This window comes from Heptranchias perlo, chromosome 17 (genome assembly GCF_035084215.1).
Source record: "Heptranchias perlo isolate sHepPer1 chromosome 17, sHepPer1.hap1, whole genome shotgun sequence".
Classification (NCBI taxonomy): Eukaryota; Metazoa; Chordata; class Chondrichthyes; order Hexanchiformes; family Hexanchidae; genus Heptranchias; species Heptranchias perlo.
The window spans coordinates 43,408,699-43,480,787 of NC_090341.1; the positions used below are offsets into that span (position 1 = coordinate 43,408,699).

Below are 72,089 nucleotides of genomic sequence, written 5' to 3' on the forward strand. Positions count from 1 at the left end.
CTAACAGGATCATATCTTTCAGCCAACGTCCCAGACTCTTCCATCACCATCCCTGGGTATGTCCTGTCCCACCGGCAGGACAGACCCACCAGAGGTGGCGGTACAGTGATATACAGTCAGGAGGGAGTGGCCCTGGGAGTCCTCAACATTGACTCTGGACCCCATGAAATCTCATGGCATCAGGTCAAACATGGGCAAGGAAACCTCCTGCTGATTACCACCTACCGTCCTCCCTCAGCTGATGAATCAGTCCTCCTCCATGTTGAGCACCACTTGGAGGAAGCACTGAGGGTAGCAAGGGCACAGAATGTACTCTGGGTGGGGGACTTCAATGTCCATCACCAAGAGTGGCTCGGTAGCACCACTACTGACCGAGCTGGCCGAGTCCTGAAGGACATAGCTGCTAGACTGGGCCTGCGGCAGGTGGTGAGCGAACCAACACGAGGGAAAAACTTACTTGACCTCGTCCTCACCAATCTACCTGTCACAAATGCATCTGTCCATGACAGTATTGGTAGGAGCGACCACCGCACAGTCCTCGTGGAGATGAAGTCCCGTCTTCGCACTGAGGACACCATCCAACGTGTTGTGTGGCACTGCCATCGTGCTAAATGGGATAGATTCAGAACAGGTCTAGCAGCTGAAAACTGGGCATCCATGAGGTGCTGTGGGCCAGCAGCAGCAGCAGAATTGTATTCCAGCACAATCTGTAACCTCATGGCCCGGCATATTCCTCACTCTACCATTATCAACAAGCCAGGGGATCAACCCTGGTTCAATGAGGAGTGTAGAAGAGCATGCCAGGAGCAGCACCAGGCGTACCTAAAAATGAGGTACCAACCTGGTGAAGCTACAACTCAGGACTACATGCATGCTAAACAGCGGAAGCAACATGCTATAGACAGAGCTAAGCGATTCCACAACCAACGGATCAGATCAAAGCTCTGCAGTCCTGCCACATCCAGTCGTGAATGGTGGTGGACAATTAAACAACTAACAGGAGGAGGAGGCTCTGCAAACATCCCCATTCTCAATGATGGCGGAGTCCAGCACGTGAGTGCAAAAGACAAGGCTGAAGCGTTTGCAACCATCTTCAGCCAGAAGTGCCAAGTGGATGATCCATCTCAGCCACCTCCCGATATCCCCACCATCACGGAAGCCAGACTTCGGCCAATTCGATTCACTCCACGTGATCAAGATACGGCTGAGTGCACTGGATACAGCAAAGGCTATGGGCCCCGACAACATCCCAGCTGTAGTGCTGAAGACTTGAGCTCCAGAACTAGCTGCCCCTCTAGCCAAGCTGCTCCAGTACAGCGACAACACTGGCATCTACCCGACAATGTGGAAAATTGCCCAGGTATGTCCTGTCCACAAAAAGCAGGACAAATCCAATCCGGCCAATTACCTCCCCATCAGTCTACTCTCAATCAGCAAAGTGATGGAAGGTGTCGTCGACAGTGTTATCAAGCGGCACTTACTCACCAATAACCTGCTCACTGATGCTCAGTTTGGGTTCCGCCAGGACCATTACAGCCTTGGTCCAAACATGGACAAAAGAGCTGAATTCCAGAGGTGAGGTGAGAGTGACTGCCCTTGATATCAAGGCAGCATTTGACCGAGTGTGGCACCAAGGAGCCCTAGTAAAATTGAAGTCCATGAGAATCAGGGGGAAAACTCTCCAGTGGCTGCAGTCATACCTAGCACAAAGGAAGATGGTAGTGGTTGTTGGAGGCCAATCATCTCAGCCCCAGGACATTGCTGCAGGAGTTCCTCAGGGCAGTGTCCTAGGCCCAACCATCTTCAGCTGCTTCATCAATGACCTTCCCTCCATCATAAGGTCAGAAATGGGGATGTTCGCTGATGACTGCAGTGTTCAGTTCCATTCGCAACCCCTCAGATAATGAAACAGTCCGAGCCCGCATGCAGCAAGACCTGGACAACATTCAGGCTTGGGCTCATAAGTGGCAAGTAACATTCGTGCCAGACAAGTGCCAGGCAATGACCATCTCCAACAAGAGAGAGTCTAACCACCTCCCCTTGACATTCAACGGCATTACCATCGCCGAATCCCCCACCATCAACATCCTGGGGGTCACCATTGACCAGAAACTTAACTGGACCAGCCATATAAATACTGTGGCTACGAGAGCAGGTCAGAGGCTGGGTATTCTGCGGCGAGTGACTCACCTCCTGACTCCCCAAAGCCTTTCCACCATCTACAAGGCACAAGTCAGGAGTGTGATGGAATACTCTCCACTTGCCTGGATGAGTGCAGCTCCAACAACACTCAAGAAGCTCGACACCATCCAAGATAAAGCAGCCCGCTTGATTGGCACCCCATCCACCACCCTAAACATTCACTCCCTTCACCACCGGCACACTGTGGCTGCAGTGTGCACCATCCACAGGATGCACTGCAGCAACTCGCCAAGGCTTCTTCGACAGCACCTCCCAAACCCGTGACCTCTACCACCTAGAAGGACAAGAGCAGCAAGCGCATGGGAACACCACCACCTGCACGTTCCCCTCCAAGTCACACACCATCCCGACTTGGAAATATATCGCCGTTCCTTCATTGTCGCTGGGTCAAAATCCTGGAACTCCCTTCCTAACAGCACTGTGTGAGAACAGTCACCACACAGACTGCAGTGGTTCAAGGAGGCGGCTCACCACCACCTTCTCAAGGGCAATTAGGGATGGGCAATAAATGCTGGCCTCGCCAGCGATGCCCACATCCCATGAATGAATTAAAAAAAAATTGCCTGTTAATCATTTCAGATAAAATTAAAGTTCATTCTTTGGTGTTTTGATGTTTATGAGTGAAATCATGGAGCTAATTTTCCTCCCTCTTTCAATCACAATTCAAGTCAGACTCTTCCACACATGCCTAACTTGAACTTCTCAATCTGGTAATATTTCCAGGTTGAGCTCACTTTAATGTCATGGCCGAGCACTGGGCAAGACTACCGGCTTTCCTCACTCAAAATAGTGGGCAGGGATTCAGCTGTAAAGGGGGGAGAAATCAGTTTTCAATAGTGACTGCTCTTTGAGAACCAAAATCCCATTGAAGCCACACAGTGCACCACTGCTAGCCCAAAACATGTCAAATCCAGGGCCACAATAACTGGTCTCAAATCACTGAGGACAGAAGGTTAAGTCAGCTAGTGTTCCTGTTCCTAATTGCTATCCAACTCCTTTAGTGAAAATTCACACATATGGAAAGGAGTTGGCTCAGCTGTGATGGATTTCTTTCCCCCCCCCCACCAAATCTCACCGAAAGAGAAACAAATCATTTATATAGCGCCTTTCACAACCTCAGGGATGTCCTAAAAGTGCTTTACAGCCAATAAAGCACTTTTGAAGTATAGTCACTATTGTAATGTAGAAAGTGTGCCTACCAATTTGCACTCAGCAAGGTCCCACAAAACAATATGATAATTACCAGATACTTTTTTTTTTAAAGTGTTAGAGGGAAAAATATTGTCCAGGGCACTGGGGAGATCTCTGCTGCTGTTCTTTGAATAGGGACTGCTGTAGCATAAGTCAGCATCTTAAGAGGATGAGATATAATTGGAAACTGCATAATCGCAGGTTATAACCACACTAAAACACATGTAGACACAAAGATTACCTTATATCTGCTTTTTAATCACCAATCCAAACTCTTTTCAATTAAACATTTCTAATTATACAAAACATTGAGAGAAAAGAAACAACACGGTATAAGAATATAAACTATTTCAAAATCGTGCATACAATTTATCTTCAATTATAGAATGCGATCTTGAAGGAGGCATGAATTATACATAAAGGTGAAGGACCATGTAAGCTAACATCATAGGGAAAACTGAAGTTGAAGCTTAGTACTGAAATCCAAGCAAAGATTTTCTTTGAAAAGGTTTATATTCAATGCATAGTGAGATAGATAGGCCATAATTGGAAGAATCAATGAGTAATCCTGAAGAGTTGTTCAGATAGTGGAAAAACAAGTTTGTAGTTTGTCAAGTACAATAGAACCTCAACACTATGAATCCAAGACAACATGAGAGATCTGATGAGAGCTATTAAGGATCTAAGAACAAAAATCAGGTTGAATATCCTTACTCCAAGGGAAGCAGGCACAAAACTGCCACATATAACTGCACAAGTGGTATTACAGAAAAATAGCAGGAATCGATACTTAATTCTTGAACCGTATGCTTCGAAAAAAGAGCCAGTTCTTGCAAGAGATGCGTGTTCATGCAAGTAATCGTTAGTCATGTGCTGACAACCTCTCTATCTAACCCCCCACCCAGTCTGTACAGGCAACATACAAATAATCAATTTTTCTTCTCATGGCTGATTACAGTACATAAGAGCATTACCACTTTGAGAAACTCAAGATTTTCAATTGGTGGGATAGTGACATTCATTGTTGTACTTTGGCAGTTGTCTTAACAAAATTATATGCATAATCCCATAAGTTCAAAATACGACTATTCTTCACAGATCAGACACTCAAAATGCTGCATCTCATTTTTGATACTCAGCTGTATCCATACACTCCATTACAATGCACTGTATGGGAAAGGGGCATACTACAGAACAGTATAGTTACCTAAATCATTCATATCTATACATAGCCAGTTCAGACAATTTTTTTTTTACAAAAAGTCAAAAAATGTAACCCACAAGAGATAAATTGCAAATGAACTCTCACTCACTGCGCACAGCCATTATGAAGTTAGCATCCATTTTGTGCAGCCACAGGCATCCAGTGAATTAATGGAGTCAGAAATTTCAGTGGAAATTATGCTAACTTTAGTAAGGGGATTAGTTTTTTTCATTTTCAGGGAAGGAAGCACTCCACCCTGACTCAAACCTAAAATTAGTCTTTCTAATTGGTATGGCCTGTCATTCCCATCAATCATTCACAGAAGCCAATGACTCAAATCACCACTCAATAAGAAATCTGCAGCTCAATTACTGCACTGTATTGGTTTTGTAATTTAATTAAAAAGGGATCCTCCTCCCATTTCAATATTTCAAGGGTTTAAAATAGAGATAGAGAGTGACTGATCTAGCTTAAACCAAATTTGGATAATGGTGCAATGTAAACACGGCTCTAGGTTACCATGGCTTCTCGTACAGCATGCATTGTCTCAACTTCACACTTGCACATCAGTGAAACACTTTCAACCTTTTATTTTCTTCTTTTAAGGTCACAAATTCCTCCAGCAATTCTTCGCTGACTGCTAAGTGCTTAAGTACAACTTCACCAATTGCTATCTGAAAGAAAAAGCAAACAATATTCCAAATTTTGACCAGCTGCTCAATGCTCCAGAGACCCCTCATTCACAAGAATGTGGTTTATCCATCATGACTGGTTGAATAAATTGTCCCTAGCTCATTCTGAACAAAAGGCATCCACAGGAATGACCAATTTTTAGCAGAGATAAATGGAAACTGGGGATTTTACATAAAATGTCAGTCCTCAGAGGTTATTACCAACTTTCACTGCAAACACACTTAACTCTCAGATTAGTTCTGAAAGTACTTTGTGCGGTTTTAGTTTCCTTTATAGGGTGATCCAGAAAGCAACTCTGCAACTCTTGCAACAGGATGCTGGTTGGACACATTTCTGGGAGGAAATGATCTGGACTCAGCGTTTACAGTACGTGGAAAATCAGGCATGTGTGTGGAATTCACAAGTAAAATTTTGTAATCCTGGGAGGTCCTCTAATGGAAATCACATCTGCAATGACCAAAGACATCTGAGGCTACTTACCATGACTGGGTACATGTATAAAAAGCAATGTGCCATGTTAAGACTAGTGAAATTGTTGTCCTGTTATGAGTCCAACAGGCATTTAAAAAAACTGTACAATGAGGATGGTCCCACTTGCTAAATCTTACTTAAACCATATTCAGGAGTTAGTTTTGAGATGAAACTTCAGGACCTACATGGCTAAAGGGACACCCACAACAAGTTTCTAGAAGTTAGGAATGTCACTAAGAGCTGCACTCAATAGCATACATGGGAACATATTGTTCCTGTTCAGCCATTCAATTAGACTATGGATGATCTGTACATTGCCTTTGTTCAATAGCCCTTGATATCTATCTCAGTCTTGAAAATTTTAATTGACCTGCATCCATAGCCTTTTGTGACAGCAAGTTATAGACTTCCACTATTGTTTGAGAGAAAGTGTGACTGATTTAACTCGAATGGCCTAGCTCTAATTTTATTATGTCACCCTTGTCTGCATTCTCCCACTAGAGAAAAGAGTTTCCCTGTATCGACTATCAAATCCCTTCATCATTTCAAGCACCTCAATTAGATCACCCCTCAACCATCTACTCAAGGGAATACAAGCCAAGTTTATGCAACTTGTCTTCATAATTTAATCCTTTAAGCCCTGGTATAATTCTGGTGAATCTACACCGTACCCCTTCCAATGGGAATATATCTTTCCTGAGGTGCAGTGCCTAAAACTGAACACAGTACTCCAGAAGGGATCTGACCAAGGATATGTGCAACTGAACTGAGCTGTTGCAGTCAAGCATGTCATTCTCATTATTAGGAGCAAATTTCAAAGTCAACCTCGTGGTTTACTAACCTGGTAAAACATTTTGCAAGACACTTTATAATGGAGTGAGCCCCTTTAAAAGACATATAACCCTTAATATCCAGTCATTAAGCAGCTGACAGGAACCACAGCACATCTTGTTCTATGGGAAAGATAATTTCACTTCTCTAGCAGAGTGGCAACCACTGCCAGTGACCGCTTGGGGCAATAAACAGACCAGCTTTGAACAGATGGCAAGATGCCTGCAACATTTCATAATTTGAAAGGTCATGTTGAAATTCATGGAATAATTCAGTCACAAAACCCAGGTCATTTGGTGATTATTTGACAAGAATTATTTCACTTATACAATGCATCATTTTCTCACACCTCTATGCAAAGTAACTCTGAGGTATCCCTTTTCTTGTGATGTGTTTAATCCATACAACCACCCTGAAAGGGGACAATTCCCTCAGCAGAGCCCCCCTCAGACTTGAACTTTCTCACCCATACTGTTGGTTAGAGCCAGTATCTATATGGAACTCTCCATTATACAATCCGAATTGGGATAATGGATTATAGACAACATTCCCAGTTTATGACTTCACATAAAGGGTGCAGAGTTTCCGATTTGGGCGCAATTGGGAAATTGTGCTGGTTAAGTTCAGTTCAAGTTTCTGCTAAAATGTATTTGCATAATCACAAAAACTCTTTCATGAACTAGTGCAATTGGGCAGCCTAAGAGAATGTAATTGTTTTTTTTTATTGCTTTGCAATAAAAAACTCATTGATGTATTTAAAAGTGGTAACCTGGTGCAGTTTTATTAATACAGTTGAAAATGGGTTTATCACAAAAAATAAGCATTTTTCATGAGTCTAATCCTCCACCGGTCACTGAAAATGACAAACTATACTGAACCATTAATAGTAAAATTGAAGTCAAGGGAATCAGGGGGAAAACTCTCCAGTGGCTAGAGTCATACCTAGCACAAAAGGAAGATGGTAGTGGTTGCTGGAGGCCAATCATCTCAGCCCCAGGACATCCCTCCAGGAGTTCCTCTGGGCAGTGTCCTAGGCCCAACCATCTCCAGCTGCTTCAACAATGACTTTCCCTCCATCATAAAGGTCAGAAATATGGATGATCGCTGATGATTGCACAGTGTGCAGTTCCATTCGCAACCCCTCAGATAATGAAGCAGTAGGTGCCCACATGCAGCAAGACCTGGGCAACATCTAGGCTTGGGCTGATAAGTGGTAAGTAACATTCACACCACACAAGTGCTGGATAATGACCACCTCCCCATGACATTCAACTGCATTACCATTGCGAAACCCCCCCATCAATATCCTAGGGGTCATCACAGACCAGCCACAGATACTGTGGCTATAAGAGCAGGTCAGAGGCTGGGTATTCTGTGGTGAGTGACTCACCTCCTGACTCCCCAAAGCCTTTCCACCATCTACAAGGCACAAATCAGGAGTGTGATGGAATACTCTCCACTTGCCTGGATGAGTGCAGCTCCAACACTCAAGAAGCTCAACACCATCCAAGACAAAGCAGCCTGCTTGATTCGCACCCCATCCACCACCCTAAACATTCACTCCCTTCACCACCAGCAGACTGTGGCTGCAGTGTGTACCATCTACAAGATGCACTGCAACAACACGCCAAGGCTTCTTCGACAGCACCTGCAAACCTGCAACCTCTACCACCTAGAAGGACAAGGGCAGCAAGCACATGGGAACACCACCACCTGCACGTTCTCCTCCAAGTCACATACCATCCCAACTAGGAAATATATCGCCGTTTCTTCATAGTCACTGGGTCAAAATCCTGGAACTCCCTAACAGCACTGTGGGAGAACCTTCACCACACAGACTGCAGCAGTTCAAGAAAACGGCTCACCAGCATCTTCTCAAGGGAGATTAGGGATGGGCAATAAATACTGGCCCTGCCAGCGACTCCCACATCCCAAGAATTAAAAAAGTTTCACTGGTATACACTAGTCAGTTTCTTCGTAAATTAAATATTTTTTTGATATGCAAATACTTTTAAAACATGCCTACTAGTGCCTGTGTGCCCAAGAAAGGGAGTGCAATTTGAAGACCCTTCGCTAACTAGCACAAATCGGCAAAACTCACTGCCTACCTGGGTGCGGGGCCAGTTGTGGCTGGGGCCTGATCCGGGCGGATTGAATCTTAAAACCAGCACAAAAGATCATGGAAAACACGAACTTAAGTAATTTTGGGTGTAACTCATTACATTTAAAATTCCCCAAACTTTTGCGCTAGCTCAGCCAATTCCACCTGGATTGTAGTTTACCCCAAGTTATACATAAGTGCTCCAGACTGGTTCTAGCTTGAACCCGGAAAAATATGATCCTTTGCATGTTGTTTAGTTGAGATATTCTCAATGTACAGTACAGTTTGCATGTGTAACCATGTTCAACCTTTGCTGCACAAAAGGTTCACTGAATTGGATCCCCTTACCCTATCAGGCAAACTCAATGTTCACAGAGCACAGAGTGTGTTTGGGTATCTGACTCCTAAATATTTCAGTAGTTTTGTTGTTGTATTAACCAAATGAAAGCAGAATTCAAACACAGTAACAACATCCAAAATGAGTAAGAATTAGGGACGTACCTGCTGAATTTGAAATTCACGGATCATGGCCAGCTGCAGTCCAACAACTTCTTTGTGGTGTGCATCACTGATGCAGAATAAATTACAAGTAAGAAATAACCACAGCAACACAAACTAGATGCAAAGGTGCAGGTCAAAATTTGACAGAAATAAGGCAAAGTGCAAACCATAAAACACGGATGAAAATTCTTAAATGTTGATTTAGTTTTTTTTTTAAATATATAGGAGAAGCAAATTCCCGACCAAGGTACTGACAGAGGACACGTATCAAACACTAGGGCCTCACCTAAACACGAGAGCCAAATGGAGCAAACCACTGACGAGCACTGCAGATGCGAGGTATAAATGGCCAAAAAGTTAATTTTCCAAAACATTTTTTAATTCTGTGTGGCGATTTCTAAATCTGTATTCATTCATGTTATGCGATTTTCAGCAAGATATACTGATTCATTGAATTAGAGGCTGCGTCAAGGCTCAACAGGACATGCTGTGCGTTCAGTTACTGGCTGATGAATGAAAAATGAGGTTGCATACAAAGCTTCATGGAACAACTTATAAACTCATTCTATCCCCATGTAATATCTATTCATTTTTCATTCTCAGGGGTTAGACTGGCATGATCATCAGCTGATAATTACTGCAAATTCAGTTACCTCACATTATAATGCTTGCATTTATATGGAGCAATACTCAGCAGGTCATGCCACACCAAACAAATTCCCATAGCCTCTTATCCCACACTAGCAATGGATACTGGCACCAGCCTGTCCGAACTGTAAGGGACTCTTTCATAAAGAGCAAGATTCTAGATCACAAGGAATTCTCGTGAAAATGGTCTCTAGTTGTTATAGAACATTGAAGTCAATCATCTCTTTCTAGATGCTGATTTATTTATGCATTTCTTGTATATAATTTGTTTTCCAGCTTTTTCTTTCAATCTCCAGTTACTTCAGTAATGCCTCAAAACACAAACAAACCTCATTATTATTTCCCACTTCAGATGGAATAAAAAAGTCACAACATCATCTGATTGCATTCAATGCTACAGAAAGTTAGAACATTTTTATTTAAGAGTTTAGTTGAGATTAGAAGCATTTTGGTCTTCCCCACTGTGCATTATAGTCATAGTTCAGCCCCACCCCATCTGATGTCAGAGGCCAGTCATGGCACATGGAAGTGCTGCCCACCCCAGGCAAATTTGCAGCCAGCAGTCTTCTGGTTGGAAAACTGGAGTTTCCAGGTCCCAGCCAAATTTCCATGCTGTTCGGGCCTCTGCAACCATCTCATCGAAGATTTTCAGGCCTGTTGTCTGAGTTTTTGTAGCTAAATGGAAAACACACCATTTTGGATCTCCTGCTCTCAGTTGTTCCAGCGATTCACATTAGAGTCCTCACCCATCTATCATTTTGGAAGAACCTGGGGCTGATCTGGAGCCACCATGATCCTTAGGTGGGTGGGTGCGTTGGGGTGGGGGCGGCGGAGGAGGGAGAAAAAAAAAAGGGAAGTTTTCTCAGGAGAGAATTTTCCAGGGTCACATTTGTTACATGGATATTGTTCCTGAACTACTACTATCATTGCTGTTTGTACTTTGTTTGATGAATTCTTCTGCAATATATTTTCGTGTGTAGAACAGTTAAACTGTGTGCTCAGTGCTTCCATCAGACAAACCCAGTTAAAAACCACAGTAAAACTCCCTCTGGTCTCCAGTTTAAATGCAGTGAGGACTGGGTGCTACAGTGGATCAACACACAGGATTTTCACCTTCTGGGATCTAGGTTTCAGACTGCTAAAGCTTGTACAGCCAGTAGAGAAGAGACCTGTACTGCAGCAGTCCAAGCTGGAGTTCAAACCAGAAGCAAAAGTCCTTTATTGTTAAGTCACTGCATAATCTAGTCCCCACTAGTTTCTTGTACCAACTTTTGAGCAACCTCAATTTTATTAAAAATCCTAAAATTAACACACCTGAACTCCTCCAAGGCATCTTTCAATATGTTTTGCAGTAACTGGGTCTTAACCAAGGAAGCCGCTTTATCTTCTGCTCCGTCTTCATCTGACTGGACAGAAGGAAAACTCACGGTATCTGCCAATGTCTTGGGATGATGTTTTTGTTCTGTAGCAAAAGCACAATTACACAAATAGGATACATGATTAAGGCTGATTTGTCCTGGGTTACTGGTGGCTATTTGGGAACACCAATCACATTGTCTGCTGTCTTAACGTGCATTCATAGCATCAAGCCTTTCAAAAAGGGGCCACACGTCCATAGTACAAGAAATTGTGATTGGCTCAAAATAACCAACTGACTAAATATGACCCAATCAAAAACTGTTCCATTCTACTAGGCTACCAAGCATTAAAATAGCTCAATTATTTTTTTCAATTCCCAAAGCTACCATTCATAAACCAGAACACGCAACGAGCACTAACCACGTTGCTCAAAAACTTTGCTCTGACTGAGCCAGATCTAAAAAAAGTTCAAAGAAATCACTAAAGTTAATGGTAAAACTCAATTTTGTCTTAAGGGATGCCTGTAGTTTTAAAAAAACTTTGGGGCAGACCTGCGTGCAGCAAATTCTTGGGCCCAAGGCTCAAATTTTACTAGGTTCCCAGGTCTTGCACTGGGCTCTCCCACCATTTCCTGGGCTTTCTGGTAGACCTATTGACAACCCATGACAGTTACAAGACTGCCATTTTAAAATCTGGCAATATCTAGCGTCTCGCGCGCCACTGCTCCCAATAAATAAGTTGAGTTTGTGCCACTGGATTTTATGGCAGTGGCTAGCTCACTAATATAGGTTCTACTTAGGCGGTGTGTTTGGGGGGGCTTTTGGGACATTGTATTAACAGTGATGGAGATTCTTTGGAACTGTGTCTATGACTATTCTACATAAAGTATAGGGAAGCTAACTACTTATAGCAAAATCACAAACCAGTATAACAGACAGTGGAAATCTGCCCTCTTTTGTTTTGACCCTCAACCACAAAGGTGAACTTAACTAAGACTCCTGATTTTCTTTATTTGAACTCTTGCTGCCTCCTGACCTCACTGCTCCCAGCTCCACACATCTCCTGGATACCCCACCCCAGATTTGAAAAACAGTATAATTCAAGCCCCTACAAGTTTGGTAGAAATTTAACATTTCCCATCAGATATAGATTACATATTGCACCAAAAACGGAGAAATTTAACATGAATAAAAGGCCCATTTCATCACAAGGCAGTAAAAAAAATTCTATATTAAAAGTCATGCACTAAAGCAATATAGATGAAACTGTGATGTTAGTAATCATCTTTCTAGCAAGAAAACGTGAGTACCATGATTTTAAGTCAAAATATTCCAAAACTGAAAAACAGCCACACTACAGCAGATGCCTGGTGATGTTTCTCACAGGTTGTCTAAGGATCAGTACAGGGTGTCGCTCTCAAGTGATTACAAGAGCACCTGCATCCGAGTGGCTTGCCAAATATATCATCTTCATTTGCTCTGCATTCCTGCTTGGCTTTCCCTCAATCAAACACTACTCCTCTAGTACCAATCTGTTCAACTATTGCTTAGTTTTCATAAACACTTCCCTCAATACTATTAACATCCCAAATGTTTAAAAATGATCTGATCAGTACACCTCTGCAGCCAACACCTGTTTTGTACTGGCAGTTTCTCTTTAGTATTCTAATCGCCACACATGTTCCTTCACAGCTTGAGCTTAGGAATGAGTACTTGAAAAATTGGTGTTTCAACACAATGATGAATGATCCAATTCATTAACATTGGTGGATCACAAAAGCCAGGAAAGTATTGTGACCATGCATGTACATGCCACAGAGGAACAAAAAAGCAAGTGAAGCATACTGAGCTCTTAAGGTATACACACAAAAGAACTTGCATTTATATAGCACCATTCACGACCTCAGGACATCCCAAAGTGCTTTACAGCCAGTGAAGTACTTTTGAAGTGTAGTAACTGTTGTAATGTAGGAAACATAGCTGCCAATTTGTGCCCAGCAAGCTCCAGTGAGCAGCAATGTGGTAATGACCAGATAATCTGTTTTAGTCATGTTGATTGAGCAATAAATATTAGCCAGGATAACTCCCCTGTTCACCTTCAAAATAGTGCCATGGGATCATATGCCTCCACCTGAGGGCAGACATAGCCTCGGTTTAAAGCATCATCTGAAAGACAGCACCTCTGACAATGCAGTGCTCCCTCAGTATAGCACTGGAGTGTCAGCCTAGATGTTTGTGCTCAAGTCTCATGTCTACAAAAAAAAAAGGCATAGCTCCATAAAATGAGCGAAAAAAGCACGCCTGGAAGAGGAGAAACTAGTACAGGGCAAGGTTGTTGGAAGTTTTAAAAAGGGATAAGTTATGTTTTCTTTTCCACAATTGTTTAAAGTTAAATTGTGCATTTTATTTAAGGGTAGCAGTGGACCAAAGATTTCTGCTTACAGCATGTGGAATTTTTCTTTCCTGCCTCCCCCCAGACTTTGATCTGTTCCATTTTTTGAGAATGGGAACCTTTTTTAAAAAAAAAATTGAAATATACCACATGATGTTAGGTATTTTGACTGGTTGCTTTTTAGTAACTGTGAAATTTGTGCTATGGGCATGCATTGGACTTTACAGATTTGTATATCTGCTGAACACAACAACATTTAGTTATGTAGATACATGATCAGCATGTTATACTTGCTATTATTTTCTCCTCTGTTTGCCAATTTTACCCAAAAAAAATCCATGCAGCAGATACAAGGAGCAATCCTATCTCAGATCATAAGAATAAATATATTTTCATAGGAATGTATTTGCAGCTATGCTGGGTACTTTAACAACTTAAAAATAACTTGTGACTGCTTGCTCAAAAAGATTCATATTGTCTTTGCAAAGGACAGACGACACAGATTGTCTACATCTGACATTGATGAGCAAGTGGAGGATGGAGCTCAGACTGCCTTTAGTTTTAATCTTAGTCATTAAATAGTTGGCCGGACACCTCAAGCTTGGGATGTATGCTAATATATGCAAGGTTGTCACTGCACATGGTATCCCAAGTGGCTGAAAACTAAGCTAGTTTTTCAAAAGCTAACTGGAGGTACAGGGTGTTGAAATTAGCTTCACCATTTAAAGCCGAGACAGGGTGTTTCTGCCAATCAATGTGGTACATGAGCCATTTCCTGCCAGTGTGCCTTTGTTATAATTTGGATTGACAGTTCAATAGACAGAAGGTGCCTGAATGTGGGCACAAAGACGAGCAGCTCATTAGTTCATAGCACGTGCAGATTGCTGCAATGTACAAGATACAGCAAGAGAACAGTTATGTAAAAAAGCACCTCAAAAGATCATTGTTATTTGGGTTCAATAATTTAATAGTTTTAGTTTTAAAAGTAATGGTGAGAATTTAAACTTTTTTTTGAACCTCACCACCTCTCTCGATCCCTCCACTGCCTTTGATTTATCATACTGCTTGTCAGACATCCAGTAGTGGACGAGCAGAAATTTCCTTCAATTAAATAATCAGGAAGACTGAAGTCACCGTCTTCAGTCCCCACCAAAAACTCCATTCCCTAGCCACTGACTCCATCCTTCTCCTTGGCCACTGTGAGGCTGAACCAGACCGGTCACAACCATGACATCCTATTTGACCCTGAGATATCCGCTCCATCTCCAAGACCACCTACTTCCACCTCTAACATCATCTGTCTCTGCCTCAGCTCATCTGCTGCTGAAACCCTCATCCATGCCTTTGTTACCTCTAAACTTGACTATTCCAATGATCTCATCGCCGGCCTCCCATCTTCCACCCTCCATAAACTTGAGCTCATCCAAAACTCTGCTGCCCGTATACTAACTCGTACCAAGTCCCGTTCACCCATCACCTATGCTCGCTCACCTACTTTGGCTCCTAGTCCAGCAATGCCTCTTAAAATTCTCATCCTTGTTTTCAAATCCGCTACACGGCTTCGCCCCTCCCTATCTCTAACCTCTTCCAGCCCTACAACCCTCCAAGATCTCTGCGCTCCTCCAATTCTGACCTCTTGTGCATCCCCAATTTTCATCACTCCACCATTGGTGACTGTGCCTTCAGCTACCTAGGCCTTAAGCTCTGGAATTCCCTCCCTAAACCTATCCACCTCTCCAACTTTCTCCCCTCCTTCGAGACACTCCTTAAAACCTACCATTTTTGGTCACCTGTCCTAATATCTCCTTATGTGGCTTGGTGACAAATTTTGTTTGATAACGCTCCTTGGGACATTTTACTATGTTAAAGGTGCTATATAAATGCAAGTTGCGTCTACTGATTTATCATTGCTTCTGTACAATTTTGTTTGGCCTGATGTATTCGCCTGTCCACATGGCATTTTATTGCAGTTCAGAGAGATCTGGAGCACACAGCAGGTAGGTCACACCCCTTTTGATGCATACCCCAAGTAGAAAGATTCATTGATCACGTTTTGTCATACTATCCCATTTCACATACAAGGGAAAATTCCAGTTCATAGCTTCTATAGGCATACCTGCTCTTCCTATCTTTTGCATTCAGCATAAGTATTTGGAAGAATCCTGAATATTAACAAGTGTAAAACAGTGAATGATACCACATTCACATCTACTTTTTCACTAGATCAAGCAAACTGAAGAAAACATACAACAGTTTTCTTGAAATGTAAATGGTGTTGCCTTCCATTCACTAAGTAGATAGCCCAGTGACTGATGTAATTTTTCACCCCAATTACATTGTTAGAACATAATTACAAGAATCTATCTTTAAACACTATGTACATTGATTATTATGCTCCAGCATCAGTGTGGTCAGTGTTAAATGAGTTGGAAATACAAGTATAACTTACCAATTGTTTCCTGTTTTGAATTACAGTTGTGTAGTTTCTGCAATTGGTCACATTTCTCTGCTGTTAAACAGGTATCCTCATTGAGCTGAGAGAGAGATTTTATAAATTAGTTACAAAGGACTGAAAAATGCCTCTTCATTCCCCCAAGACATAATCAAGCAAGGCTCCAGTGAGATTTCCATTAGTTGGTGAATCATTAACAAGGAGGTATACATTTAGGAATAGTACTAAAAGCATAAATGGAGGTTAGAAGGTTTTTATTTTCATGCCAAGGTTTATTAGAACTTTGAATGCATTGCTGCAAGTAGCCGTTGTAGCAAAGTCAGTTATAACATAAGAAATAAGAGCAGGAGTAGGCCATATGGGCCCTTGAGCCTGCTCAGCCATTCAATAAGATCATGGCTGATCTTCTACCTCAACCCCACTTTCCTGGCATTCCCCATATCCCTTGATTCCCTTAGTCCAATAATCTCTCTCAGCCTGGAATATACTCAATGACTGAGCATCCACAGCCCTCTGGGGTAGAGAATTGCAAATATTCGCAAACCTGAGTGAAGAAATGCCTCCTCATCTCAGTCCTAAATGGCCAACCCCTTCTCAGAGACTGACACTATGCCCCTTAATTCTAGATTCTCCAGCCAGGGGAACAGTCTCAGCATCTACTCTGTCAAACCCTCTCAGCATCTTATGTTTCAATGCGATCACCTCTCATTCTTCTAAACTCGAGAATATAGGCCCATTCTACTCAATCTCCTTGTTGGAGAACACTCTCATCCCAGGAATCAATCAAGTGAACCTTTGTTGCACCGCCTCCAAGGCGAGTATATCCTTCCTTAGGTAAGGAGACCAAAATCGTACACAGTACTCCAGGTGAGGTCTTACCAAAGACCTGTACAATGTAGTAAGACTTCCTTACTCTTGTATTGCAACCCCATTGCAATAAAGGTCAACATACCATTTGCCTGCCTAATTGCTTGCTGTACCCTGCATGTTAACTTTTTGTTTCGTGTAGAAGGACACTCAAATCCCTCAACACCAAGATTTCTAGGTTCACTTGATTGATTCCTGCGATGATAGGGCTGTCCTATGAGGAAAGATTGAGCAGAATGGATCTATACTCTGGAGTTTAGGAGAGGTGATCTCTTTGAAAGATAAGATTCTGAGGGGGCTTGACAGGGTAGATGCTGAGAGGTTGTTTCCCATGGCTGGAGAGTCTAGAACGAAGGGGCATAGTTGCAGGATAAGGGGTCAGCCATTTAAGACTGAGATGAGGAGAGATTTCTTCACTCAGGGTTGTGAATCTTTGGAATTCTCTACCCTAGAGGGCTGTGGATGCTGAGTCGTTGAGTATATTCAAGGCAGAGATAGGTTTTTGGACTCTAGGGGAATCTGAGTATATGGGGATTAGGCAGGAGAGTGGGGTTGAGGTCGAAGATCAGCCACCAACAGAGCAGGCTGGGGGGGGGGGGGCATATGGCCTACCCCTGCTCTTAAGATTTAATAGTTTACCACCATAAAAAATATTCTGTTTTTCTATCCATCCAACCAAAGTGGATAGCCTCACATTTCCCAACATTATACACCATCTGCCAACTTCTTGCCCACTCATTAAACCTGTCTATATCCCTTTGCAGACTGTCCTCCTCACAGCTTACTTTCCCACCTAGCTTTGTAATGTATCCAAGTTTGCTGATACACTCAGTCCCTTCATCTAAGTTATTAATATAGATTGTAAAAAGCTGAGGCCCAAGCTCTGATCTTTGCAGCACCCAACTAGTTCGTCTGCCAACCTGAAAATGACCTGTTTATTCCTTCTGTTTTCTGTCAATTAACCAAGCCTCTGTCCATCCTAATATTACACCCAACCCAGGAGCCCTCATCGTGTGTAACAACCTTTCATGTGGCACCTTATCGAATGCCTTTTGAAAATCCAAATCTACCCTGCTAGTTACGTTCTCAAAACTCCAGTAGATGTCAAACTCTATTTCCCTTTCATAAACAGTGTTGACTCTACCTAAATCATATGATTTTCTAATTGCCCTGTTACCACGTCCTTAATAATGGATTCTAGCATTTTCCTGACTATTGATGTCAGGCTAACTGGCCTGTAGTTCCTTTCTTGAATAGCAGGATTATATTTGCTACCTTCCAATCCACTGGGACAGTTCTAGGATCTTGGGAATTTTGGAAGATCACAACCAATGCATCCAATATTTCTGCAGCCACCTCTTTTAGAATCCTAGGATGTAGGCCATCAGGTCCAGCGGATTTGTTGACATTTAGTCCCATTAATTTCTCCTGTACTTCTCCACTGATATTAATTACTTTAAGTTCCTCACTCATCAAACCCTTTGTTCCCCACTATTTCTAGTATTTTTTTGTATCCTCCACTTCGAAGACAGATACAAAATATTTGATTAATATCCCTTCCATTTCCTTATTGCCTATTATAATTTCTCCGGTCACAGCCTAAGGAACCAACATTTACTTTTGTTACTCTTACTTTTTAAATACTTGTAGACGCTCTTACAATTTTTTTATTGCTAGTTTACTCATTCTACTTTCTCCATCAATTTTTTTGGTCATCCGTTGCTGGTTTGTAATACTCTCCCAATCCTCAGACTTACTAGTCTTCGCAAGATTATAAACCTCAAATATTATCCTTAACTTCTTTAGTTAGCCACGGATAAATCACTTTTCCCGTAGAGTTTTTATTTCTCGATGGAATGTATATTTGTTGTGAATTACGAAATATTTCTTTAAATGTTTGCCATTACTTATCTACCATCATATCTTTTAATCTAATTTCCCAATCTACCTTAATCAACTCTGCCCTCATACTTATGTAATTGGTTTTAAGTTTAAGACTCTAGTTTCAGAATTTACTACATTACACTCAAACTCAATGTGAAATTCTATCACATTATGATCACTCTTCCCCAGAGGATCCCTTACTATGAGATTACTAATTAACCCTGTCTCATTAAACCGATCTAAAGTAACCTGTTCCATAATTGGTTCCATGATATGTATTTTTTTTTATATTCGTTCATGGGATGTGGGTGTCGCTGGCGAGGCCGGCATTTATTGCCCATCCCTAATTGCCCTCGAGAAGGTGGTGGTGAGCCACCTTCTTGAACCACTGCAGTGTGGTGAAGGTTCTCCCAGTGCTGTTAGGAAGGGAGTTCCAGGATTTTGAACCAGCGACGATGAAGGAACGGCGATATATTTCCAAGTCGGGGTGGTGTGTGACTTGGAGGGGAACGTGCAGGTGGTGTTCTCAAGTGCCTGCTGCTCTTGTCCTTCTAGGTGGTAGAGGTCACGGGTTTGGGAGGTGCTGTCGAAGAAACCTTGGCGAGTTGTTGCAGTGCATCCTGTGGATGGTACACACTGCAGCCAGTATGCCGGTGGTGAAGGGAGTGAATGTTTAGGGTGGTAGAAGGGCTGCCAATCAAGCGGGCTGCTTTGTCCTGGATGGTGTCGAGCTTCTTGAGTGTTGTTGGAGCTGCATTCATCCACACAAGTGGAGAGTATTCCATCACACTCCTGACTTGTGCCTTGTAGATGGTGGAAAGGCTTTGGGGAGTCAGGAGGTGAGTCACTTGCTGCAGAATACCCAGACTCTGACCTGTTCTTGTAGCCACAGTATTTATATGGCTGGTCCAGTTAAGTTTCTGGTCAATGGTGACCCCCAGGATGTCGATGGTGGGGGATTCAGCGATGGTAATGCCGTTGAATGTCAAGGGGAGGTGGTTAGATTCTCTTGTTGGAGATGGTCATTGCCTGGCGCGAATGTTACTTGCCACTTATCAACCCAAGCCTGGATGTTGTCCAGGTCTTGCTGCAGGCAGGCTTGGACTGCTTCATTATTTGAGGGGCTGCAAATGGAACTGAACACTGCAATCATCAGCGAACATCCCCATTTCTGACCTTACGATGGAGGGAAGGTCATTGATGAAGCAACTGAAGATAGTTGGGCCGAGGACACTGCCCAGAGGAACACCTGCAGCAATGTCCTGGAGCTGAGATGATTGGCCTTCAACAACCACTGCCATCTTCCTTTGTGCTAGCTATGACTCCAGCCACTGGAGAGTTTTCCCTGATTCCCATTGACTTCAATTTTACTAGGGCTCCTTGGTGCCACACTCAGTCAAATGCTGCCTTGATGTCAAGGGCAGTCACTCTCACCTCTGGAATTCAGCTCTTTTGTCCATGTTTCGACCAAGGCTGTAATGTGATCTGGAGCAGAGTGGTCCTGGCGGAACCCAAACTGAGCATCGGTGAGCAGGTTATTGGTGAGTAAGTGCCGCTTGTTAGCACTGTCAACGACACCTTCCATCAATTTGTTGATGATTGAGAGTAGACTGATGGGGCGGTAATTGGCCAGATTGGATTTGTCCTACTTTTTGTGGACAGGACATACCTGGGCAATTTTCCACATTGTCAGGTAGATGCCAGTGTTGTCGCTGTACTGGAACAGCTTGGCTAGATGCGGTTAGTTCTGGAGCACAAGTCTTCAGCACTACAGCCAGGATTTTGTTGGGGCCCATAGCCTTTGCTGTATCCAGTGCACTCAGCCATTTCTTGATATCACGTGGAGTGAATTGAATTGGCTGAAAACTGGCTTCTGTGATGGTGGGGATATTAGGAGGAGGCAGAGATGGATCATCCACTCAGCACTTCTGGCTGAAGATGGTTGCAAACGCTTCAGCCTTGTCTTTTGCACTCACGTACTGGACTCAGCCATCATGGAGGATGGGGATGTTTGCAGAGCCTCCTCCTCCCGTTAGTTGTTTAATTGTCCACCACCATTCACGACTGGAAGTGGCAGGACTGCAGAGCTTTGATCTGATCCATTGGTTGTGGAATCGCTTAGCTCTGTCTATTGCACGTTGCTTCCGCTGTTTAGCGTGCATGTAGTCCTGAGATTGTAGCTTCACCAGGTTGGCACCTCATTTTTAGGTATGCCTGATGCTGCTCCTGGCATGCTTTTCTACACTCCTCACTGAGCCAGGGTTGATCCCCTGGCTTGTTGGTAATGGTAGAGTGAGGAATATGCCAGGCTATGAGGTTACAGATTGTGCTGGAATACAATTCTGCTGCTGCTGATGGCCCACATCGCCTCATGGACGCCCAGTTTTGAGCTGCTCGATCTGTTCTGAATCTATCCCATTTAGCACGGTGGTAGTGCCAACAACACATTGGATGGTGTCCTCAGTGTTGAAGACGGGACTTTGTCTCCATGAGGGCTGTGCTGTGGTCACTCCTACCAATACTGTCATGGACAGATGCATTTGCGACAGGTAGATTGGCAAGGACAAGGTCAAGTAAGTTTTTCCCCTCGTGTTGGTTCGCTCACCACCTGCCGCAGACCCAGTCTGGCAGCTATGTCCTTCAGGACTCGGCCAGCTCAGTCAGTAGTGGTGCTACCGAGCCACTCTTGGTGATGGACATTGAAGTCCCCCACCCAGAGTACATTCTGTGCCCTTGCTACCCTCAGTGCTTCCTCCAAGTGGTGCTCAACATGGAGGAGGACTGATTCATCAGCTGAGGGAGAGCGGTAGGTAGTAATCAGCAGGAGGTTTCCTTGCCCATGTTTGACCTGATGCCATGAGATTTCATGGGGTCCAGAGTTAATGTTGAGGACTCCCAGGGCCACTCCCTCCTAACTATATACCACTGTACCGCCACCTCTGGTGGGTCTGTCCTGCTAGTGGGACAGGACATACCCAGGGATGGTGATTGAAGAGTCTGGGATGTTGGCCGAAAGGTATGATTCTGTGAGTATGGCAAGGTCAGGCTGTTACTCGACTAGTCTATGGGACAGCTCTCCCAATTTTGGCACAAGTCCCCAGATGTTAGTGAGGAGAACTTTGCAGGGTCGACTGGGCTTGATTTGCCTTTATCGTGTCCGGTGCCTAGTGGTCCGTCCGGTTTTATTCTTCTTCTGACTTTTTTTAAGCGAGATTTTACAACTGAGTTGCTTGCTAGGCCATTTCAGAGGGCAATTAAGAGTCAACCACATTGCTGTGGGTCTGGAGTCACATATAGGCCAGACCGGGTAAGGATGGCAGGTTTCCTTCCCAAAAGGGCATTAGTGAACCAGATGGGTTTTTATGACAATCCGGTAGTTTTATGGCCACCATTACTGATACTAGTATTTTAATTCCAGATTTTTATTTAATTAATTGAATTTTAATTAATTGAATTTAAATTCACCAGCTGCCGTGGCAGGATCATTGTTCTGGGAACCAGTCTCTAATACATTACATGACCTCGTCCTCCAGACTACTTTTGCCAATTTGATTTGTCCAGTCTATGAAAATTAAAGTCCCCCTTGGTTATTGCATTACTTTTGTTACAAGCTACTCTTATTTCTTGATTAATACTCTGTCCAACAGTATAATTACTATTAGGGGGGCCTATAAACTGATCTCCCATCAGTGTTTTCTGCCCCATGTTATTTATCTCCATCCATTCTGATTCTACTAATTATAGCATTTAAGAGGAAATTAAAGACTAAAAAGGAAAAATATTAAATGATACAGGAACATAGCAGGGATACATTTGATTAGAGTTGATAGAGATGACCAACATTCAAGCAGCTCAACACCATCCAGAACAAAGCAGCCCACTTGATTGGCACCCCATCCACCACCCTAAACATTCACTCCCCTTCACTGGCACACTGTGGCTGCAGTGTGTACCATCTACAGGGTGCACTGCAGCAACTAGTCAAGGCTTCTTCGACAGCACCTCCCAAACCAGTGACCTCTACCACCTAGCAGGACAAGGGCAGCAGGTACATGGGAACACTTGTACATTCCCCTCCAAGTCACACACCATACCAACTTGGAAATATATCGCCATTCCTTCATCGTCGCTGGGTCAAAATCCTGGAACTCCCTTCCTAACAGCACTGTGGGAGAACAGTCACCACACGGACTGCAGCGGTTCAAGGCGGCGGTTCATCACCACTTTCTCAAGGGAAATTCGGGATGGGCAATAAATGCTGGCCTTGCCAGCAACATCCACATCCCATGAACGAATAAAAAAAGAGCTAGCACTGGCAATTGTGGGCTGAATGGCCTCCTATGCTGAAATTTCTAATGGATTCATTAAGTCACCAACTCACAACTTGACGAGTGGCCGTTCTACACTTTTCAAAAAAAGTTTTGGGATGCGGGGACACTGGTAAGACTGCATTTATTGCCATCCATAATTACTTTGCAAAGGATGGTGGTGTGCCTTCCCCTTGAACTACTGCAGTTTTTGTGGTGATGATACTCCCACAATGGTGTCAGAGGGAATTCCAGGATATTGGCTCAATAGCAGTGAACAAAGTGATATATGTCCAAGTCAGGCTGGTGTGCGACTTGGAGGGGAAATGATAGTATTCCCATGACATTGCTGCTTTTGTCCTTCTTGGTGATAGAGGTCATAGGGAAGGAGATGCTGTTAGTTCATGACTTCCTCAGTTTATACTCACCATCTGTGTAAAGCTAAAAAAAACACTTCTCCAAATCCAACTTATCAATTCCTTTCATCAGGTGAAGAACCTGATTCATTTCTCCATTAATTTGTTTTCAATGAGAACAAATTCATCACCATTGACTTCTGTTCATAATTAAATGATCTGAAACGCAAAGCCTTCGGTGCCTTCTCTGAATCTTTTCCACTGCCTCTAAAAAGTATGGCAACCACAGCTGGACATATTACACCATGTGGAGTTCAGTCATGCTTAATAAAGTCCTCACATTCTGCTAATTTTACAATTCCCCTTAAAGCAGAAATACAAAATACCTGTTTAATGTTAGGAATTTTTTCACCTTATGACAAGTATAGAGATGGCTTAACATATCAGAACACCTTGTTTTCTTTTTAAAATTTTGATTTCCAACAAACTGAAAATCAAATTTGGAAGCACCTTCCAACTAGATGATTAAACAAAAAAAGTGGCCTAATTGTCAAAGACAGCAAGAATTAAATCAGTGGCATAAGGCCACATACCTAAAACAAATAGGCCAGTGGCAATGAACATTCCAGTGCACGTCATCATGGAATTGGGGGAGGGGTAGAGGCAGGGACACACACCACACCGTTATGTAGCTAGCATTTCCACTGACTTAATTTATGCAAAATGTTACCCTCCCTTAACTGAGATTCCTGCAGGTTGGCATGCTTATTCCCACCCATAGCCATGAATATCCATCGTACCATCTCTGGTGTTTTGGTTACAGGTCCCACAGCTAGCAATGCAAAATTAACTAGCTTCTTAACATTTTTGGTCTGAGGAGAGCAATTTGATGCAGAGTAGACAGGAGTCAAAGTAAATTCATCGGTGGCTGAAATATTAGTCTGGCTCGTATCTGAATAGAAAAATTAAGAAAAGGTGAAACAAAAGTATAATACCTTTACAGCAACCCAGCAGAAAAAAAATTCTAAAATTATTGCAAAGACCCAAAACAGTTTGATAATGTGTCTTTCATACTCCAGTCACCCATGGGAGCACCCAATCCTGTTACCTAAAATGTCCTGCACTATACTATATATGGGGTGGTTACACCATTTATCTGTGCACACTTTTTTAAAAATTAGATTTTCCCTAGACATCCTGTTCTGCAACCACATGGCAGGCCAGTACATTCATAAGAATTGCAAAAGGCTGGCAACCTGCAGCTTATGGTCAATAAAATCTTGTACTATTTTACCCAATTGTCCTGCTCACTGAAATAAAAAGACTGCTCAAGTGATATTTTCACATTATTGATGCCTTTACAGAGGTGATGGAGTTACCCAACTGAAAGGCAACTAAGTGGAACATAGCTGCAGAGTCTGCAGGTAGAACAGCAATCTCACTGAGTTCCTAAAAATTATGGACCAACTAAGATGGTGGACCGGCTAAGTGTGGGCTGATTGCAAGTGTGACCATAATTTCAGAGTTATCAGATTTTTTTCCCCCCATTAAATCTGCCTTGAGAGTCTCCTTCAGGTTTTCCAAGATCAGGGGGTATAAAAATAGGCTGGATAGTTCTTTGTTCACTTGGTAATTCATAGTAATGCTGCTCAATCTCAAGATTTCTGAATCCTTGCTGTCACCAGTGGCCATTCAATCTCGTGTGACTAGCAAAAGACTGAATTAAGCCTTCAGAGCGTATTGGATTCTTCTGAGCATTTGATTCAATTCTGGGTCTTACTCGTACGTGCCCACAGACCAATGCTTGCTAATTAGTGCAAGTAACTGTCAATTTTTTCCTCTCAAGGCTCTGGCCTGTTGCCTTCCCCCCCCCCCCCCCCAACCTTAAATTTGAGAAACAGACTCCGTAGCCTAGCAATTACTGTTGGTGACATTAGCAGATGAACACTTAACCTGTTCATGCAACAGTCCTCTGCCTGCTGTTTTAACACAATCGTTAACCTGTTCATTTTAATTGGGCTAACATTGAAGCTAAAAATAGCAATGTCATACAAACGTGAGGCATTTTTCCCCACTTAAAGCGGCAACAATAAACTCTCGGCTCACGAGGAAACTATTTAAAACACTGAAGCAACATTAGGCCAAAATATGATGATGCCTCTGATTCAGAGTGATGCATCCAGCTAAAGGCAAATATCACTAGATGTTGGGACTATTATAGTCAGGTAGGTCTTAACACACTTCAATGACCAATTCAGCTGGCACTGGCAAAAAGAAAAAAACTAGCAATGCAGGTCAACTCAATACTAGTAATTCACGACAACCATTGCTTACCTGATCTGATGGGTGAAAAGATTTCCCCAAAACTGTTTGTTGCAAGAAATACTACCTTTCTAAATTGTGCAAAAGGTTTGCTCGGAGTGACACTGCTAACCTGCAAAGAAGCTGAAAGAGAAATGCCAAAAAGGCTTTCATAACTTCTTCCGTCAATACATTACAATATGAAGATAAATGCAAAATGAAGGGGTCATGAAGGCAACCTGAAAACTATCCAGCTGGTCCCAGAAAAGGACTGGATTAAAACGCATTCTATTTATAGTTTGGATGCTTTGATGCTATGGAGGTGGAGGGGGAAATCTTTTCCCACTATTGACCAAAATAGGATGAAGTGGTCAAACATCAATATACATTAAGAATGTTTCACCTAGCCTACTTATGGTCTTCCTCATTCTTTGAATGTTCATTCTCAAACAAAAAAAACACCATCCCACATGGAATGATCTGGAAATAAGCTAGTTAAAAGTCACATCTTCTGATGTCCAGTGATCTTTTCAACACTCTGCTGTACAAAAAGGGGCCACGTGGGGCTGTGCCATTAGTTCCTTGTCTGGAGGCACCAACATTGAGAATCCGAGCAACACAGAGACCAAACGGCTTCAAGGTATACCAATTTATTTAAATAAAATGGTCAAGCTTTGTATGGAGGCTCAACAAAGAATAAGGAAGACTGCAACTACAGTAAGTAGCATACTGCCTCATTTGGTTTTTTTTGTAGAACAACCAGCAATTGAACTTATGATCTTCATTTCCAGGCCAGTTTGTGGAGTATAAAAGCATCAAACGGCTTAAGACAATGATTCTTAATTAAAATATGCACATTAGTTCAGGTCACTGCCTTGCAGTTGGATTCAAGGTAGCTTAAGGTCTTGCTCCTGCATGAATTGAATGCCCTATCCTCCTGGAGAACAAAAGACAATATACCATTTTACAGCAATCTTTAATGCACCAAAGAAGCCATTAGGAGGGCTTATCAAATATAATTGATAGAGAAATTTTGCTTTTTCCTTGTCCTCCCCCCTCACCCATCCCAGGATGAGCCAATCTTTGCTGCTGTTACACAGCTTATGGTTAGTATCTTCACAGAAACACTAGACCCAAACTTTAGTACACTTACATGGGTCACTGGGGCAGGTACAGACATCCTTGGCACTGGTATCAGTTGCCACAAATAAATTGGAGTCTCCTCCCCTCACATTACTCCAAGCAGTGGGCCAAGCAGCCTGTGGAGAGAAAAAGGTTTTAAGAAAACTTGTTGTGAATTAAATGTTTTCTGCAAAGCTTAGTACTTTGCTTTATCCAGTACATGGCTCATACAGCTTAAAACATTGCCGAAGAAAAACCCTTTAATACTGTAGACACAGTTGTGGAATGCTGTGCACTTTCGAAGCTCATTATAACAATCAGCAATAGCTAACATCTCAGCTGCCTGCCACTCAGGAAGGAAGGAGCAAACCTTTTGGATTTGGATTGACCAGTTAGTAAAAGTTAAATATCAATGTCAAACAAGATGTCTGAATTTGATCTTTAAAATAAAGATTTGTTCTTCAGACCAAAAAGCAGATTATTATCCATAAATTCTAAAAAAGTATTTGAAAGTATAGAACAGTCAGCAATTTTGACAAGTAAGTTGCCCAATCATGTTCTATCAAACTTGAAAAATTGATTTGCCACAGTCAAAAGACTAGACAAAATTTGCCAGACATACGAGTAGGAATTCAGAAAGTTACACTCTTTTGCAGGAGATGTTCTATAGAAAAAGATGTTCCCATCAATTGGATGATTACCTTAAACAAGTCACAATGGAACAAATACTGGGAGATCCGTAATGGACTAGATACCTTAAAAAGCTGAACACAAGATACGGTTATAACACTCCTTAATCATGAAATGTTTCCAGATTATAGTCTAAAGAATTTGCATTCATACAGCAGTCATAACCTCAGGACAACCCAACACGCTTTACAACCAGTGAAGTACTTTTCAAGTGTAGTCAATGTTGTAATGCAGGGAAATGTAGCAGCCAAATTTCACATAGTAAGGTCAAACAAACAGCAATTAAATGACCAGATCATCTGTTTTAGGTGCTGGTTGAGTGGTCTTATCTTAAAGGAGATGATCCTCAAATCAGGAGGTGCAATTGTGGACAGCTCAGTGGTGAAATCCAACCAGCGTTTCCCACGAAGGAGTAGGGGTTCTGGAGTGTGTAGCATTCCACAAGTGGATTTTGACTGGGTATAACTGCAGACGCAACCCAAACTTTCCTCACTTTGCCTTCTTTCCACCCCCCCACCCACCCTGCTCACTTCTTGGATCTTGAGCAAATTCTCTCTCCTTGCAGTATTAGTAACTGAAGATAGCAATCTGCATCTGTCATAAGTATAATATTGTGCATCTGGGTATTTGAGCCAAAAACAAAGCGCATTAGGTAAGCAGCATCCCATGGGCAAAGATGTCAGACTACTAGGAACAAATCCCCCCATTCCACTTCAGGAGAACAATTCTTTTCTGGGTGATGTCTGGCCTGAGCATTACATCAAAAGAAGCATAAGGAGACAATGACCCATCCATCCACATAGTTCAAGATACCTCTTACAGCAATACAGATATTACCTAATGCTGCGACAGTGTCCATTAACCACACCTCACAGAAGTGAGCATCCAATGGCTCTTAATGGGTAGCTGAATTGGTGGTTTCATATTTTGTGCAGAAACCATTTACTATCTAAAACACAAGGCAGAAAAAAATACATCAAACCATTTCCCCACCTGGCAGAAATCAGGAGCAAAACTTAGTCCCCATTATATTTCCTATACAATGATGGATTAAAGATCTGCAAAGCATTTCGAGAGACAGCAGGGACTTGTACCATTCCAAATGGCAACTTAAGGCATTAAGCTCAAGGGATTTGTGTTGCATTATCTTCCAATATAGTGCAGTACCTTTTGGCACATGTAGAGGAAGAATGTCAAGGCCAATTCTAAAGGTCAAGTAATCAACCTCCACATAACTGGTCAGTATTCACACTGAAAGATAATCACATTTGCCCTTGTATCTTTATTTATGGTTTTCGCTAAAAGATAGTGACAACTGGAAAAAAGCTCCCAGGAGTTAAAAATAGATCAATAAGAGTCAAATGTGATCCTCTTCTCCGAAGAGATCATCAGCTTCACCATTTTAACCATGAAAAAGGAGTGATAGACAGCAAGTTCCACAGGAGAATAAATGCTAAAAACAAATGTATAAAAAACCTGCCTTGAGCACATCAAGGGTTAAGTGATTATTAATCAGACATACTTATCCATGCAGTTACTTTCCCCTCAAAGGATTTTCTCAACACTTTAAAAAACTAGATGCACCAAAGCTGAAACACTTCAGGAATGTTTTCAAGCTCATTATTTCCCATGAAGCAAACATTTCAAGCAATGATTTTTTTTTAAGGTGATGGATGTTCGAGAATGGAATGTTCTTGTCCACACCAAGTTTGGATAGCACTGTAAATATCAGAAGCTACAGACTAATGCAAGCAGGCTCAGCTGCACTTTTCTGAACTCCATTACTCTGTCTGACAATTCTAAACAGTGACTTTTGCTCAAGATTTGTTTGCAGCAATTAGCTTCTTCAGGGACCCTCTTGATTAGAGTACAGAACAACACATTGTAGAAGTTAGTTCTCTCCCATGGCTGGTACACAATACATTTCAAAGGCCAAGAGACAGCTGGCATCAAGGTATCCATATAGCACTGCACTTCTTGTGACAAACATGCAAAGGAAATCTGATGTTTCGGACGTGTAACCCAGGCTAACTTTGATAGAAAAAGAAAATTTGGGTAAATGGAGTCGAGGAATGAGGAGGTTTGATTACTGTGTTAACAGATTTCAGCTGGGTCAGCAGCAGTTGCATAAAAATGAGCTTCAGTTACTTCTGCCGAGGAAGGGGGAGTGTGGGGGCAAAAAAGGGAAAAGTTAGCCAGGATTCCTGTTCCAAATGGCACCCGGTGACCTCTGCTGAAAAATGTGCAAGGGATTATCATTCATTGCTGAGATTCTTTCCCACCATAATCAAGCAGCCTACTAACACTCCCCAAAGCTCACACCTTATAAAATGGCCACTCAGGTGAGGTACAGGAGGACACAACAGCTGTCATGAATTACCAGTTCAAGAGGCGGAGGTAGAAAACCAGGAGAGAAATGACTTGCATGTGTGATAATTGTAGGTAACCTGCAAGGCTCACTGGAAAAGCCACACCTCTAACCCAAGTGTGCTTGAACCAAGTATGAGGGGACATGAAGGAACTATACTGCTGACCTGAACTGACATGTGCCTTAATGCACTGTTGTGTCAGATCATTCCAACTTTGCTCGAGATCTAATGGACCAGCATTTGAGAACCACGTTGATTTTTTTTTGTTTGACAGATTCCTAATCAAATTCCCTTAATGTGCCTGGGACAATTTACAGTTCAGCCATCACCAAGACAGACATCCATCGTTCAACCAAACAAGATTATTCTTCCTGTGCTCGGCAATGGCAATTGTGTGGATATTTGCAAAGTACCTGACAGATTTGAACAGTCACAAACCTCCTGCCAAAGCCATTTACATTCCACTTCAATGCACTTGTGGATCTGAAGAGTGTAAATGAAGTATCACAATTTAACTAGACTCAGCACTGTTCAAACTTACGCAATACGAACTGCATATACAGAAGATATACTCACAACTGAAGTGAGCCTTTTAACCCCACCACCCCCACAAAATAAAACCATTTTTTACATATTTGCACTTTGGAACATAACAGTTCTTGCAAGAACAGAGCCAGGAGTGTGAAAAATGAGAAAAGAAATATAGAACTACACCAGCCAATTACTACCCTTCCCATGCTGCAACAGACCATCTTCTTGGAACACAAAGATCTTTCTAGGATATGTTATATTGCTGAAAAATTTAATATACACCATTTTATATTTAAAGGTAAACAATTTTACAACACCAAGTTCTAGTCCAGCAATTTTATTTTAAATTCACAAGCTTTCGGAGGCTTCCGAGAACAACAACGTTCACCCGAAGAAGGAGGAAGCCTCCGAAAGCTTGTGAATTTAAAATAAAATTGCTGGACTAGAACTTGGTGTTGTAAAATTGTTTACAATTGTCAACCCCAGTCCATCACCGGCATCTCCACATCATATTTAAAGGTAGGTTGAAACCCATGTGTAGAATTTCACAGAACCTGGGGGGTGTGGAGCAAGGAAGGAAAAAGAAATGAGTGCATCTTATGTAATGATTACAGTATCAGTACTATATTTTTAATTCTGTACTTAATGAAAATACACGAATAAATTATGGGCTCTTGTTAAGCTATGGGAAATTTGGATTCAGAAACTGATTATAATTCCCAAGCTGCCTCCTCAGAATTTACAAAGTAAGTTGGACAACATACACAAGAGTGGGGAAAATAACTGCAGATTAAATGTAATATGAAGTGTAAAGGACTGCACATAGGAAGAAAAAGGCATCCCACACACTCCATGAATGGTGTCAAAGTAGTTAAAAGTGAAATTGAAAACAATCTTATGGTCCGAGTGGCCTCAATGGCCCTGAGATTCCTGGGGCTATGGAGGGCAAAAAGCCTGATTTCCTTGCAAGGGGCCAGGAACGTGAGACGGGACCTGGTTACACCAAGATTCTGCTCCATTTATACGAGCCCTTTAAATTCCAGTGCGGAGGCCATAGATGGATCTTCTGCCCAGCTTTCCCACTGCACCCCCCTCCCCCCAACACTTTTCCAGTTCTTCCAAAACACTGTTGATCACGTCTTGTCCATCTCCCCCCTTCTTGAAGGCCTACAGTGGCTCCCCAAATAGGGCATATTTTAAATCCTAATCCTCATCTGCAAGTGTCAGCTTGGCTCAGGTGGTAATACTCACCAAGTTAGAGGTTTTGCTTTGAGCATGTAATCCAAGCTGACACTTCAATGCAGTACTGAGTGCTGCATTGTCAGAGGAACCATCTTTCAAATAAAATGTTAAACTGATGCCCTGTCTGCTTGTTAAGGTGAATGTGAAAGATGCTATGTTGTTATTTGAAAGGAGTTTGAGGTCCTGACCAACATTCCTCTCAACTATCTAGCAAAAAAAAACTGGCCTGTCATGTCATTTGATGCTCGCAGGACCTTGCTGTGTGCAAATTGGCTGCTACATTTACCCACATAACAGTAGTGACTGAACTTCAAAAGTAATGACGTACCTTAGGATGTCCTCAGGAAGTAATAATTCTTCCACACCCTCACACTATTCTTTTTCGCAACCTCTTCCAGCCCTTTGACTCTGGCCTCCTGCCTATCTGTGCCTTCCCTCAACCTTCAGTGGTAGAGCCTTCACTGCCTCACCCCTCCTCCTTGGAACTCCTTCCACAAAGTTCTCCATCTCTACCTCATTCCAAAAGCCTTTGACACCAACTGTTGCATTTCTCTTCAGCCTTCCACAAGGTCTCAGCACCTTCTCTGTTCTAAAAAAGTAGTTTGGGATTTTTTTCCATGTTAAAAATAAACACAAGTCATCTTTGCTTCAGCCTCAAAAAAGATGATAATCTAAAAGTGATGAAGATAGTAAATATGTAAAAAGGTAGATAAAAAAGTGGTTTCAAACTAAATTGCAAAAATAGGCCAAGTTCAGACTAATAAAGAGTAAATTTGAGTGATACCAGGAAGCTTTTCCTCACACAAAGAATGATTAATACACAGGATGGACCTCTGGGTGGGGTGGTGAAATTGAAAACCCTAGAATTATTTAAAGGAACAATTAGATGCTGCAATGGGGGTACTGTAGAGTCTTTCTGGCTGGATGACTTTCCTTATTAATACTTTCACAAGATAAACATATAAAATTCTATTTAAGGTGACCAGTGAAATTGCAGTCCATCCATTATACACAAGCTAAAATTTGACATTTGGCAAAATTGTCACTTTTCAGCAACTTTAGAGTTACACATTGCAAAGGCTGTGCAAAACAACAAACTACAAAATTCACTGATGAATTTCACAGATGCCCAACTTCGTAAGCTATGCACAGCCCTGGATAGAGATATTCTCAACCGTTGCCCTACACATGTCTCTGGCTCCATTTCTTCTCATTAAGAATGGGAGGTAGCATTGCTATTTTGAGGCTACAAGGAAGATTCTAATGCATGCAAGGGAAAAAACAAAATGTCCATCAGGCAAGTTCCCAGGCCTTTGGGGCACATATTCATCCAAAAATGTCACAACTTTATGGGATTCTCTACTTGATCAGAACTCAATTTTGCCTGTTTGTTTGATTTAAAGTAGCATCATTTTTTTTTCCCATCAAAAGGCACTAAGATTAATGAGTTTAAAATGCTCAAGCAGGTCTTCTGGTCACTAAATCTGATTTAAAAATGGCATCAAGACTCTTGATTGGCAGGCAGACAATAATGAAACAAGCTTCATATATTAACAGATACTCCAATCAGGTTTAATGCTTTGCTTGAAGAATACATAAAATGCAGTAAACCATCAATACACCAGCTGGTCCATTGCCGAGTCAGCTTAGGCAAGACAGTTGAGCCAATGATTTGATAAATAACTGGTCATTCAAATAATGGATTAAGAATTGCATAGGAGCCACAAGGCAGCCATCACTACAACTTCCTCACTGCAGGATCAATATATGAACTCAAGGGGGGAAAAAAGGCATAAATGTCTAGCATCCTAAATCCTCATTAGAATGTTCCCTTTGAGAGCCATCAGACCATGTAAAAATGAAGAGCTCATTATGATGAAGTACTAGAGGTGCAGATTATAAATTTAGTATGCACGGTAATATTAATCCTATTATACTTTCTGAAAATAAAGTATTATCTTTTGCCTATTGTCATTATTGCATCTATAGTAATTATGCAGCATGTGTTTAAATTCCATAATCCTACTCTCAGCATACACTGCAGAATATGACCACCCACGTTAGCTGAAATGTAATTAAGATGGTGGATTTTAAACATTGAATTGGTAACTAAGGGGACTGGGACATAGGAAGTAGATTGGACTAAATCTGATCTGAACTGCTGACAGGATTAAAATGGCCCCTTATTAGAAGGGAGAATTCAATGGAACAAAAAACCATCCCTGCTCGGATATCAAGCTGGTCGCAGCTACATGGTTTGCTTTCTTCCCCCCCTTCATCCTGTGGTACAATTCTACAGGTACATGCACACAGGCAGCCCCCTGATACGTTACCCAAACAACTGTTCATGTGTGAGCCTAGGTGGCAAAGGTCACCAAGTTCTTTAACTATACCAGACGGGGTGCAACAAAAATCACAGCTCAACTGGATTCAAATAAGGGTTATTAAGAGAGTATAGAGATATTGGTGAAGGAGAAGGGATGGAGAAGAATAAAAGAAGAGTCCATGTATGTATTCATAAACTGACTGTAGTAGGCAAGTGCAGAATTAATAGGCCAAGCAAGCATGTCCTAAAAGGAGGAGGTAGTAGAGAAATTGGGTAGGATAAATATAGATGAATAAAAGGAGGTACTTAAAAGGATGGCAGCACTCAAGATAAAAAAAAGTTACCCAGTTCAGGTGGGATGCATCCTAGGTTGCTGAGGGAAGGGTGGAAATAGTGGAGGCTCTGGCACAATCTTCCAATCCTCCTTAGATATGGGAGTGGTGCTAGAGGACAGGAGAGTTGCAAATATTGCACTCCTGTTCAAAAAAGGGAGGAATAAACCAGGTAATTATAGGCCAGTCAGTCCAGGGTCAGTGATGGGGAACTTTGAGAGACAATAATCCAGGACAAAATTAATTGGTACTTGGAAAACCATGGGTTGATCTAATGATGACCAGCACATAAAGGCCAAATCATGTTTGACTAACTTGATTTGAGTTCTTTGATTAAGTAACAGAGGGTTGATGAGGGTAATGCGGTTGATGTGTATATGGACTTTCAAAAGGCATTTGATAAAGTACCACATAATAGACTGGTTAGCAAAATTGAAGCCTATGGGATTAAAAAGGAAGTAGTAGCATGGATATGAAATTGGCTAAAGGACAGAAAGAAGAGTAGTGGTGAACAGTTTTACAGACTGGAGGGAAGTATACAATGGTGTCACCCAGGGATCAGTATTAGGACCTCTGCTCTTTTTGATATATATTAATGACCTGGATTTGGGTATACAGGGCATAATTTTAAAGTGTGCAGATGAAATGAAACTCTGAAAAGTAAAACAGCGAGGAGGATAGTAGCAGAATTCAGAAGGATATACAGGCTGGTGAAATGGACAGACATATGGCAATGAAATTTAATGCAGAGAAGTGTGAAGTGATGCACTTTGGAAGGAAGAATGAGGGGTACAATTTTAAAAGGGGGTGCAGGAACAGATAGACCTGGGGGTTAATGTACAGAAATCTTTGAAGGTGGCAGGACAAGTTGATAAGACTGTTAAAAAAACATGAGATCCTTGGCTTTATTACAGAGGCATAGAGTACAAAAGCAAGGTAGTTATGCTAAACTTTTATAAAAACACTGGTTAGGCTTCAGCTGGAGTATCATGTCCAATTCTAGGCACCACACTTTAGGCAGGTGGTCAAGGCCTGGGAGAGGGTACAGAGGAGATTTACTAGAACAGTACCAGGGATGAAGGACTTCAGATATGTGGAGAGACTGTTCTCCTCAGAGCAAAGAAAGTTAAGGGGCTATTTAATAGGTGTTCAAAATCATGAAGGTTTTGATAGAGTAAATAACTTGTTTCCACTGGTGGAAAGATTGGTAATCAGAGGACACAGATTTAAGGTAATAGGCAAAAGAGCAAGAAGTGAAATGAGGAGAAAATTTTATTTCTTTTTTTTAAAAAAAACAATAAATTATGATCTGGAATGCACTGCTTGAAAGGGTGGTGGAAGCAGATTCAATAGTAACTTTCAAAAGGGAATTGGATAAATACTCGAAGGAGAGAAAATTGCAGAGCTATGGGGAAAGAGCAGGGGAAATGGGACTAATTGGATAGCTCTTTCAAAGATCAGCCATGGTCTTACTGAATGGCAGAGCAGGCTCGAGGGGCCATATGGCCTACTCCTATTTCTTATGTTCTTTCGAAGCGTCAGATGTCGTCCTCCTGTTCTGCAAGATTCTATAATGATTTTCACCAGACATCTACACTGTCCTGTGGGGTTTGCTCAATAGTGATCAGGTAGCAGCAAAAATGTAGGCAAATATTATAATCTCAGGAAAAAGGTAGTGCACTCATGAGCTTGTGCTTTAATAGAGGTTACAGTGAAATGGTATCATATGCTCATGGTCATGTGACAGTACACAATTAGGTAATTTTATTTTCATGTTCAGACTCCCTCATTCTTGCCAGTTACAAATGGCCCTCCCTACTTTTTCTCCATCTCAGAGGATTGTTTCCAATGGCATCAGTTGTGCTCCAGTTCGTTGACCAAGCATCCATCTCATCTATGTGCTTGGACAAGAGTTCACCAGTCTAAGCCTGATGTCCACATGTGCATTTCCAGTAAATGTCCTTTGATAGCAATCAGAGAAGCAGGAATGCTGCTGAATTTCCCATCTCTCTACCCCGGGGTGGGGGGAGGTTGACGTCAAATGCAATGCCTTACAACAGCTGCGGCTGAGATCAACGGATTGACCACAGACCTGGGATCTATGTGGTTCAGCTATATGCTGCTGCCTTGGGGTAAATGACATTCCATTGTGCACCTTGGCTCACCATCAGTAATTCAAACCAGGTTGTATGCTTCTGGATCTGTTACATAATTAAGTCTAATTCTCTATTGTGGTAATTGTTACAATTGAGTTTCATTGCTAGAGTGAAATGAAATTTGATGAGAAAGAAATTAGAATAGCTCATAGCAAAGTCAGCTTTGAGCAGCCAATTTACACCCCCCCCCCCCCCCCCCAACAACAGATGGCAGTTTTGGCTTGACATTGAGACCCAATCACTGCCTCCCAACCAGAGCAACATCTGGATGGAGACTTCAGAATCCCAGCAAAAAAACTTGACGGACAGGATGATAGTACAGTGCACTGGCGCTTCAGTCTGCAACACTAATGGGGTAAGGGCAATTTTAAATACTTTCTAGCAAGCCTTGCTGGAGGTTCAAAAGTATTCCCTGAGCCAGGCTCATCCACAGTTCCCATGGTGGAATATCCCAGCAACAGTCACCGTCCAGAATGACACAAGTAGTTCGCGCACTTCAGAAAAGTAGAAGGTTGCTAGCGTCTATAGACATGGAGGCCAATAGGCCTTCCACAACTGTCGTGGCTGAAAATCAGCAATCAGATCACAGACCAGGGATTGCGATTGTGACCATAAACAAACTACTACTATTACCACCACCACTACCACAAAGTGAATTTGCCTGCTTAGTTAGTAGGGAGCTCCTGTTGTATTTTGTACAGATGGGATGTTCTTGTCTTTTTGACGTTGACTCTATCCAGTGCCACTGTTCCATCTCAGATGGCGAAGCCTGGCATAAAAGTCACCAACATTAGGAGAGGAGGGATAAGGGCTAGGATATCAGAAAAAGAATTCAATAGCTCTGGCCTAAGTCAGGAATGAGAGCTAAAGATTATTTACCTGTTAAGAGTCTTTTTGGTCACGCCACCCAAGCATAGCTTAGCTTCATTGTAAACCATATGCTGAGTAATACATGAAAATGTTGCAATGACGCTGCAGACAGGAACTAAAAACAAACAAACACTTTGCCCCAAACTGTACCCCTCAAGGTTTGTGAAAACTAAACTGACACAATGACACAGGTCCTAATGTTTTACAGAATGGACAGGCACGATATTCAGTATTGCCAATCCACAATATCATGACGACAACTTCTATCTGTGCTGCCATGGAAGTGAAACTACTCCTATGGCATATGAAAGATGCAACTGAAGAAAAATTATACTGACCTGAAGCTTCCCTCTCATTGTCTGAAGTTTAATACAGCGTACAGCAGTGCTATGAGCCTTTGAAGATTTTACTGGAAATTTCATGTTTCTGAAGTCATACAGGCTGACCTTTCCCTGAGAGGATCCGATCACCAGAGTGGTCCCATCTGGCAGGAGCTCAACAGCAGTCAGCGGAGAGTCTGTCCGAATGCTGTGCAATATGCTAGGAAAATAATGAATTGAATAAGGGAAAAAAAATGTTAGTAATACTGACAGTAATTGCAGTAAGAAACAGACAAAATTAAAGACTGAAATAGTACATGGATGGTTGATGAAATATCAAAAACAAGATATGTATAAGGACAACTGATGCCAGTTTTTTGGTGTTTGAACTTTCTGAATCTCATGACAACTAAAATTCTCCAAGATAGTCACTCTGGAACATCACTGTGGCTGGTATCAATAGAGTGAATGTCCTATCTACAGATTATAGACATTAACAAGCTAGAAGATAGGTGGAAGATGCAGTTTAATGTAAAATAACATTAGAAAAATAGGGACGAGAAATGCACCTTAAATAGAGTACAACAAACAGATCTTGGGTGCAGATACAAAGGTGATAGTACAAGTAGATAAGGCCATAAAAAGACTGAATCTAGAGGCTTAGAATTAAAAAGCAAGGGCGTAATATTACATTTATACAAAACTTCAATTAGACTATAGTTGGATTATCGTGAGCAATGGAAAAGGTGCAGTTTAGATTCACTAAAGGTATTATCAGGAATGAAAGGTTACATTCTTATTGAAGACTTCTAGTTCATGCTTATTTCACTAGAGCTGAGGGGGTGATTTGATAGAGGACTTCAAAATTATTTAAGGTTTACAATAAGGTTAGCAAAACCGTAACAAGCACACAAATGCAAGGCAAGCACAAAAGGAATTGAAGGAGAGGTCAAAAAGAAATTGGAATGCAGAATTCTCTGCCACAAACCATCCTTGAAGTGGATTCCAAAAGTTCATTTTAAAAGGGAATATAGTTGCTTGAAAAAGGAATATTAAAAAGGAGTATGAGGAGCAAATAAGAGAATGGAATTAAACTAGGTGTAGAAAAACACTTGCTTGGACTTGATGGGTCCGTTTCTGGACAGATTCAAACAAAGCAGCAAACAAACAACTCAGTTTCAGTGCACCCAATAGGGGGAGACATAAAGTGCCACTAGCAGTGAATGGGCTCATGTCTGAATACATGTGGGAGTACTCAATCTTGATGGGCTGCTTTTTGTTATGGGGGGGTAGGGGGAAAGGAGGAGGGAAGGAGAAGGGGGTTGGAGGAAAAACAACAGGAATGATGCAAAAATGTAGAGACCTGTTTTTCCACGAGAAGGTGGTGTCACATAACCTGGCTCACCTTTACATCAGAAAAGGCCTGGAGGCTTTCTTCCTGTCTTACCGGTCAGGGAGGAGGAAATGGAGAATGATACAATGCATACTGCTCGAGTGACCAAGCTTTTTGTTCCAGTGGACTACATACAAGCAATGGATAGAGAAAGACCCTCCGGTCCAACCAGCTTGCCCCACATAATGAGTGATAACTTGTGCATCACAATACATACACTCCCTATCCCACCCAAAACCATGCGATGATCTAGAAGGGGCAAAAAAACAAAACCCAGGCCAATTTGGAGTGAAGGATCTGGGAAATTCCTCTGACCTCCTTGGGGGTCAAAACTAATCCAGGTGGTCACTCTGGCCCAGATAATTCTATGCAGTACCTACCTTTCTACCTATATACCATAGAACATGGGGGCAAAATATAGTTTAAATGCATGCTCCCAATAATTTGCATATACTGTACTTCAAGCTGCAGATATTAACAGGTCTTGATTTAACTGTTTAATCCATTTGAGGTAACAGTGCAAAAACAGCCTTTTAAACCTCTAGGCTCACAAAATTCAAACAGTAAGGAATACAATCACAAATTTCCTGTTCTTGTAAGGTCAAACTGCCAAGGGTCAGGGCCACAGTTGGGACACCCTTAGACCACAGGAGGAGGAGAATGACTAGATCTAAGCAAACTGGGGAAAGATAAGGAAGTTATAAATTAACAAGAAAAATTTGAAGTGCATGGGGCTAATCCAAGAATGTTTAGGTGACTAAATCGGTCTACTTGCTTCAGTATTATCAGAATAAAACAAGATATTTTAGTGCTTTAAAAACACCTGCATGTGCATAATTAGCTATGAAATGAACATCTTAACAATTCCTTGCTACATTTACTCTCCTCCACTGAAATTAACATGATTTGAGCTATTATGCCAAGTGATCAGAATTTTGAGAGAAGCCTAAATGTTTAACCTTAAAATTACATACTGTTGAAAAATGAATCTAAAAGCGTCATCCCTGAAATACAAAGGAGTGTGAAAGAAAAAAAGGAAAAAATGCTCAGCCTGGGGTGTCTGCCAAAAACACACTTGTTAATAAAACTGGCTACCTTTCCCCACAGGTTTTTCTCTTCTGATCACAGTTGGCCCATGTTCAAGATTCATTTATCCAGTTATGTCTGGTAAGGGAGCTTGCCCTAATGAGGGAACACAGTCATCTGAAACTCAGAGCTGGTCAGAACTAGGAGGCCAAAAGTTAAGTTAGTCCACTAACATGGAACACTAAGTACAGTTTACTATTCATCAGGTGGGGTTTGAAGTTAAGTGGAGTGAGTTTGGATTATAACAGGCACTCTGTAGGTTTACTTGCTATAGAATAGAGCTGCTCAACAATTTATGTTTGCCCTCACTTCACTGAAGTGTTAATCAGTCCACTTACTGAAAGATTGGTGAAGCACACATGAGGGCACATGCAGAAGACAAAATCACAAGGGGGTCCTATTATTACACTCCTGGATTATGCCAACATATTAGATATTGGGCAGTATGGGCACACTCCTGAACATGAAACAAATGGAGCACTTACAGGGGTCACCAGTACCTTTGAACCCAAGAGACTATCTAAGGCAGCCAAAATTTGTAACTATCGATCATCAACAGGCATTTTCTGCAGATGTGTCATACTGGGCATCATAAATGGAGGGTTCAAGTGTGGTACACAAAAAGATCATTTCCAAGGCCACCAGTTTACAGGTGGAATTGAATAAATTCAATTCCATTTTTATAACATGGGATTCCAGGATTTTAAATTAGTCTTTTGGGACCATGTTCCATTATTCCATCAGTTTATAAATAGGGCCACTAGCTCATGGTGACAAACAAGCCAAATTCTAACTGTTACATGGGATTTTTACTGATGTTTTGGGACCATATTTTATGATTCTATACATTTTCTTCTGAAAATTCAAACCAGAGGTCTTTATTTTGGATTCATTGTCATTATTTCAGTGTTTCCTCCAGAATGTTTCATAGTTAACTTCATTTCAACATTTTAGGTATGTATTTTCTCAGTATTGTATTTATTTTTTTCTGAAATTTCAAGGAAGAGTGATGACAGCAGAGAGACTGGATATGCAACATCTGCCTTCCACACATGGCATATTAAAAAATGTCTGTGGATCACATTTAAAGGGTGATGGAAGCATAAAATTAATGATAATAGATTAAGTGAATGGGCAAAACTGTGGCAAATAGATTTCAATGTAGGCAAGTGAGGTCATGCACTTTGCAGCAAAAGATAGATCAGAGTACTTTCTAAATGGTGAAAAGCTCGAAACAGTGGAGGTCCAAAGAGACTTAGGGGTCCATGTACATAGATCATTAAAATGTCATAGACAGGTACAGAAAATAATCAGATAGGCTAATGGAATGCTAGCCTTTAAATCTAGAGGACGAGAATACAAGTTATGCTATAGTGATACAAAGCCCTGGTTAGACCACACTGAGTACTGTGTTCACTTCTGGGCACCACACCTTAGGAAGGATATACTCGCCTTGGAGGGAGTGCAGATTTACTAGAATGTTGCCTGGACTCCAAGGGTTAAATTACAAGGAGAGATTATATAAACTAGGATTGTAGTCCCTGGAATTAAGATTAAGATATTAAAGGGGAAGGGAGAGGGAGAGGGAGAGGGAGGAAAAGAGCACCTCCTATTGCACAAGTGTTCCTCTCCTGTCATTTAAAAAAAAAATCACATTGCACCACCTCTACAGGCTCAGCTTGCAAACTTAGGTGTCAACTATACTGGAGGCTATTTGTCCTTTATACATTTAGTGTAAGATGGAGACTGATGAGGTTTAGGAAAAACCGGCAACCCATCTCACCTTTTGGGCAGCCTCCTCTGTGCAATAAGTATGAATGGTCCAATGTGAAATGAGCTTGGCAAAGTTAATTTTAGGAGGATGAAGACAAAGATTGACCTTTGCAGACAGCATTTGGTGAAACCAGGTTCTGCATTTTGAGAATCTCAGGCCTAATGCGTGTATGTATTATATCACCAGTGAAACAATGAATGATAAGCATCTGTAAAAATAGAGCCCTTGGCGTGTGCTGCTGTTAAAGTGTCCATCACTTAGGAATAAACGGGCCTTTTTCCAGGTGGCAGGCAGTGACTAGTGGGATACCGCAGGGATCAGTGCTTGGGCCCCAGCTAGTCACAATATATATCAATTATTTGGATGAGGGAACTAAATGTAACATTTCCAAGTTTGCAGACGACACAAAGCTGGGGTGGAATGTGAGCCGTGAGGAGGATGCAAAGAGGCTCCGATGTGATTTAGAGAAGTTGGGTGAGTGGGCAAGAATATGGCAGATGCAGTATAACATGGATAAATGTGAGGTTATCCATTTTGGTTGTAAAAACAGAAAGGCAGATTATCTGAATGGCAATAGATTGGGAAAAGGGGAGGTGCAACGAGGCCTGGGTGTCCTTATACACCAGTCGCTGAAAGCGAGCATTCAGGTGCAGCAAGCAGTTAGGAAAGCGAATGGTATGTTGGCCTTCATTGCAAGAGGATTTGAGTACAGGAGCAGGGATGTCTTACTGCAGTTATACAGGGCCTTGGTGAGACCATATCTGGAGTATTGTGTGCAGTTTTGGTCTCCTTATCTGAGGAATGGTGTCCTTGCCATGGAGGGAGTGCAACAAAGGTTTACCAGATTGATTCCTGGGATGGCAGGAATGACGTATGAGGAGAGATTGGGTCGACTAGGCCTAAATTCACTAGAATTTAGAAGAACGAGAAGTGATCTCATTGAAACATAAAATTCTAACAGGACTAGACATACTAGATGCAGGGAGGATGTTCGATGGCTGGGGAGTCCCGAACTAGGGGTCACAGTCTCAGGATACGGGGTATGCAATTTAGAACAGAGATGAGAAATTTCTTCACTCAGAGGGTGGTGAACCTGTGGAATTCTCTACCACAGAAGGCAGTGGAGGCCAAGACATTAGATGTATTCAAGAAGGAGATAGATATATTTCTTAATGCTAAAGAGATAAAGGGAAAATGCAGGAATAGGGTACTGAATTAGACGATCAGCCATGATCATCTTGAATGGCAGAGCAGGCCTGAAGGGCCGAATGGACTACTCTTGCTCCTATTTTCTATGTTTCTATCACAACTAATGCTTGCTAACACAGAAATAAACAGATGTTACCAGTCTGTAGTATGGTCATGTGTTCGCACTAACACTGCACTACTAGGAGCTGAAATCTTATGCAGACTTTGTCCAGTTCCCGATTTATTTAGCATCCAGAACACAATACTACTTCAATATAATAGATAGCATAGGAAACCACATTAGTGCAGTAGGATCAAGAGGGCTATTTTAGTTTATGCAGTTGCATATTAGGAAATTACATCCCAGATTCTGGTCCATGAAACCAACAATGCACATTAAGGTTACCAAGGGGCAGATCACTTTTCAAACCTCACTACTGAGTATTTAAAAAAAGACAAATAAGAGTTTAAGCAATGAGTGTGAATACTGTAGGAATGGGTTAGGTGCGCTACTGAGCTCTGACAGTATGAGCCAAAAGTGAAAGGGAATGAGGTCATCTATTAGCAGTCATTAATCCATGGATTATGTTTCAGTTCTAACTCAACTGCATCTCAATTGAGTTCTCTTGCATTGTTGGATTCAGCAACTCTTGCTCAGATCCTGGTGCTCAGTAAACAAAATAGCTTTTAAAAGAATGTCAAGTTAATAGCATGATTTTGTAATGAGGCATCTCTGGAAATTTAATACTTACGATTTACTCCGAACATCAAAAGTTGAAATTCGCTTATCAAGACCAACCGTGACGATTAATGATTCAATCATTGGCGAAAAACAAAGTGCTGATGCAGGGGCTTTGTGGACACAGTCAAAGCTATGTTGCAGCTGCAGGGAGTTCAGGTCCCATAATGCAACAGTTCCATCATCTCCAACACTTCCCAACAGAGACCGCTGGAAGCGAGAGATCTGCACGTCACTGAGGGGCTGAAATAAGATCAGAGCAGTTCATAAATGAATTATAACTTCATCAGTTCGGTATACAAGAGCACATGTTCTGAACAACCACAACTTATCCAGTCAGCCTCACCCATGGAAACAACTAACAGACATGATAACTGGGACATATTCTCAAGGCTGTTTTATTCCTCCAATCATAATTACCAAAAATCACATTGATTTTAGTTTTTGACCAATTTTATCACCTAAAAAAGGCCCAATTTCACAACATGCATTATTTCCAGAAACCTCATTAGAGTCTCGAGAAGTCTGATTCCATACCATCTGTTCAGCTATGCAGAGTGCGTGGTATGGTCTATAGCATTCCATCTCATCAGCATACGAGAGAGAAACATTACACAAAAAGGAAAAATATTTTGTTTTTAAAAACTGTTACCTGCAATGTCCATGGTGGTTCTTCAGATCTGCTGCAACTGCAGTAAGAGATCAGTGAAAACCCCAGAGAAATGGCTTTTACTGACATTTCTTGGGGTTGCCAAGAAATCAGATCAGAAGAATCCATGTGGAATTTTCAAGTGTATGTAAACAAGTGTGCAACTGCATTTGCATTTTATTTTGTAACTTCAAAATTTGCTCCCAACTTTTACTGAGGTTAGAATAAGTTTCTCCAAATGCCTTTTTCCATGCTTTCTCATGACAGAATAATAAGTAGACTGATGAGAAAATATGGGATCCAATTGAAATCAAACTAGAGATAATGGTTTATCACCTGAACTTTGTGGGGTGATTTTCATTGTAATCACTTTCTATTACTACATTTCAGCAATCTAGCTTTCTTGACTTTGTTTCATTTATTGCCTTCAGGAAAACACTCATGCTGGCTACAACAATTCACCAGCAGCTCTCCACCAATTCAGTTCAAGTGGTTACTTTTCATCAGAGCTTGGACAGCAAGTGTCAGCAGGCTATTCCACCGGTAGACTGAAGAGGCAGGCAATAGAGTTGGCTATTGAAGCCTAGCACTCACAATCCTATGCAATTTCCAGCAAGGATCACTGGCAAATTATTGGGATCCCTGGCGAATTTGTTCCCAACCTAGCCTGGGATGAGAAGCTAGTATCCATTTGTGAAAGGAAGTTGATTATTGGTATTGAATAATATATCAGAGATGCAACTTCACAAGAGTAGGCATATTACATACACAGAGAAATAATCTGCAAATCCTAACAGCAGCAGGTTGAACATGCTATAGGGGAAAAACAGCCTCAAATGGAAACAGACCAAAGTACTGTCTATTATCATTGGCCAATTTTTTTTTTAAAACTAAAACTTCAAATCTGTTCATTAGAAATTATAATTCAGTTCTACTTGTGTTCGTATTTTTCTTTTTGCAGAGTAATGTGAGTTTGCACATCCCCAAGGAGTCTCGGAACTGATTTCTACCCATGTTTACTGAAGGATGTGTATAAACTATTTTTAATTGTTGTTAATAACCCCACAGAACACGTTCACCATATGCATCCTTGTGACCTTTGTAATTCTATAATTGGCTTTGCCTAAAGATTGAAAACTTCTGACTGCTGTATTGAGAACAAACATTTTAAGAGCACACTTAGTACATGTTCATAGGTCAGCAAACATCATGAATGAAAGGAATATTTTTTTAAAGTCTCAGCTTTCCGCCCTCTCCCCCAAGCCATCATCTTGTTTGAAAGAGCTGGCATTTACATAACACCTTTCATGACTTCAGGACACCCCAAAATGCTTTACAACCAATGAGGTACTTTTGAAGTTTAGTCACTGTTGTATTGTAGGAAATGGGGCAGCTAATTTGCACACAGCAATTTGATAATGACCTGATAATTTATTTTTAGTGATGTTGGTTGAGGGATAAATATTAGCCAGCACACCAGGGAGAACTCCCCTGCTCTTCTTTGAAATAGTGCCATGCAATCTTTTACATCCACCAGAGAGGGGAGGTGGGGCTTCGGTTTAACATCTCATCAAAAAGACAGCACCTCCGACATTGCAGCACTCCCTCAGTACTGAAAATGAAAAAAAACTGCTCAGTGAAAAGGTCACCAGATGTGTAGAAGAATTAATTTCAAGTCATCACTCAGCTCAACACTGGAGATGGAGCAGAGTAATAAGAACAGCAGACCATGGTCTGGGACCAGGTACCCATCAGACTTGGTGAGATTAACACATGCAGACTGTAAAAGGATTACAACTTTTTTCTTCAGAAAAAAAAATCTAGCTTTATAACATTCATGTTACTTTACAGAACCAGTTGTCTGCAGCAGGGTAGAAACTATTTTGGAAATTAGAACAATTAACAAGTGCCACCAAAATAAAAAAAGTCTTTTTAAAACCACAAACATTCCAAATGTCAGAGCTCCTTCTTGTGGTCACTGCAGGCACTGTACCTGTTGACTGCAACAGCAGAATGTGGCAATGACCTGATCTGTAAACATGCTGTGCAGAATAATCTCACCACTCCGGGACCCTGAGAGAATGCACTGGTCATCCCAATCATTGGTTAGACAAGTCACTATGTCCTTGTGACCCTGAACAGAAAAAAAAAAGTGCAAATGAACCATCCTGCCACTCTTTGTTGCTGGTGCACCAATACCCAACATAAAACTAATCACATTAGCCTCAACACACAGAAACCTAGACTTATTACCACTTTCCCATTCCTTCTAATTTCAACCCACACTCTTCACCTAAAGCAGTTAACTCATTCTGGGATGCAATTCCATAAATATGAACAATGTGAAAAATGATTTTTTTTTGCCAACAATTAGATCTTTTCCAAACTGGGAGCAGCTAGTGGCAGTATGGGGGGTTGGAGAGGAAAGAGAAGACTGAACAAATGCACACAATTGAATTGTCAATAGTTAAAACACTAAAAATTAATCAGATATTAACTGCACTCACTCAGATTCAGGTTCAGCCACTCTACCCAACCAGTCAAAAAACTTTTGGGTCATTTTAAGATGGAAACAGAAAGGTGAGGGGGAGTAGAGTATTCAGCCAGCGTAGGTCATTTAGACTCCTATGCTGATCCAGTGAAGTTATAGCATTCTTCCCTAACATGCCAGACAAGACAACCACTTCCCATATTTATTCAAGATTTTAAAATGTGTTCAATTTCTATCCCAGCCCTTCTGAATGCTCTGCTCTAGCAGCTCATGTTATCTTACCCCACATTGTTTAAGGGCTAAGAATGCGTCCTGGATATCACAGTCATTTAAGGCACAGAATAACCCATTTTATATGGTTTAATTTTATTTTAATACCCCCCTCATTCTGGACAAGTAATTAGGAATGGCCTGCATGCAACCACAAAACCATGTTAGGCCAAGATGACAAATGGACAGAGGTGTGTGTTGTACAGCTCAGGTGATGGCAGAAGGGTGCAGGTTGGGATGCCAAAGCAAAGACAGCAGCCAATTTTTGCACAGCAAGTTTCCACAAATGGCAAATGAATGAGAACCAGAAAGTCTGTTTTTGGTGGTGATAGTTGAGGAAGGAATGTTGGCCAACGCACCAGATGAACTCCTTATGCTTCCTGAGATATTACCATGGGATCTTTTATGTCAACCTGAGCAGACAGATAGGACCTCAGTTTGAAATCTCATTCAACAGATGACAGTGTAGCGTTCCCTCAGTACTGCAGTGATCAGTCAGCTCAGATTACATGCACAACTTCATTGCAGGGCTTGAAATCTTAACCTTCCAAATCAGAGGGGAGTGTGCAGGCTATTAAACCACAACTGTTGAGTTTGGGCAGGGATAGAAATTCAAAGTAACATATTACCAAAATATTTGTTGCCACCTCCTGCAAAAAAAAGTTTTGTAGGTGCGCAGGGCTGAGTTAGGCATCAACTTTTCCCCCTCCCCCTTAGCTGGTCATCAACTAACTAGCTTCAATGGCTATTTACAAGGACAGTGAATGGATTTCTACATTTAGATAACTAACTCACTTGCTCAATTCATTCTTCCTCCATACTTTAACAAGTTCTAATGTAGCGACACTCCAACAGCATTTTCAGCAGCCTTTTCCTTAATTTGTATGAAGCAAATTCATGCTATTTATTAAAACAAGAAGGCTTTTTCTTGCAAGTAAATACACCATGTTAATTCCAATACATACTGCTCTTCCGGGGCTGCGGAAGTACTAGCACACACTACAGGAATAACACCAACCGTAGAATGGAGACTTAATCTGCTGCATTCCTCTACTTCAATGGATTACAAATTCCCCAGCAAGTTTCCCAGACCACATACCTTGTAAGATTTATGCAGTTCATTGTTTTTCAAGTCCCATATGTTGACAGCACAATCTGTTCCTCCACTCAGAATCAAATTCGATGTTGAATTCAGAGAAACACAAGTCTGTCCTTTCTTTACAGAAATGAAATGTGTACATTAAAAAAGTTAGATAATGGTTAATATTTTATAATACCAATATTAGCATTCCTTATGTTTCAATAAAAGGCAATTTAAAAGATTTTATAAAAAGGGGTGGGAAGAGCAGGATAAAATTGGTAGAAAAAATGCTACCTGGTATTCTCAACACATTGAAGGGGGTCGAGAAAAAGCGAACATAGAAGATTAAATGCAAGTGATTTAGAACAGAGCAGGAATAGCACTTCTTAAAAAAAGGTTACGATGCTGAGGAATGCACTACCAGAGTTAGTGATTAAAGCAGAGACCATGACAATATTTAATAGTTTAGATAGGTTGTTGAAGGAAAAAAGAATAAAGGGAAATGGGCACAGGGACCCATGGAATTAGGATGACTGCTCGAGTGGAGGATACAGGGGCGCATGAAATTACGATGACTGCTCATCTTAATTAGGATAAACACCAACAGACTGGTTGGCCAAATGGCTTGTCTCCTGGTTGTAATTTCTACATAAATTATATTAAAGCGAGCAAAGGTTGGTGGACTACATTCCATACCTAAATATTACACCAGGTCATGATTACAGACCATGCTAAAGATATTTGCAGTAGAACACAACAAAGTAGTACCAACTTCTTCAAATACATTATCCAGTTAAGTATTGGAATCTGAATCAACTTCTAGGCACAATATCCACAGGTTATTACCTTCCCAAAAGTGAAGCAATTTTAGGAATATTTGATAAATAAGGAGTTAACAGACAGGGCGAGAGCACCCAGGGTCATGTCACCCATCCCAGATGCAGGTATTTTTGGGGGCTTAAGGAAGTTGGTCTCATCTTGGCAGGCATTTTTAGGGATTCGTTGGAATTGGGAAAAGTGCCAAAAAATTGAAGTCAATTTATTAAAAAAAATGAAGTAAAACATTAGAGGTCATTCTGAAGAGAATAATGAAGCGCATGGAAAAGTATGAATTAAGAGAATTTCAGCATGGTTTATGGGCAGGAAGTCATGTTGAACAGCTATGAGACTTCTTTGAGAAGATAACTGACAGTGAAAAATGGGAATCCAACATACATTTAGATTTTAGCAGGTTTTTCACAGCCCACTGGTCCAGAAGATCAGAAGGCTTGAAAAGGAAAAAGGAGGTAGATTTTAAAGTTGATCAAAAATTGGCTCAATGAAAAGCAAGTGATCAGTACAAAGGAACTATACAAGAATGGAAAATGATAGTTAGTGGGTACCTCAGAGGCTGGTGCTAGGATCATTATTGCTTGCATTAAACGTGATTTGAAGTGGAAACAAAAAGTCTTAGTTTGTATGCATATAGCACCTCAGGACATCCACTGGATGTCCTGAAACACTTCACAATCAAATAGTTACTTTTGAAGTGCAATCACCATTATGTAGGAAAAAACAACTTTCATTTATATAGCACTTCACAGGAGCTATTGTCAAGAAAAATTTGACACTGAGCCACATAGGAGATATTAGGTCAAGTGACCAAAAGCTTGGTCAAAGAGGTAGGTTTTAAGGAGCATCGTAAAGAGGTAGAGAGGTTTGTGGAGGGAATTCTAGAGCTTAGGGCCGAGACAGCTGAAGGCACAGCTGCCAATGGTGGAGCGATTAAAATCAGGGATGCGGAAGAGGCAAGAATTGGAGGAGCAGAGAGATCCGGAGGATTGTAGAGCTGGAGGAGATTACAGAAAGAGAGGGATTTGAAAACAAGGAAGAGAATTTTTTAAAAATCAAGGCATTCCTGAAGTGGGAGCCAATGTAGGTCAGTAAGTACGGGGTGATGGGTGAACAGGACTTGGTGCAAGTTAGGATTCAGGCAGCAGAGTTTTGGATGGGTTCGAGTTTATGGAGGGTGGTAGGTGGGAAACCAGCCAAAAGAGCATTGAAACAGTCAAGCCTAGAGGTAACAAAGGCATGGATGAGGATTTCAGCAGCAGATGAGCTGAGGCAAGGGTGGAGACGGGCAATGTTACGGAGGTGGAAGTAGATGGTCTTGGTGATGGAACGGATGTGTGGTTGGGAGCTCATCTCATCAGCCAATTTGCATACAGCAAGGTCCCACAACAGCAAACAAACAAATGTCCAGTTAATCTATTTGTGGTGATGGTTGAGGGAGGAATGTTGGCCAGGATACTGAGAACACTGCCTGCTCAACTTCAAATAGTGCCACAAGATCTCCATCCAAACAGGCAGATGCAGCCTTGGTTTAACACTCAATTCAAAAGATTTAAATGACAATGCAGCACTTCACCGAATTATCAGCCTAGATTACATGTGCAAGTCCATAGTGGGGCTTGAACACTCAATCTTCTGACTCAGAGGGGAGAGTGCTACCAATGACATCAAGGCGATATAGGTAGTAGACTGCAGGACATATCACAGGAAGGGGACCCAGGGTAATGGTATAGTTCATTGAAATCTGCCACACAATGTATGATAGCAGTAAATAAAGCAAATATATTGGAGCATTCAGGCATAAGGTTACGTATGACAAGTCCCAGGGGGCAATAGTAAGAGCTTGCATTTATAAAGTGTCTTATCACATCTCTCAGGGCATCAAAATATAATTAATAATTTTGAAGGGCAGTCACTGTTATAGGCAAATGCAGCTGCCACTTTGCACATAGCAATGTCCCACAAAGAGTAATGAGATAAATGACCAGTTATTTGGCAGTGTTGGTTGAGGGATGAATGTTGTCCAGGACCCCAAGAGAACTCCCTGCTCTTCTTCAAACAAATGTAAGGAATCTTACAACACCAGGTTATAGTCCAACAATTTTATTTTAAAATCACAAGCTTGGAGATTATCCCCTTCGTCAGGTGAGTGAGTGAATAAGAGGTTCTCAAATCGCATATCTTATATATAACAAGATATGCGATTTGAGAACCTCTTATTCACATCTTATATATAAGATATGCGATTTGAGAACCTCTTATTCACTCACTCACCTGACGAAGGGGATAATCTCCGAAAGCTTGTGATTTTCAAATAAAATTGTTGGACTATAACCTGGTGTTGTAAGATTCCTTACATTTGTCCAACCCAGTCCATCACCGGCATCTCCACATCTTCAAACAGTGAGACGGCATTTTGAACGTCTACCTGAACCACAGGAACAAGGTCAATAAGCTTGTTTGACCTCAAAATAAATACCATACTGCAATGGAGATATCAAGGTTCTTGAAAAGTACAGAGGATGGTAATTAATAGTGAAGATTGGGCCCTTGAGCTACAAGGAGATACTGAAGAAGTTGGAATATTTGAGAAAAGGCAGCTCAGTGAGACCATTGAGGTTTGAAGACTAAGGGGTACAGATAAATTTAACCCTAATAAATTGTTGCTATACCCATGAACTTTGTAACCAGGAGGTGATAAAGGAACAGAATGATTCATGGTATGAGGTGCTTGAAAGCACAGTCCAAAAGACAGGAATAGGAAGGAGAGGGGAGAGATAGTTTTGGAGGGGAGCAGAGAAAGAGGATAGGGAATAGAAGGGAAGGCTGAGACAGGAAAGGAGGACAGTGGAGAGAAGATGGGAAAATCCCAGATATATTGGCTCTGGGGCAAAATAGAGGGAGGGGATACACAAAAAGCTACAGTTGGATGAATGAAGGGTATGCAAGAAGATGCAAAGCTAGGGTGGGACAAGGATTTGAAGATCAGAATTTTAAGTGGAGAAGGAGTACATGCAGATCAGCATGGACAGGAGCAATGAGCAAGTGGGAATTAGAGAGACAGGTTACGGCAGCTGAGTCTTAAACAAGTTGGAGTTTTGGAAGGGTGGAGGATGGGAGGCCATTAAGGAGAGCACTGGAGTAATTGAGTGCAGTTGACAAACACTTGGAAAAGGGTTTTGGAATCAGAGGGAGTGAGGTAAATGCAGAAGTGGGCTATGTTGCAAAGATGGAAGTCTTGATGATAGATAGGATGTGGGGTTTGAAGCTCAACTCTGGGTTGAACAGGATGCCAAGATTTTGCATGGTCTGGTTCAACCTGACCACATGGCCATGAAGGAGATGAAGCCAGTAGCAAAGGAGCAGAGTTGATAGTCAGGGACAAAAACAATAGCCTAATCTTCACAACATTTAATTGTAGGAAATTTTGACTCATGTACAACTTGTTGCCAGACAGGCATGGAGGTGATCACATGGTTGAGATGTGTTGAGGTAAAGCTGGTTGTCATCAACATACATTTGACACCTGACACTGCCTGCAGATATGTCGCCAAGGTGTAGAATGTAGATGAGGAAGAGGCAGGTGCTAAGGATAGATCCTTGGAGGACTCAGGTGATGGTGTGGGGACAAGGAGAGAAGCAATTGCTGGAAATGTGTAGGATGCGCTTGGACAGATAGGATTGGAATGACAGAACAGAGCTGGACAATGGTGAAGGATGGTGTGGTCGACCATATTGAACATTGTGGAGAAATCAAGGACAAAAAGCAAAGGATAACATTCTGCAGTCACATTTACAGAGGATATCTGTCAGGACTTAGGCCAGGGCAGGCTCACTTCAATCAACAGAATGTAAGCTGAAATAAAAGGGTTTCGAACAGAGTTTGGGAGAGATGAACGAACAGTTTAGATTTAATTGCTTCAAACAAAAAGAGTGCGCAAGAGAGTGTGGAAACATGCTTACCGAGATAGTGGATAGTTTTAGCAAATTCGAGAGGAAGCAGGACATTGACAAAAACAGTGAATTTTGGGACATCAAAAAAAGTACAGTACGATTTTGGGACTGGTCAGATGGACCACAATGTTCTCTTTCTCACCGCCCCTCCCCACAGATTCTGATGTTATTAAAAATCTCGTTGAAATCTGTATCTTTTTGTATGGATAAGAGGACATCTTAAGCTTTATTGACTGCTTCAGACACAGGGAAACTCTCCCCAGCCTGACCATTTTCTTTGTTTGTTTTCAGATAGCTCATTCACTGAAAGACACTAATTACAACAATATTACTCAGACATCAGAAATAGCTTAATCAAAATATAAACTCTAAACTACTAAAAAAACAAAAACACATTGCAAATGTAAAAATAAAAAAATGTTTAAACATTGCATCTGCTCATCCTTCCACCCCCCCCCCCAATTCTCTCGGCTTAATTTTGTTTTCTAACTAACATACTCTATTCTGCCTAATCCAACTTCCCACCCCCAAGTTTTGTTATTTTAATAAAAATCTTTTGCTTGCCATGTCACCATCCCAATTTGGAGGTGGGAGATACTTTACAAACTGCTATTTGATTATTTAAAAACCAACTCCAAAGGCCTGCTTTTCAGCTAATAAACCAGTACTAGAGGGCAGTCACTGCTATTTGTACCCAACACAAGTCACTGCCTACAGAAGACAAGGGGGAATAAAATTGCAGGAAAGGGAATTTTCTTCTTTTGCCCTCCCCTGAACTGTGTAAAATTAGTGCATTAGTAAATAATGAGTATAATAAAAAAGACTGGTCACTGTACCTGTTCTGCAAGACTGCAAAGATGTACTGGCTTGGTTTTACAGATGGAGACAGAAATCCTATCACCTCCACTGGCAGCACTCACGAGGAACTGATGTTTTACTAGTTAAAGAATAACAGGTCACCACGACAACTCAACTGTGCCATTGGGCTACATTTGATTCAGGAAATATGTGCACACATTAGGAGTTTTTAAAATAACTTTATTCCTCTCAATCATGCATTTTATGTATTTTTTTGGTTAGCAGAGGACAGGCAGTCAAGTTTCTTTTCATTTGGTTTGATAGATCAGTAGTGTAGTTTGGGCTTTCTCCAACAGTATTTGCCATAACGGAGTTTCCTATGGAAACTTGCACCTTAATGCACAGAGAGACAGGGGCAACATGCCACAGGGGCTAGCAATTGCCCCTCACAGTATAGTGTACAAGAGGCCATGTAGGATGCTTACCATGATCTCCTGTCTAACCTGAAAGACAGTAATATTACGGCTATAATTCAGATTTATTTACAAGCAAGTTGTTTCACAGAAGTGGGGGCAGCAAACTAGCAGTACAATATATAGAAACAGTTTCAAAACAAGAGACAGTCCAAAACCCTTAGTTCTTGCCAGTAGCTATTGACTGTTTCTCTGTTGACTTTATGGGGGTGAATACTCGCACAAAGTCCTGGTTAGTGGCCTTATGTGGCATACAGGATCCTTGGCTTTATAAACAGAGGCAGAGTGTACAGGAGCAAGGAAGTTGTGCTAAAACTTTATAAAATCACTGGTTGGGCCCCAGCTGGAGTATTGTGTCCAATTCTGGGCATCACACTTTGAAAGGGATGTCGGGGCCTTGGAGAGGGTGCTGAGGAGATTTGCTAGAATGGTGCCAGGGATGTGGGACTTCAGTTACATGGAGACTGGAGAACCTGGAGATGGGGGAAGATTTAAATGGAGGTGTTCAAAATCATGAAGGTTTTGATAGAGTAAATAAGGAGAAACTGTTTCCAATGGGAATGGCAGAAGGGTCAGTAACCAGAGAACACAGATTTAAGGTAACTGGCAAAAGAACCAGGAGAGATGAGAAATTTGTTTAAGCAGCGAGTTTTGATGATTTGGAATGCACGGCCTAAAAAGATGGTGGAAGCAGATTCACTAATAACTTTCAAAAAGGAACTGGATAAATACTTGAATGGGAAAAAACGTGCAAGGCTCTGGATAAAAAGGCTGGGGGAGTGGGACTCTTTCAAAGAGCTGGCACACGCAGGATCGGCCAAATGGCCTCCTTCTGCACTGTATCATTCTATGTAGTATAAAGCAAGCAACTGAAAATCACAGGACAGACCATTATATTAAGTATCCTTACTCTAACGTAAAGGCAGACCCTCCTTCAGTCAATTTGCTTTTGGCATGTGATGGCATTGAAAACACATTCGCCAGTTCCCACGTATGTACTAATGCCTTTGAAAGATGCATAACCTGAACTCCTCTTGCAACAATGCTCCCTTGATGGTTCAACCATTTAAAACACATGTTGGTCCATAGCCTCAAAATACTTGAACCCTTGCCAACAATTGAAACCGCACCTTTTACTGTTGAGCAGGTGCTGGAGTTCACATATCAAAGACCTTCCGAGGAACAATTTGATTAACGCCTAAAAACAAACTTTCACAACCCGACTCATCCACAGATTAAAGAACCTGCCTTTGTCTTGCAGACATCTGGGATCACATCCAGTCCCAATTTTGAAGTTTGGTTAAGGGAAGATAACTTCTACTTTCAGTCGAATTAATTCAATATTTTGTAACATACAATTTTCTCTGATGCCTGGACAAAAATCTGGCAGCACGTTGATTAAACATTAGCATGCGGGCACATGCACACTTCTTAATAAAGTTCAGCAGCTGTAGTGCAAGAAATACGGTCTTTTAATTTGAAGGCTGTATTCCAGTAGGAACGTGAATACTGAACTCTGACTAATTTTTAAACCAAATACTAGTAGATCTCCTGTGGGTTTGCTCATTGCATGTTTGAGGATACAATGTCTTGGGACAGAAGCATACCATGCAATGCACAATGTATTATTCCATGGCTAAAATGCAGCTATGAGTAACTTACCGTGTCCCATGAAGGCCACAAGATGTAACGGCTCAATTGGAGGCCAATTCTTCTTAAGCAAATTCTCAGGCCAATTAAAGAGGTCGGACTGGCTTCTTTTAAAAAAAAGTCAAGTAGGATCTACTTGAAGATTCTCTGTACCTGGGATTGTTTAAAATTCTTATGTCTGAATGATATGCATGTGTGACTATTAGGCTTGAGGTGTGATATCTCAATCACAAACATGGAGGAGCTCAAAGTACCTATGTATCCACAGCCTTCATCTCAAGCAGTTTGTGTGGAACAGACATGCTCAAGCAACAGTCAACTAGACAGCTGCTTCACCACATCTGCTGTGCAGCAAGATATCCGTTTCTTAGTCAGGGACTAATGCTGTCCATATTTACCTTTTGTTCCAATCCATTGTCACTAAGCTTATCTAGTGCATGGATACATTGGGGGGGGGGGGGGGAAACTTGTGCAAATATGCTTTAATGTTGAGCTAGTACACCTCCTGTGTGACACTCAATCCATCACCTAAAGTTGTTCCTCCCACTACCAGTGACATCTATAATCCCTACTATTTCACTATTTAAAACAGCTCAAATTATTCTCTCCAGGTGGAGATTTGGAGGCACACGATTTATAACTACTGCTGCGGCTTTTTCCACTGATGCTGTAGGTATAGCATGAAAATTTGGTATACTCATTTACTGAAACTCTAGTGTAATCAGAGTAAGCTCACCTCTCTTTTCCACCCCACCCCCCACCACAAAATCAATCACATTGGAAATAGTTATAGCAAGTAAATTCTTCAGTGGAAACTCCAAAGAAATTAGGTAAACAGCCATTTTCCCAGGGTTCCGAAGTTACAGTGGGAGATCAGGAGAATCCCAATGGAAGTTATCAGCAAGTACCATCAAAAGTATTCTATGGTCAGAACTAATTGCAAAGACCACTGGTTTTACAATGACAAATCTCATGTAGTAAACATGGATTTGATTGAATAAATCAGTTACATGGGAAGCACATTCCACAATTAAATCCATTTCTCTTGTGAAACGTCAATGCTGTTGGCCATTTCTGAGTTGGGGATCCGTTAGTAGTATACAATGGATGTCACTGGTCCTGACTTCGAGTCAAGGGTCCTGATACTCAAGAAAAAAAGCCCATCCCTTTCATTATTATCCAACTACAGCTTCCCTCATCAACAATCCCACCACCCCCCCACCCCACTCCCATTGTTGTCAGGTTCCCCCTTCACCATATATTTTTACTAATTCCCCTTCACTTTTTGATCCCCTGTTTATTTCTCTGAGCAAACTACACATCAATAAATTGCTGCAGTACAATTCTTGTCACAAGGCAACACTAACAATTGAAATGTTACATTATTTCTATGTCTACCGCTGTGCACAAATGGAGCAGAAGGCTATATTTCCTGGTTCCTGCAGAGCTGAATCCAAGACAGTATGGTACAGCACAATATTTCAATATAGAAGGTAACACTAGTACCACCCCATGGCAAGAATCAGGTATTACAGCATTAACGCCCATAACACAAACATGCTGTCCGTCTACTTTATTTTCTGTATTACTGTCCTAAAAAAGTTACATGCTAGCAGAATTTTTGACTCTTGGCATTCTTATTGTTTCAGGGTTCATTTTAATCAGGTGACTGAATGAAAAAGGAATAACTTAATTAAGTTAAGCTCATAACAGGATGAGAAATTAGTTATACGAGGAGGGACTTACTGGAACTATTTCCATCAGAAGAGACTAAGTGTAAAGTTAAGAGATTTTTAAAAATGATACGTGAACAAGAAAAGACTATTTCCTATGGTTGGAAAGATAGTGTTGAGGGGTCATCAACTTAAAATGGTAAGAGTGAAGAGAGGGATCAGGAGAAATTTCTTTACAGAGTTAAGATTATGGGATGCTTTATTGTAGGAAGTAGTTGAGGCAGAGACCAACACATCTTTTAAGTGAAGAGTGGAAAAATGTGAAGCAGAAGATAATACAGGGCTATGGAATGCAAACAGAGCAACAATTTTGGATTGGCTCTAGCAAAGAACTAAAACGACAGGCTGAATGCCCTCCTTCTGTGCTGTGAACTGCTATGGTTCTAACTCCATTTCCCACACTGTTGGCTGGTGCAACGTGGATCAAACCAGTTGCCTAATAATAGTGCAAGATATTGATTAAGGGAACATTTAAAGTTACATTCTGAAACTAAGGGAATATCTATAAATGTATTTATTTTATTACAACTCCCACTTGGAAGAAAGTCACCTTGCTGCTCACTATCAAAATTTCTATTCTGGAAAACTTAGATGGCATTAGAAAATTAATGGCAAAACTTTCAAACTGTTTCACACATGCCACATCATCACACTGCTTTCAAAGATGGTGCTGCTTATTGTGGGCTTATCCCAGAGAATTGTGACACTACCTTTTTTCAATTAATTACAGTCCAAGACAAGATACTAGAGGATTTACTACACATGAAAACAATTATACAGAAACACCAGTCCTATAAAAAAAAGGTTCTGTTTTAACTGTGTAAACTCCTATCCAAAAAGGTGACCAATAAATCATTCTACTGTGGACAAGGCTCTTTCAGGGCCAACTGAATCACGAGGAGGTTAGGTTAGGACTTTGCTATTTCCCCCAGCATTTGGCTTGCCCTTTTTCCTAAGCTAGTTGTTCCGCACTATAGGAAAATACATTTTTATGCAGGCAAGGACATGCTTTACCAGACACTGGCAGCTGCTCAAGAATTTCACTTCTGTGAGGACAAGAAGCAAAGCCACTATATCACAATGCACAACTTTCTGTATGGGTAATATTTTTCTTCTCTCCCCTTCTACAAAACATCCCTTCTCCCCTCCTATGGTGAAGGGACTGGCTCTTGGTTTCATCAGCCAGTAGCCTCACCCAATCATCTTTCATGTGTGGGCTTACGCAGCGAGTGTCAATAGGCTACTCAACTATGAAGGGCCTCACAAACCAGCTTCTTCCTGTCAACTAGCACTATTTTTAAATTCTGTTTTTAAATTACTCATCTGAAAACTCAGACCAAACTTTGCAATGTCCCAAAAATAAATTCACAATTTGACAGCTTCACTGGATTTGGTTCTGTGTCTCTTTCAGTTGCATGTGCAGCTTGGATGCTGACATTTTCTGATCCAAACTCCAGTATACCTTCAAAAACATTTCCATGAATTAGACATTTAAATTAGTAAAAAAAGTGAAAAAACTTCTATAGATATTTTGTAACACTGAATCTTCCTCCTGATTGTTAGGAATTTTGTAAAAACATCTGTAAGAAACTTAATAAAAACTGAAAATGAAGAATCCCAAAGACCACATACTCTACAGTTTTGTTCTTAAACTGTATTCTGAGTTCACTTCATTGTAACAGTTCTCAGTCAGCTCTTTCTTATTGCCATAACACAGTTAGTACTTATGCTGAAGGATATTATTGGAGCTCCAGCAAAGGGAAGACACTTCATGCTCAGAGGTGTGGGGGTTAAAGTGTACCTCTGGGGAGAACAGCAGCAAATTCCAGATCTGGATACAATCTCCTGCTGACACCAGCTTCAGGGTTTCGTCCATGATCCTATAAACACTGGTATTAAAAAAAAAGACAATTCATTGAAGCAACCTTGATGCTAACCAATGATCGCAGTCAACCAATAGTGCATATACATTGAACGAAACATTTCAGGAAGAAGCTCTCTTAATTCCAGCTGCAGCTCACAGTGATGTAGAAACTATGGCATTTATCTTGAGGGATGTTTTCTACAGCACAGGATGCACATTCCAACTGCGCAAATTTTATAAAGTTACTATTTACAATGTTTTACTTCTTGGAAATCGACTTCACGGCTACTTTTGGCAATAAAGTGAAATGGACCACCAAACTCTCCTTTTCTACCAGCCTACCCCCATGATGCAATGATAAACAGTCAAGACTGTCTGCCCTCAAGGGAATGTTATGGAGGTGCAGAATTGATTTCAGTGTCCTCCCATAATCAGCAAGACAACAGTTGCATTTTCAAATCCATGACCCACTGTAGACCTTTCATCTTGAGAGTTCAAGAACTGACAGATGTGCTCAGCGTAAGAACCAGAATTTAACGTCATTACATTTCAAGTTCCAGGAATTCCACAACTGGTTCATGTGAGCTCCCATTAAATCAGTAATTTCTACACCCTTAGGAAAAAACCATACAATATTCAGAAATTGATCCCAAAAATCAGTAAACAATAAAGACTTGCATTTATATAGCACTTTCATGATCTCAAGACATCCTATAGCACTTTATAGCCAGTGAAGTATTTTTTGAAGTGTAGTCACCTTTGTAATGTAGGCAACACAGCAGCCAATTTGCACACAGCAAGGTCCCACAAACAACAATTTGATAATGACAAGATAATCTGTTTTTTAGTGATGTTGGTTCAGGGATAAATATTGGCCAGGACACCAGGGATAACTCCCCTGCTCTTCTTCAAAATAGTGCCGTGGGATCTTTTACATCCACCTGAAAGGGCAGACAGGGCCTCATTTTAACATCTTCCTCAATACTACACTGGAGCATCAGCCTAGATTTTGTGTTCAAGTCTCTGGAGTGTTACTTGAACCCACAACCTTTTGACTCAGCGGCAAGAGTGCTACCAACTGAGTCACAGCTGACACTGAACAATGTTCAATACTGATTAAGTCTTAGGAACATTGGGCAAGGGAGAAGAAAATGTCATTTTCTTCATGTTGCGGTTGCACAATTGATTTTACCATAGCCTCTTCAAAACCTTTTTAACCTCCTGAGGGGAGTTTTGATAAAACATCCAAAAAAGTTAAGTCAAGCAAAACTGCTTTCATTAATCATTCTTCACCAATTGTCTTTCATGACATGTCATTTTCAAGGTTCCAGGAATAAAGAAGTAATCTTCCAAATAGTTTCTGGCTATCTTCACCTTTACTCAAAACAATTTTATTCTTAACCGGACATTCATCCATCTTTTTTTGCATGGTATGAACACAGCATTTACTGCTTTAGCTAGGGATTGATTCAACATGTAGTCATCATTGTAAAAAGGGGATGCGGGGCAGAGGAAGAAGCGATGTTTTGAATTTAAGACTGGTTAATGTTATTCTCATCTCTAGTTCTATGCTTACATTCAAAGTTTCTTATCGGTACACTTAGAGGAAGTCTTTTGGAAATGTTTACCAACATTCAGCACTAAAACAATTGGAATATCTCAAAACCGCAAGAAGTTATTATACAACTGTTCAACAAAAAAAAACTTTGCGTTAGAATTTACCGACACGCGACGGAATAATTTCCACCAAGGGACTCTTATTTCTCGGGCACTTTGGAAAAATATACGCGAAATAAAAGTTTTCTTCTAAAAAAAACGAAGGGGAGCTTTGGCAACAAGCGTGTCCGAAGTGATGTTCGGCAACTACCAATCTTGGTTTAGAAGAGAAATGGAGTCAAGAACTCTGCTGGGGAAAAGAAAGTGACTAAAACACGGAGACCGAACACATTCTCATCAACTCACCTCAGGTAGACACAACTGACCACACCCGCCACCACCTCAACCCAAAGCCCCACCTCCTCCTTCACATTAAGGAATAGATCCAGAACCTTCCAGAAGATCACGTGCACTTCAGTTATAGGGGATTGAAGTGAAACCTAAAGTCAGAAAAAAATTAATGGAAAAAAGAAAAAAAAATTAATGGGTCAGACTTTTATTTCTTCTTTAATATGTTTATTAAGTTGCTGATGAGAATGAGCTGGCCCATTTCAATTGTCAATAAAAGAGAGCGATTCCTGTTTGACCCAGCTTAGTGATGTCACCATTAAAGGGGAAGGAGGTGCATTTATGGATAATTCCGTTCTACTAGCAGGTCCGAGTGGAAAAGGAGGTATGCGGTACAGATGTGTTTTCACCTTATCGTAGAATGGTTACAACATAGAAGAAGACCATTCAGCTTGTCGAGCCTGTGCCAACCCTCTGCAAGAGCAATCCAGCCAGTCCCACTCTTACCCCGGCCCTGCTCTTTCCCCATAGCCCTGCAAATTTTTTCCTCTAAAATATTTATCCAATTCCCTTTTGAAAGCCACGATTGAATCCGCCTCCACCACCCTTTCAGGCAATGCACTCCAGATCATAACCACTCGCTGCGTAAAAAAAGTTTTTCCTCATGTCGCCTTTGGTTCTATTACCAATCACCTTAAATCTGTGTCCTCTGGTTCTCTACACTTCCACCAATGGTAACAGTTTCTCTCTATCTACTCTGTCCAGGTAGACTCCCCATGATTTTGAACACCTCTATTAAATCTCCTCTCAACCGTCTCTGCTCTAAGGAGAACAACCCCAGCTTCTCCAGTCTATCCATGTAAATTAAGTCCCTCATCCCTGGAACCATTCTAGTAAATCTTTTCTGCACTCTCTCTAAGGCCTTCACCTCCTCCCTAAAGTGCGATGCCCAGAATCGGACACAATACTCCAGTTGTGGCCGAAACAGTGTTTTATAAAGGTTCATCATAACATCCTTGCTTTTGTACTCTATGCCTCTATTTATAAAGCTAGGATCCTGTTTGCTTTTTTTAACCACTTTCTCAACCTGTCCTGCCACCTTCAATGACCTGTGCACATATACCCCCAGGTTTCTGTATTCCTGCACCCCCTTTAGAATTGTACCATTTAGTTTATATTGCTTCTGCTTGTTCTTCCTACCAAAATGTATCACTTTGCACTTCTCTGCGTTAAATGTCATCTGCCACGTGTCCACCCATTCCACCAGCCTGTCTATGTCCTCTTCAAGTCTATCACTATCCTTCTCATTGTTCAATACACTTCAAGTTTTGTGTCGTCTGCAAATTTTGAAATTGTGCCCTGTACACCCAAGTCCAAGTCATTAATATATATATCAAGAAAAGCAGTGGTCCCAGTACCGACCCCGGGAAACACCAGTGTGTATCTTTCTCCAGTCCGAAAAACAACCGTTCACCACTACTCTCTATTTCCTGTCACCTAGCCAATTTTGTATCCATGCTGCCACTGCCCCTTTTATTCCATGGGCTTCAAGTTTGCTGACAAGCCTATTATGTGGTACTTTATCAAACGCCTTTTCGAAGTCCAGATACACAACATCAATTGCATTGCCCTCATCAACCCTCTTTGTTACCTCATCAAAAAACTCAATCAAGTTAGTTAAACACAATTTGCCTTTAACAAATCCATGCTGGCTTTCCTTAATTAATCCACACTTGTCCAAGTGACTGTTAATTTTGTCCCGGATTATTGTTTCGAAAAGCCTATTCAATACATTACCTGCCTCAAACAGTTCATGTTATCAGCAGATTCAACTTTACTATGACATATTCAGAAATATTGTAAACAGCAGGGATACCACAGCAGATACCAGTAGAAAGCCATTGGTCACCTGTTTCCCAACATATCCCAGTAGAAAGCCATTGGTTACTGATTCCCAGCAGAGCATTTTGCACTTATGTTTTCTGTTGCTAAACTAAATCTCAAACCACCTGAACAATTCGTTAAGAATTCTTTGAGCCTTAACCTTTCCCAATAGTCTTATTTTGTCAAAACTGGTGTACATAGTGGATCAGGACAACTGTATTCTTTATTTAATTCAAATGATTTGGGTGTTTATTGTTTGTGTCAAAAAAAAAATTATGGTGGCACTATGTTAGTTTATTGGGGTGCATGACACTGGGGCAACCCAGTGTTTTTCTACGGGATCACTCAAAGATACTTTGTCAAATGCCTTGTTGAAAATCAAAGTAAACTACATCTACTGGATTACCCTCATCCACTAACTTACGATGCATTTACACTGCAGCTGCTTTTAGTTCTAATTCAGGCTCCTACCAAGCAGAACCCTGTTTACATTTTTTTGGCTCCTGTCTGACTGAAACTGGAACTGTCCTGTTTAGAAGAGAGTTGTGCAGACACCCTGGATGCAAGCATCTACAAGGTTGTCTCTCAAAAGTTAGAAATTTATATGTTTGCAGGGCAGGAAGGGGAGAATCTCTGCACTCTAAACATTTAAATTAAGGTCCAACAGTCCCCTGAGCACTTTGCAAACCAAGTTTGACACCACACTGGATTTACACGCCATGGGGGATAATTTCCAACTTCCTGGTCGGTAATCTGGTGGAGCGGATCACTCGCCCGTTGTAGAATCTGCCTGATTTTTGTTCCATTGAAATTGGGCGAGCAATCCACTCGGCCAAGTTACGGGCCAGGCGGTGACATTGAAAATCACCCCCCTGTGCTGTCACACTTAAGTGGTGTGAGACTTCCCTCTCCAGGTCAGTCCCTGACTCCGGATTTACACTTATTGAAATCATTTTTGCACTGATGCTAAACCTGTAGTGTAAATGCATCCTTAGTTACATTGTCAAAGAATTACAGTAGATTTGAAGGCATGACCTATTACTTCTAAAACCATGCTGACTTTTTAGGTGCTCATTTATAGCATCCCATAGAATGCCCTCAAGCATCTTCCCCGTATATGGATGTTAGTCTAACTGACCTGTAATGACTAGGTTAACATCTCAAATTTAAAATTCTAATCCTCATGTTCAAATCCCTCCATGGCCTCACCCTTCCCTATCTCTGTAACCTCCTCCAGCCCGATTACCCTCTGAGAACTCTGCGTTACCCAACCCTGGCCTCTTGCGCATCCTCCACTTCTTTCGCCTACCGTTGGCGGCTGTGCCGACAGCCACCTAGGCCCTAGGTTCTGGAATTTCCTCCCCAAACCTCTTCACCTCTCCACCTCTCTCCCCTCCTTTAAGACTCTACTTAAAAGCTTCCTCTTTGACCAAGGTTTTGGTTATCTGTCCTAATGTCTTCTTCTTTGGCTTGGTGTCAATCTTTGGCTGATTTTGATCCTGTGAAGCATCTTGAGATGTTTTACTATGTTAAAGGTGCTATATAAATGCAAGTTATTGTTGTTGTAGTGCCTAGCTCATTTTTGAATGTTGGAACTACACTTACTATCCTTAGGAACTAATCCAATATTTATGGAACTCTGAAAAACATCAATCAAATCATCACTAATTTTTGTTAATTCTTCGAGAATTTCCATCTGGCCCACGAGCTTTTTGGACATTTAACCCTTCCAATTCCTTCATTACTCATTCTTTACTAATTTCTACATGTGTTATGAATTGTTTAGCCCCACCTACAAAGAATGGAATTTGTCTACTGTCCTCCTTTTTGCAAATGGATGTGAAGAATCCATTCTCGTATCTGCCTTCTCTCCATAACCCGTGATAGTTTTACCCAATTGATGCTTTAATGGACCCACTTGGTCTTTGACCTTCCTTCTACTATTAACATAGCTGTAAACTTTCATTGGTTCCACCTCTATTGGTACCTTTTGCTAGTTGTCTCTATTTTTCTCATTCTTTTTGAAATACTTTCTTTAGCTTTTACTTTTTGTATGTATCCAAGCCTTTGCTTTTTTTGTTTCCTTGTTTCTTTTAAAGCATTTTTGCTTGTTTTGCATGTTTCTTCTAACCTCATTATTAACCCACTGTGCTCTAGGTCTTGCTATATATTTTAAGCAGCATATACTTTCTTTCCCCATCCCATATAACAGTCTTAAATACATTATAAATTTTTCTCTCTGTTTATTTTTAAGTATCATTTCCAAATTAATTTTCATTAAGATTTTTTCCATCAATATCTGCTTTTCCAAAATCTTATGGTACTTCATTGGCTGTGAGGCATTTTGGGACATCTTGGGGTCATGAAAGGCACTATATAAATTTCTTTTACCACCTTTTTGTTTGTGGACTTAGCCTTGACAACAATATAAAATCTGACCACACAATTATCATTATATCCTAGGTGCTCACCAACACTCTTCGCCCCCCCAGTTATTAACTAGCTCTTGTGGATTGCTAACTGCCAAATCCAACAGCCTCTAGTAGTAGTCTGCCTCAAATGCTGTGCGAGAAAACAATCCCTGACTGTTTCAGTGAGTTTGTACTTCTTACTCTTCCATTCTGGTTATCCCTGGATTCTGTACATTCAAGCCCTGGGAAGATGTATTCCATGAATTTTTCAGTGTCTTCCTATTTGCCTGAAAGCCTATTCAGCTGGTACTGAAGGTCTATAGCAATTACTACTTAATAATTTGCCAACCTTATCACTGCTCAATTCTATGTGTTTTGTTTCAACCGTATAATTTTCTGGTGCTACATTCACCCTTTCTAGGGCTACTTTGTTATTGCTTACAAATAATACAACTCCTGTCCTTGCAAAACATTTCGGGCTAGAAATTGGGCCGTGTAGCGCCCGTTGTTTCGGCACTACACGGCTTCCCGAAGTGCCAAGATGGCGTCTTGGCTGTGCACACACGTTTCCAGCGTGACGTGTTCTGGATGCCATCTTGGTATAGGTATTAGCGCATGCAGAAATACCAAACACCGGCAGCATGTAAAGTAGAGAGAAAATGCGTACAGTGTGCAATGCTGATTTAAAGTGATAAGTCCCAAAATGGTGTCTGACACTCAACTCAACACACAGTCTTAACCACACACACCTGAACATGCCTGGAGGACCCTCCCACCAGTGCTATTTAAAGGGACCATGCAGTGTTGCAGGTTAATTGTTGGATTATTGCTTCTGACTGCTGGTGGAATAGGAAGTGTTCTTTGAAGCTCCCTGAGAGTTGCTACAATACATTTAAGAGTGGTTTGGCAGGTACTGCCTTATGGTTCGGAAAGTTACAACCGTTATTGAACAACATTCCTGGCAACCATGGGTGGTCTGCTTGGGCTCCCGCTGGGCATTGAGCACAACTGGGAGCATGCAGAGAGGCCAGACACAGCAGGTCAAGCTGCAAGGAGAGGGAGGAGGAGGAGGAGGAGGAGGAGGAGGAGGAGGCGCAGGGCACTGAGCAGGAGGCCGTATCCAGTCAGGGCCTTCTGAGACCAATTCTCTTACCTCAACGTGAGCGAGAAGCATTGCATCCGATGGCTGGGGTTCACCAAGGAGGCCATGACTGAGATCTATCAACTGGTGCGGCCACGGCTGCAGCCTCAGAGCAGGGCAAGGACAGCTTAGCCTGTGGCTGTCAAGGTAACCATGGCGCTGAACTTCTATGGCTCAGGATCATTTCAGGCCTCTGCTGGTGATATGTGCAACATCTCGCAGTGTGCAGTGCACTGCTGCATAAGGGAGGTCACAGTCGCACTGTACGAGATGAGGAACAGGTTCATCACCTTCCCTCTTGACAGAGACAAGCAGAACAAGTGAGCACGGGGATTCACTCGCAATGCTGGCTTCCCCATGGTGCAGGGTGCCATTGACTGTACGCATATTGCCCTGCGTGCCCCACACATCAACTCAGCCGTCTTCGTCAATCGAAAGGGCTTCCACTCCCTGAACGTGCAGCTGATGCGCGACCACACACATCGTATCATGGAGGTCGATGCCCACTACCCTGGGAGCAGTCACAATGGCTTTGTTATGTGGCAGTTCAACGTGCCAGCAATCTCTCACCCGGCTTGGCAAGTCAAAGGCTGGCTATTGGGCGACAAGGGCGATCCCCTCACGCCGTGGCACGTGACTCCGGTCAGGAACCCACGCACATGTGCACAGTAGGCGTACAGTGAGAGTCATGCTGCCACATGCAAAATCGTGGAGCACACCATAGGCCTCCTCAAACAACACTTCCGCTGCCTGGACCATTGTGGAGGAGCCCTGCAGTACTCCGCTGAGCAGGTGGGAAGATTTGTGGTGGTATGCTGCATACTGTACAACCTCGCCATCATGAGGGACCAGCCCTTGTCACCAATGATCAGAGAAGAACCTGAGCCAGAGGTGGAGGAGCAGGAGGAGGGAGAGGAGCCGGAGGAGGAAGTGGAGGAAGACGCAAGGGTGCAACTGGGAAAACACGTCTTGTCTGCAAGGGCTCTGCATGCTCGCCTGATCTGTGCCCACTATCAATGATGTCAACTATATCCCCCAACTCACCAACACTCCTACACTCCCCACCTGTCTGCTCCCATATGACCATCAAATCGCCCTCCATCTGATTACACGTTGGTTTCCCCCTCAGCTCATCGCACAAATAAAAACCACCACCAAATGCAAATTCAAAGTCACATTTATCAATTAACAAATCAAATTATGGAAACAGAACAGAACTATTCACCCTTGTGTATTGCCTTGTTGTTTGTGTGCCTTTACCTTTCCTAGTGCTCCTACGAGGTGCATCCCCAGCGGCTGGAGCAGAGGTGATGGAAAGCTGCTGGCCTTCAATGGAGGAGTGTGCAGATGGCCGTGGAGGACGAGCTCGAGCAGCACTGGGAAAGGAGGGCCCAACTTCAGACTGCACCATCTCAGCATAGGCTGCAGCAGTCTGGCCTGGCAGGCTGATAGGCAATTACAAGGGCACTGGTGGAGTGGCAGGGGTGGGAGCAGGAATGCTATTGTCCTGAGAGAAGACAGCAGGTCCAACTACCATGGCGTCACTGCCACTCTCCCGGGACGGCGCCTCAGCACTCCTGCTGATCAGCTGGAGAACGGATTGCTGGAGTGCTGGGATAGCAGCAATCTGAGCTTCCATTGCAGCAGTCTGAGCAGTAACTGTAGCTTGCAGACCTTTGATGACTTTGTCTGAGCTGCAATGGAAGCCGCGACATCAGCCATCTGGTGCTGCATCATTGTGGGTTCCACAGGTGTGCTGATGGAGGTGACCACCCGTTCCATGTTGGAAAGGATGGGCTCCAAGCTCTGCGCAAAGCCCTGTGCCAAGTTGGAGCTGGACTCCTCCATGCCCCTTCTCATTGTGCGCAGGCTTTCTGGCAGGTTTTCCAGTGCCCCAAGCATTTGGTGGTGTACGCCCATCAGCCGTCTTCTTTATCCTGGCCCATCAAAGTCCTCATCTGGCTCCTCGGCAGCAGAATTAGTGAGTGACATCACACTCCGGCGAACTGGCATCTGTGGTATCTGTTCCCCCAGCCCCGGCTCCTGCGCACTTGTGCTCGGTGTCTCACCACATGCAGATCCCTCCTCTAACCTAACCTCTAAAGGACGCACAGTGTCAGTCTCTGAGCTGGTGCAAGCAAGTGTCAGATCGAGTGATGGTGTGCCTTCAGTGTCCCCCTCCTCCACCTCCTCCACCTCTTCCTCCTCGGACGGTACCGCCACATGTTCTTGGGTATCTGCAATGACAAAGGGAAACAGGTTGAGTTGTGGAGCGGGGAGAGGAGCAAGTAAGACGTGCGTGCCGACAGCATCTGCAGCACATGGGTCAGAAAAGATTGTGGGAGCAGGGAGATGTGGGAAATGAGAAGGAGCATTGGATATGCAGAGGCCCCCTTCATCGGGACCTCCAGCATGGCATGTGGTCACGGCTGCAGCGATGGCCCAGCCAATGTTCTGAAGTAAAGTCTCCTCCTAAGGGGTGAGGACGTGTAGGCTTGCTTTTCCTCCCTCAGGTCCCTACTGCTGTCGGCTGTTATGCGCCACCTTCTCCTGCAAAGCAGAGGGCAGTGTGTCAGTGAGTATCCTCCAAATTATTTGGGTGATATGCCTGTCATGGTCAAATAGCTGCCAGTGTGTGTGACCTGTGAGTGGTGGTTGTGTAGCCTTCAAGTGTGGTACTATGTGCGGGTGAGATGCAGCATGCCAAGTGCAGCATTGCGTATGGATGGGCAGTGTTTGTTGGTGGGTGGGTGACGGGGGCGGGGGGTGATGCTTGGAGCAGTGGTGCAGTTGGTAGGATTTGACACTTGACACTTGCATTCACTCATCTTGACCATTCGTGTCAAATCGTTGAACTTCTTTTGGCACTGCACCCACTTGCATGGTGCAATGCTCCTGGCATTGACTTCCTGGGCCACAGCCTCCCAATGCCTGCGGAGCTAGAGTCTGGAGGGTAACTTGCCACCCTGCAGGTACATGTTAGCCCTCCTTTTGTGCACCCCGTCCACCAGGGCCTCCAGTGCATCATGGCCAAGCAAGCCACTCAGTTGTAAAATCTCGCTGAAAAAGGAACAATGAGAATAAAACCGGACGGACCACCCGGCATCGGACCACTAGGCACCAGACACGACAAAGGCAAACCAAGCCCAGTCGACCCTGCAAAGTCCTCCTCACTAATATCTGGGGACTTGTGCCAAAATTGGGAGAGCTGTCCCACAGAATAGTCAAGCAACAGCCTGACATAGCCATAATCACAGAATCATACCTTTCAGCCAATGTCCCAGACTCTTCCATCACCATCCCTGGGTAAGTCCTGTCCCACTGGCAGGACAGACCGACCAGAGGTGGCGGTACAGTGATATACAGTCAGGAGAGAGTGGCCCTGGGAGTCCTCAACATTGACTCTGGACCCCATGAAATCTCATGGCATCAGGTCAAACATGGACAAGGAAACCTCCTGCTGATTACCACTTACCGCCCTCCCTCAGCTGATGAATCAGTCCTCCTCCATGTTGAACACCACTTGGAGGAAGCACTGAGGGTAGCAAGGGCATAGAATGTACTCTGGGTGGGGGACTTCAATGTCCATCACCAAGAGTGGCTCGGAAGCACCACTACTGACCGAGCTGGCCGAGTCCTGAAGGACATAGCTGCCAGACCGGGCCTGCGGCAGGCGGTGAGCAAACCAACACGAGGGAAAAACCTACTTGACCTCGTCCTCACCAATCTACCTGTCGCAAATGCATCTGTCCATGACAGTATTGGTCGGAGTGACCACTGCACAGTCCTCATGGAGACAAAGTCCCGTCTTCACACCAAGGACACCATCCAACGTGTTGTGTGGCACTACCACCATGCTAAATGGGATAGATTCAGAACAGATCAAGCAGCTCAAAACTGGGCCTCCATGAGGTGCTGTGGGCCATCAGCAGCAGCAGAATTGTATTCCAGCACAATCTGTAACCTCATGGCCCGGCATATTCCTCTGGTTCAATGAGGAGTGTAGAAGAGCATGCCAGGAGCAGCATCAGGCGTACCGAAAAATGAGGTGCCAACCTGGTGAAGCTACATCTCAGGACTACATGCATGCTAACCAGCAGAAGCAACATGCTATAGGCAGAGCTAAGCGATTCCACAACCAACGGAGCAGATCAAAGCTCTGCAGTCCTGCCACATCCAGTCGTGAATGGTGGTGGACAATTAAACAACTAACGGGAGGAGGAGGCTCTGCAAACATCCCCATCCTCAATGATGGCGGAGTCCAACATGTGAGTGCAAAAGACAAGGCTGAAGCGTTTGCAACCATCTTCAGCCAGAAGTGCCGAGTAGATGATCCATCTCAGCCTCCTCCCGAAATCCCCACCATCACAGAAGCCAGTCTTCAGCCAATTCGATTCACTCCACGTGATATCAAAAAACAGCTGGGTGCACTGGATACAGCAAAGGCTATGGGCCCCGACAACATCCCGGCTGTAGTGCTGAAGACTTGTGCTCCAGAACTAGCTGCGCCTCTAGCCAAGCTGTTCCAGTACAGCTACAATACTGACATCTACCCGACAATGTGGAAAATTGCCCAGGTATGTCCTGTCCACAAAAAGCAGGACAAATCCAATCCGGCCAATTACCGCCCCATCAGTCTACTCTCAATCATCAGCAAAGTGATGGAAGGTGTCATCGACAGTGCTATCAAGCGGCACTTACTCACCAATAACCTGCTCACCGATGCTCAGTTTGGGTTCTGCCAGGACCACTCGGCTCCAGACCTCATTACAGCCTTGGTCCAAACATGGACAAAAGGGCTGAATTCCAGAGGTGAGGTGAGAGTGACTGCCCTTGACATCAAGGCAGCATTTGACCGAGTGTGGCACCAAGGAGCCCTCGTAAAATTGAAGTCAATGGGAATCAGGGGAAAAATTCTCCAGTGGTTGGAGTCATACCTAGCACAAAGGAAGATGGTAGTGGTTGATGGAGGCCAATCATCTTTGCCCCAGGGCATTGCTGCAGGAGTTCCTCAGGGC

The 72,089-nt window shown here is 42.2% G+C and overlaps 1 protein-coding gene across 1 annotated transcript; it reads right to left on the reverse strand.

The window, feature by feature from the left end:
- Positions 1 to 3,718: 3,718 nt before the first annotated feature.
- LOC137333903 (protein NEDD1-like) lies at positions 3,719 to 54,098 on the reverse strand. Its single transcript, XM_067998264.1, has 12 exons — positions 54,010 to 54,098; positions 48,407 to 48,523; positions 46,540 to 46,680; positions 43,911 to 44,140; positions 37,736 to 37,937; positions 26,913 to 27,018; positions 25,793 to 25,903; positions 24,259 to 24,410; positions 16,042 to 16,126; positions 11,157 to 11,304; positions 9,195 to 9,261; positions 3,719 to 5,271 (listed from the first exon to the last, which is right to left on the reverse strand). The coding sequence occupies exons 3-12, from the start codon at positions 46,585 to 46,587 to the stop codon at positions 5,164 to 5,166; spliced, it is 1,257 nt and encodes a 418-aa protein (XP_067854365.1). The 5' UTR covers positions 46,588 to 46,680; positions 48,407 to 48,523; positions 54,010 to 54,098; the 3' UTR covers positions 3,719 to 5,163.
- Between the last annotated feature and the right edge of the window lie 17,991 nt (positions 54,099 to 72,089).

Coding starts and splice junctions, on each gene's coding strand:
- LOC137333903 (XM_067998264.1), bottom strand. CDS start 46,587: ATGTTTACAGATCAGGTCATTGCCACATTCTGCTGTTGCAGTCAACAG. Junction 27,019..37,735: donor CAATGAGAGGGAAGCTTCAG/GTCAGTATAATT, acceptor TTCTCTCCACAG/GCTGCTTGGCCCACTGCTTG. Junction 9,262..11,156: donor GATGCCTTGGAGGAGTTCAG/GTGTGTTAATTT, acceptor ATTCTGCATCAG/TGATGCACACCACAAAGAAG.